The sequence below is a fragment of the Schistocerca nitens genome, chromosome 1 (genome assembly GCF_023898315.1).
Source record: "Schistocerca nitens isolate TAMUIC-IGC-003100 chromosome 1, iqSchNite1.1, whole genome shotgun sequence".
NCBI classification, from domain to species: Eukaryota; Metazoa; Arthropoda; class Insecta; order Orthoptera; family Acrididae; genus Schistocerca; species Schistocerca nitens.
In genome coordinates, this window is record NC_064614.1 from 127148278 (window position 1) to 127220366 (window position 72089).

General features: G+C 43.6%; 1 protein-coding gene across 1 annotated transcript; it reads right to left on the reverse strand.

Annotated features, from left to right (window-relative positions):
• Positions 1 to 9879: 9879 nt before the first annotated feature.
• Positions 9880 to 50866, reverse strand: LOC126242921 (prostaglandin reductase 1-like). Its single transcript, XM_049948126.1, has 3 exons — positions 50594 to 50866; positions 31312 to 31656; positions 9880 to 11093 (listed from the first exon to the last, which is right to left on the reverse strand). Exons 1-3 carry the CDS (start codon positions 50837 to 50839, stop codon positions 10641 to 10643), a joined length of 1044 nt encoding a protein of 347 aa, XP_049804083.1. The 5' UTR covers positions 50840 to 50866; the 3' UTR covers positions 9880 to 10640.
• Positions 50867 to 72089: the final 21223 nt, after the last annotated feature.

Sequence of the window (72089 nt, forward strand, 5' to 3'; positions counted from 1 at the left end):
CCATAGATTCCTGCTGAGAGCTGAGTGACATTTCGAGCATCATCACTTAAAAGCCTCGTCACGTATATATATTGTGAAAAGTAATGGTCCTATAATACTCTCTTGGGGTACATCTTGAGATTTTTTCTCCGCTAAAAATGACATGCTGTGTTCTGTTTGCTAGGAACTCTTCAATCCTATCACACAGCTGGTCTGATATTCCGAACGCTCGTATTTTTTCACTAAGAGGCAGTAATGATCTGTATAGAACGCCTTCTGGAAGTAATATCACACGGCATCAACGTGAGCGCCGGTATCTAATGTTTTCTGGTTGTCGTGGACGAGCAGAGCGAGTTGAGTTTCATACTATCTTTGTTTGGGGGAATCATTGTTCATTTCTACAGCGGAGATTTTCTGTCTCCAGAAATGTCGTAATACGCGAGCATAAAACATACTCCAACATTCTACAACAGAACTGTCTACACTGAACAACTCCTACTTATATATACCCCAAACTAGACTTCAACAACCCCATCGCCCCATTCCCTCGCCCCTAGTTACCAATCCTGGCAAGCTGCCGAGACAATACCAATACATCCCACTGACACCTTCAAACCGTCCATATTCATAAAATTCTTTTGGGTTGTAGAACGTATCAAGTTGTAAAATGATGTACCAATATAATGGAAATGGTACCAAGTGGCCTTCAGCGGGATAAGTAATGCTACTTACACATTTTTTCCTCCTTAACGTGATTTCATTTTCTGGGTCATCAAGTTGGCAGCGTCAAATGACAAGTCTTTATGAAAACGGATCTCTTTACTAGAGTTACATGACGTAAGCAGGAGGTGAGAAGGGTTGTTAGAGGGAGACTGTTTTGGTGAGAAAGTGGGATGGGAGATTCGGGCAGGAGCACACTGAACCACGAATTTGGAAAGAGAAGGAGGAAATTGGAGGACAGTCAGAACAGCCCCAACATGTAGAGAATTCTACTAGGACTACACTTTCCCCCTTTATTGTTATTTCATGCCCCTGCGAGTGGGCGTCCTGGTGGCGGATGTAACTACTGTTCAGCCAAATGCATGTTTAACAAAAAATGTTTTAATTCTATAAAACTGTTGAAGAGGCAATTTCTTAAATTTATACATTGATGAAAATTTATGATTTTTAAAAACTTTACGTGAAGTTACACAAAAATTAAATCGATAAGATACTACGCTGATGATAGTATGGAGTAAGGCTGGTTATGTTCATGATGGAGGTGGGATGATGAGTATTACAATGGGGCTCTGTGGAACTACAGAAAGCAGTTAACGCTTAGTGAAGGGAAGGATGGAGAAAACTGGAGGATGGGGTGTAGAGGAACGTTGTTGGCTAGGGCTGAAAGGAAGGGTTTATCCTGTGAAGGATTTAATGATTAGGTAGTGCGAGTTGGATGAAGTTACAGCAGGGGAGGTTGGACACAGCATGCAATCCCACGGACGGTGAAAGAAAGGAAGGAAGGAAGATTAGGCTTTAACGTCCCATCGACATCGTGTTCACTGGAGTCAGAGTAAAAGCTTGGAATGATTCAGGGATGGGGAAGGAAATCTGCCATGCTCTTTCAGAGGGACCATCTCAGCATTTGCCTGGATTGGTTTTGGGGAATTCGCGGAGAATCTGAGTCAAATTTGGACGATCGAACGCGAATTTGAACGGTCGTCCTCCAAAATGCGAGTTTATTGTGGTAACCACTGAACCAACTTGCTCAGCACGACAGGTGGTATATGGATGTAGTTGCACGACATGGTACCTCGACTGGTGGTTAGTGGGAATGATATTTTGGTGCTGGGACTGGGTTTTGCGATTAATGTACTGAGTCTGACTGTGCTCCAAGAAGAGAAGAAGGTGTGGGAAGTGGATTAGTTGGGCAGGGTGCGAGTTGGGCAAGACTGGCGGATGCGCAAGGCGAGGCGAAGTGCATGCCTTTCCAGAATTTCAAGGGATTTATAGCATTTAGATGCCAATGGCCTTGCCACAGTGGTAAAGATGGTTTCCTGTTGACTAGCACTTGGATGAGTCACCGTCTGGGTCTGCCGACTGCTGTTGCCAAGTGGGGTGCATTCAGCCCTTGTGAGGCCAAGTGAGGAGCTACTTGATTGAGAAGTTGCGGCACAAGTCACGAAAACCGACAATGGTCAGGAGAGCGGTGTCCCGCCCGCATTACCCTCCTTATCCACATCTGGTGTCTCCTAAGGGTTGAGGATGACATGGTGGCCTGTCAGTACCCTTGGCATACGAGGTGTGGCTATAAAATAACGGGATTGCTTCTGTAAAACATTTTATTTCAAGAACATACATATTTATTGTCAGCTTCAGTGCACTCTCTATCCCTCCAAAGCTCCATGCGAATTTTCCATTGATGGAAACACTGCTGGAAGTCTTTCCTCTGTGAGCTACTCGATGACGCAAGCCGCTTTTTCTTTCACTGCTTCAATGGACTGAAATCTTGTTCCTTTTAATGCAGATTTGACCTTGGGGAAATAGATAAATGGTTCTAGGTGAGGCGGGTAAGGTGGTTGGTCTAAAACCAGGATGTTGTATTTCGCTAGAAACCTCTTAACAGACAATGCGGTATGAGTCGGTGGGTTGTCTTGATGCAAACCTCTTGTACTGCTCTTCCACAGTTCGGGTAGTTTTTTTTCCTTATTTTCAGATGGAGTTGAATAAGAACCACAAGGTAGTAATTTTGATTAACAGTTAGACCTCCAGGAAGCCTGGGAAGACGCACAGTTCCATGAATATAGAAAAAAACGAATCATCAACACTTTCAATATTGATCTGCTCATTCGAGCTTTTTTTGCTGTCGGTCTAGTTGGCTCCTCCCAGTGCGTGGATTGGCACTTGCTTTTTGGATCATAAATGAAGAACCAATTATCGTCACATGTTAACTCCCTTTCCAAGAAATTAGGATCATTTTCAATGTCATTCAAAGTGTGAGTGCAAACATTTTCACGAGCTTCTGTTTGTTCGATCGTGAGAATTTTCGGCACCAGTTTCATACATACTTTTCCATTGTTAAATTGGTTACGTACAATTTGCCTTAAGCATTATTTGCCAATACTTACAGCTTCAGCAATCGATCGAATACTTAACCGATAGTCAAATCGAATCAGATTACCTACTTTTTCGATATTTTCATCCGTTTTTGATGTTGAAGGGCGTCTCGGGCCCGATTCATTTTCAACGTCTTCTCGGCCATCTTGGAAACGCTTGCAACACTCAAAAACTCACCTACGTGATAAACCGTCTTCTCCACACACATCTCTTGATAAAAGATAGGTTTCAGAAGCAGTTTCATGTGAAACTTCACAACAGTTCGTTACTCTGTTATTACACATCATTTTTCCGGCAAAACAAAATAAACTGCTTTTACACCAACGAGGGTTATGGTCACACTGATTTGTCTACAGACACCAGAGATGCCACCTTTGACTGAGATGGCTTCGAGCATCGGAACTGTTGGTCGTTCATCCGTGGCGTATCTGTGCTTACTGTGACTGAATCAGTCCCGTTATTTTATGACAACAACCTGTATACAGCGACAACGCAGCTTTAGCTCTAAAACAGCGTGATTCCGTGATGGTGTTACAAACTTTCAGGGATGATGCAGACGGGTAATTGTTTCAATTTGAGGTAAGAGACTCTAGTCTGGAGACGATGGAGTAGAAAATTGTAAGCGAAAACCGTTTTGATACCTTTGACAGCAGGAAACACACGCCGGTACTGATGTTGCTAAGGCTGTAGGGTAGGCAACTTGTAGAGCTGGTAATACGCACCAAAACAAGAAAAAAGTGTGTAGTAAACATGGACTCTCAAATGCATTCATTAAGAGGTTGAGCACTTGTTCATCTTCGCCACTACGAAACATTTCCACTGAACAAGTGCCCGTAACTCTTAAGGTAGGCATTTTAAAGCCCATGTTTACTAGACCTTTTTCCTTGTTGCCACCTCTGAAAATTACCTTCTCACAAACTTAGCAACGACAGTTCCGGAACATGTGTTCCACTGTCAGACGTAACAGAACGGTTTTCGCTTATAACTTTCGACTCGGTCATTTCCGGACTAAGGTACCTTACCTAGGGATGCCTATTATCAGTCCAGTGCGCTGGAATTTTTATTTAAACTTTTTGGATTCTTAGAACTGTGCAGTTATTTTAATTTAGTAATTTCATTTTATTCAAACAGTCACCTAATAAGATTTTTAGAAGGAATTCACATTAGCTATAGAAGGCCCTACTTGCAATCTATCCTCACTGTATCACAGTATCTAATAAGTTATGTAACGAAACAATTATAGCGGGTTTAAACCGTGACCTGCCAGAAGTCGATAGTAAGGCAATCCATATCCGAAGACACAGTGTACATCGCCCATTAAATTTTTAAATCTCTTCCTACCTGCTTAGCATCCTTTAACATCATCACAGTTTTGTGACAGAGCAATACAGGAGCTAGCACATACCATTAGACAAGGTACCTGAAAGTCTTACTTTTTTTTGTCAATGCTGTAGATACCCTGTATTGAAAAGTGACGGCTGTTTTGAATCTGAACGGTGTCTCTGTATTGAAAAGTTAAGGCTATTTTGAATCTGAATGGTGTCTCTTTGAATGAAATTTGAGAGCGCAGCAACACTTCAATTACTACCAATATAAATTGTAAATCACCACTCATATCTACTGGAACTGAATCCTTATTCTTCAATGAATTTAACAAAGTTTTCTGAGTAATGATGGCTGCAGACCCTCAATTCTTAGCTCAAGTAATAAAAACAACAAAAGATAGAAACTTTAGTATTGCACGCTGAACTTCATAGCTGTGAAGCAGCACTGCTAATTTAACATTTCTCAGTGTCATGAATCAAACATGTGCTCAATGGACGTAGTTCACACACAACAAGACACACATTTCAACTTGAATAACAAGGTAGTTTGCAGTCAAATTGTTGAACTTGTTACGTGGTATATTGTCAAATTCTTTAAAAAAAACATTAAGCGACACCCACTTACAAAACTGAATAGAAACAAAAATCTACTCTTGCCTATTGTGATCTATGATGGTCAAATTTACGCTCACCTCGTGGTGCTCAGACTTTGTTATATTGTACAGCTCACATACCATTTGCACATTCTTCTTTCTTGCATACCTTTTTACGTGCAGTTATTATTGCAGCAGCTTTACTTATTACAAAACGTCCATCCAAGGCTGATATTCATCTTGAGCGTAAGTGTCGCATTTTTTCGCCTAGAAGATTTCTTCCTGCCTCGCGCACAGCGTAGAACAGATATGTCTTTACAAGACCACACACCACTACGAACTGTTACGTATTTTTTACATTTGCGCCGATTTGCAGCGAGCTTCTATCTCACAGATGGTTGGTTCCCCAACTTATTACATCTGGATACATCTGAAGAGCTACAAATTATCTGTCTACCAGAGTGAGATTACATACCCTTTTTGATTATTGCAACTTATTTTCTGTAAGTATTACACATTTGTACTAACATAAAGTACATAGAAAAATCAGACAGCAATGAAGTTGCATTACTCATATAGAATCGATAAATAAACTAATTCATACTAAACTGGAAGAATGCGGAAGGTTGAAATTAACAGTATAGATACTCTGCAAAAACCAGCAGTGTCCTCTAACTGGAGAGGTATCAAGAACAGTGTCCCACAGGGTTCAGTCTTGGGTCCCTCATTTTTCTTAATATATATTAACGAATTGCCACTCTGTATTCATGAAGATGCAAAGCTAGTTCTTTTTAGTGATGATACAAGTATAGTAATCACACCCAAGAAGCAAGAATCAGCTGAGGAAATTGCAAATAATGTCTTTCGGAAAATTATTAAGTGGTTCTCTGCAAATGGACTCTAACTAAATTTTGAGAAAACACAGTTTATACAAGTGTGTACAGTAAATGGCATAACACCATTGATAAATATAGACTATGAACAGAAGTCTGTTGCTAAGGCAGAATACTCAAAATTTCTGGGTGTGTGCACTGAAGAGAAATTGAATTGGAAGAAACACATCCATGATTTGCTGAAACAGTTAGGTTCAGCTACTTATCCTATTAGGGTTATCGCAAATCTTGGTGATAAACATATCAGTAAATTAGTCTGCTACGCCCATTTTCATTCACTGTTTTCATATGGCATCATATTTTGGGGCAATTCATCATTAAGAGAGAAAGTATTCATTGCACAAAAGTTTGTAATCAGAATAATAGCTGGAACCCACCCAATATCACCTCACAGACATTTGTTTAAGGAACTTGGGGTATTCACAGTACCTTCGCAATACATATATTCACTTATGAAATTGGTCAATAATAACCCATCCCAATTTAGAAATAACAGCGAAGTGCATAGCTACAACACTAGAATAAAGGATGATATTCACTACTCTGGATTAAGCACAGAAAGGGGTGAATTATGCTGCCACAAAAATTTTTGGTCATTTGCCAAATAGTATTAAAATTCTGACAGATAGCCAACCAACATTTAAAAGCAAATTAAAAGAATTTCTGAATGACAACTCCTTCTACTCAGTAGATGAATTCTTATATACGTAGTAACTGTAAAAAAATTAATTAAATAATTAATTATTTCGTGTTAAGAAAACTTATGTTAAAGTGACATGTTCCACATCATTACGAAATGTCATATTCATGATCTATGGCAAGGATTAATGTATGTATGTATGTTAATTTCCCATCGGGCTCAACAGTGTCAAACCTGCATTTCATATGAGTCGCTGATAGGAATGTTTCAGAATTCTGTAATCAGTAAAAAGTCTGTACCCAGATTCCAGCCTCCCTTTTGCGGATGCCTACGCTTGCAAGATATTCTGATAGTACTATTGTATTTGCTAACACTATTCAGGTGTTACAGTTGTTAATGGATGGAATTTTAAGAGTCAGGGTGTCAGTATGGGCTTGAAATAAACAGGACAAAGACAAACTCATGGTCATAAGTAAGGAAAATATTACATGAGTATACTTTGGCACAGAAAGGGGTGAATTATGCTACCACAAAAATCTTTGGTCATTTGCCAAATAGTATTAAAAGTCTGACAGATAGCCAACCAACATATAAAAGCAAATTAGAAGAAATTCTGCATGAAAACTGCTTCTACTCAATAGATGAATTCTTAGATATGAAGTAGTAACTGTAATAAGATTCATTAATTAATTGATTATTTTGTGTAAACAAAACTTATGTTAAAGAGACACATTCCGCATCGTTACTAAATGTCGTATTCATGATCTATGGAACAAGGATAAAAGTATGTATGTATGTAACAATGTTAACCAAATAAAAAGACGCGTAAATGAATTAAGATACTGTTGTTGTTCTGTGATCTGATTGTTTATACTTTGGTTGCTAGAACTGTCTTTAGAATAGTTTTCAGTGTTCTTGTATATATGTCATAATATTTCGTAATTCCCGACATTAACACTACTGTCCATTTTGGACTATCTCTCGACTTCAGAATTTGAATTCATGTGGTTGCTACAGAAGAGATGAGAAGAACTGGTCCATTCCTTCTGCCGAGTCCTCTTGCTCTGCCATTTGCGTAACAGCTTTGGTAATTCCGAAGAGTGCAGCTCTTTTCATTTACCAAAGACAACTTCAGCTGTCTTCCAAGCGGAACTTTCGCGGTTGCTTCCAACCGCTGCTACGTGAATCCCCCCCCCCCCCCCCCCCCGCCCCATCTCCGCGATAATAATTATTGCTTGCCCATACAATGCTCTTTACGAAAATTTTGTCTATTTCCATAATTTTCTTGTGAGAGTACGTTCTTGACAGTGAGTAGTCTTCTGTTAATTTCACAAGAGCACTAGCTAAATTGCATGAAATAAGTCCGTTGCAAAAAAAAAATGTCGCTAACTTAATGTCGATGGTGAGATAAAAGAAAATCGAAGCAGCAATTCCAAAGATAGAGCCCAAAACAGTCTGGAAAATGAAAATGAGAGAGATGGTAATGTGGCGAGAGCGATGACCAGTGGTTTATATGTTGATCTCATGTCTTTTTCCAAAGATTTCATATCAGGTCGTCCTGGCAGAACTTCGCGCAAGTCTCAAGAGAAATCAGAGATGTTATACTGTACTAATTTTTTAAAATGAGGTGTCATTTCACCAATATTTTTTTATATTTTCTAAAATATAAAATAAAAAGTCAATGATAACAGCTAGTAAACGAAATGATTACGAGATAGTTTGAAACAGTTTCAGGCGTACGATGAAATCCTACAGCCGTAATTACTTCAATCTACATTTCGATTTCTGTAAGAGCAAGCCGGCGACATGTGAACACTTCAAATTTTTACAAAATCTTCTATATAGTTTATGTTATTTGGTGAAGAAAAGACATCTAATATGTTACCATGCATCAACATAAACAAAGCATATGACTCCATCTTTACAAGAGATGTAAAACAACGAATACGTAAAATCTGTGATCAAATTTGTAGGATGTTACTTTGTATGTGCATTCATTGATCGTGAATTTATAAGGAAACGTTAGCGACAGCCCCGGACATTTACACAAGCCCCGCCCATTTACCCCCCTCCACACCTACCCCCCGCCACACCAACCAAGAGCGCATCAACATGACCTTTGGTAGTTCTCGTCGCTGTCGTGTTTTTGTTCGTCGTTTTTTGTTTTACCGCGGTTGTTCATACTAGCAGTGTTGTGCTGTTAGTACTTCTTAGCGGTTTGTGTAATGCTGTCAAAATGAAACATAGATATGCACTCTCAATAAAGTTATCATACACAAGGTACCTAATCTTGACTGTTGTGGCCAACTGCTGTCAAAACTGATATCTAACAGACATTAAAGTACGATAAGATGTGTTGGAATGACACTTGACGAAATTATGTACATATGTTTAACAACAGGCAGCTCTAAAGCTCTCAAACACTGAAGAAGGACTCAAAGTAATCTTGTGTCTGCTATAAGCAAGCAGTCATAAGAGTTCACAAGTAAAAATTCACCCATTACACATGCAAATATTAATGAAGAATGTCACTGTATAAATATCTGACTGCTTGCATTACGCATTTCTACATTATCCCACTCTTATATTCTTTAGTCTTAATGAGGTAATCAGAAACAAACCAAGACATCGACTTTGCCTTGTTTATGCACAACATTGACTTTAGACAATCCAGATAATGGACAGCATCCTTGGCGATACTACCAATTAATATTTCCCAACAGAATTTCTTACACTACGCGAGGTGACGGAAATTTGCGCTCACTGCAGTTAACAAATATCAGATTTTTTGATATAGTGCAGATGAAAGCTCATGAAATAAAAAGGACAGTGTGGATACCATTTTTATTTTTCTTTCTTATTAATGATTTTTCAACTCGCATATTAATGAACATATTTCAAATTCTTTTCACAATGGTACCGGAAAAACTGTATTTCGTACTAACTACTGATTTTCTCCCTTGTTATGACTGGCATATCTGTGATACGAACAACTTTGATGTTGGAACATGCGGCAGACCATGGGCGGAGCTTAGGATATGGATTGGTGTGGAGGGGGGTGATTGGGCGGGACTTGTGCACCGTCTGGGGTTGTCGCTAACGTTACGTAATTTATATGCCTGATAGAAGCGAGTAACTAACCTTAAGGTACGAAGGTAGTCTTAGAGACAGTTTGCTGCATGTTGTTCAAGAAATATATCTTAAGACTCGAAGCGTCATATTTCCTGAATCTGATTTATAGTTTCAAGTAGAGATGTCGTGTCATTAACATTGACTTCACATTTGAGTGATACGTTGCTATAATCTACGCTACTTTCTAATACGCAAAATACTGTCGCAATAAAATCTATCCATTGTCTACGTTTAAAGATGGAATGTATATTATGCCATTCACTATTAGAAGAATAACATAGCAACGAAAGCAATAGGGCATAAATAAACAATAATACATTTCATGTTTCAACATTACGTTTACTGTATCTGCAAGGAGGTCGATACGTGCATTCGTGTTAAGGGTCTTCACGAAAATAAGGAAGGCGTTCATTACATACTCACTTCACACCGTAATACATGATGCATCTGAAAGTACGCTTACTCCTTGGAATGTTGTGTGTTGCGATGCACTTCGAACCACAGCGAGAGTCTTAGAATAGTTTGCCAAGTAGTACCAAGCTGTGGTCTAATTGATTATTCTCTAGTTCGCGCGTCGTGTAACACACACTCTATGGGGCGTTTGTTCCGACCGTCGGCGGACGACGCACTTAATAGCGTCCTTTTAGCTTAATTTTGGTCTCATTGTACTCGTTTGCATTCCAGTAACTATGAATGGTGAAGCCCATCAAATAGTTTCGCAGTTCTCAGCTAGCGTCGCCGAAGCGCACTTTTAGAACTATCCCTTCCCCTTTTCAGACAGACTGTGTTTTGAAGTGAATGAAATGTTACGAACCATCAAGGATAACGTCGTCTTGGGTGACTGCAATAGCAGCAAAGGACGACAATACTTCAAACTAACATTATAACAGTTACACGTAAGCAATTTAATACGGGACTACGGTGACTTGGCAGTACAGGGTATCACGAAACAACATGAGGTCTCGCGGCTGTGTACACGTCATCACACCTTGACAACTGCCTTGCCCAGATTTTCTCCCTTGAGCATACCGATGAAAGCCTTCGGCATATTTTCAAACCCTTCTGTGACCGTCTCTTTGTACTTCAGCTTTCCCTCTTTAATCCACTGCATGTTCTGCTTAATGCCCTCATCCCAGCGATCCAGCCAGCGGTTGACCAGGAAGCCTTCCATCTTGAGCTCGCTGAACACCATCGCCGGCTGCAGGATGGGTGCAGAGGGGATCTTGGTGTCATTGTAGCTGGAGATGGATCCACAGACCGAAATTCGGCCTCCGGTTCGCATCTTGTAGATGATAGCGCTGCTCTGTTGACCGCCCACATTGTCGAAATATATGTCCACCCCATCAGGTGCGACTTCCTTCAGCGCTTTTCCGACGTCTACCGTCTTGTAGTTGAATGCGTGGTCGAAACCCAGTTCATCTCGCAACCAGTTTACCTGCAACCAAAGGAGAACGGTTACATGACAATTAAATGTGAAGTTGACAGCTAAGTTCAGAATCATGGTTTGTCATTGAAGCAGAATTCCTATCGATCCAATTCTCTTTTCAGTTTTGTGATATTTACCTACATCTACAGGGTGAACCAGGACGCTGGCAAACTTTCGGGTATAGTAGTATGGGCCAAAGCAAGAAAAACATGTCCAGCAAATGTGGCCCATAAGGTGCATGAACGCGTGTTCATATTTGCTCCTGTGAAACACTTCTCTTTTACTGAACAAGTGCTTATATCTCTTAAGGTATGGATTTTAGAGCTTATTTTTACTAGACATGTTTCTCTTGTTTGGGTCTGTACGACCACCCCTGCAAGTTGTGGTTCACTATGTATACTTACGGTACTTTTGGTATCATTATCCCCCACCCCCCTCCCGGTTCATTGTTCCATTCGTGGACGGTATGTGCACTAGTCAGTATCTTATTCACGGATCATTTGCGCGATAAATCGTAATGGTATGGATGAGTCATTCTACATTCACATCACAAATATGTAAATATGGCTACATGCAGAACACTTATAAGTTTTCTGTTTTTTGGTAATAATAATAATGATGATAACAATAATAATTATTACTATTATAAAATATACAGATGTGAGTTAGTAACTTCCACTCAACACCTTTTGGACTTCACAATAATAAAAATTCTTCTTCAGATGGAAGAAGCTATCAAGGAGGAACTGTTTCAAATGTTTTCCAAATTTTACTTTGCTGTCTGTCAGACATTTTATATCACTGTATACATGAGCAAAAGATTTAGTTAAAGCATTTCCCTACCTTCTTGTGCTAAAGACAACCTTAATGTAGAGTAACGTACGTCTTTTTTCCTTGAGGTGTTGCAATTATGTACATCATTGTTCCTTTTGAACTATAGTGGATTATTTACAAAGAGACTTCATGAGGGAAGCAATAGTCAGAATGCCCAACTCCTTAAACAGATGTCTTCAAGCTGATCGTGGGTGAGCACCACATATTACTCTTTCAGCACATTTTTCAGCAATGAACACTTTCTTTGTTAAAGACGCATTACCCTAGAATAGTATTCTACACGACATTCTTCTTTCGATTTCGGCCATCTTTGGACCACGTTCAACAATTCACTTGCCCGGCTTTTTGATCTTTTTTCTCTCTTCCCAATATTTCCTCATCATTTTCGAATGGTTCCTCCTCCGCTCTTCCGACCATTTCCTGTTATTATTCTTTAGTTTCGTTTCTTCTGGAAAACACTTAATTTCGTTCACTATTTGTCTAAACTTTTTCCTGTCCCTGATTGACTCACGGGTGACATTAAAATAGGCCAAATCCTTTTTCACCATCTGTATCCATTTATTGTTGGTTTTTTCGTTCCTGTTACTATGTTCAAACACTTTTCTTGTTAGTCTGTTTCCATCCATCCTCGACAGGTGACCATAAAACGTTAGTCTGCGTTTACGCATTGCATCACTCACTTTCTCAATAGTTTTGTATATTTCCTTATTACTCTTTAGCTTGTACTCTTCTCCAATCTTTCTCGGTCCTAATATTTTTCTCAACATTTTCCTTTCTTTCCTTTCCATGTTTTCTATTTCCCCCTTTTTGTTAAGAGTTAGGCACTCCGATGCATACAGGCATTCTGGTCTAATGACAGTTTTATAATGTCTTAATTTAGCTTGAATCGAAATGTTTTTTTTGTTATATATGTCTTTGGTTTTTTGAAAAGCAAATTCCATTTTCCTTGCTCTCGCCTGGTTTGCACTCTTGTCTAAACCATTCACTTGAATTATTTCACCTAAATACTTAAATTTTTCTACTCTCTTAATATTGCCGTATTTAGTAATAAGATTTTTCTTGTTATTTCTATGATTAGACATATACACGGTTTTTTCAAATGAAATCTGCAGTCCAGCTCTGGCCGAAACTTCTTGTAGTTTCTCCAAGTAATTCTGAGCTATTTCTTCGTTTTCTGTAATTATTGCCAGATCGTCTGCAAAAGCTAAACAGTCCACTTCTATTTTTTCTTTTTTTGTTCCAATTCTGATGTCATTCTTGGTGCCTTTGAGTTCTTCTTTCCATATTCTCAATATCTTTTCCAGTACGCAGTTGAAGAGGATTGGGGATAAACCATCACCTTGTCTAACACCTGTTTTAATTTCGAACTTCCTTGAAATTTCACCCATAAATTTAACTTTGGCCTTACTGTTTGTTAGCGTCTGTTTGATAATTTGAATTGTTTTCTTATCGACCCCAAATTCTTCCAATACTTTCAGTAATGTTTCTCTATCTACCGAGTCGTATGCTTTTTTGAAATCTACAAATACTATTGCAAATCTCTGGCCTCTTGAGATTCTGTAACGAATTAGTGTTTTCAGGTTAAATATTTGTTCAACACAGGATCTACCTTGTCTAAAACCTGCTTGATATTTACCTATTTTTTTATCCAGAACTGGCTCCACGATTTGAAGTAATTTCCTTGACAAAATTTTGTATCCTACTGGTAGTAGCGAGATCCCTCTATAATTATTAACATTCATCTTATCCCCCTTTTTGTGTAGTGGGTGTATCAGGGCACACTGCCAGTCTTCAGGAATTCTTTCTTCGTCCCAGATCTTCTTAAACATATGTTCCAAAACTTGTGGGAGGTTGGTATCCATTATTTTTAGGATTTCTGGTACTATGGAGTCTTCACCTGGGGCTTTATTGTTTTTTAGACTGTGTATTATGTGTTTTATTTCTTCAGCGTCTGGAGGTTTTGACTCGGTATTAGTATTTCGGAGGTTTTCAAAACTCATTTTATCTTTGGGGGGTTCACAATTTAGTAGATTCTCGAAATATTTTGCTAATATTTCACAATTAGTCTTGTTTGTCAAACCTAGCTTGTTCTCTTCATCTTTAAAACATAAATTTGGGGATTGGTATTTGGTTAGCTGTTTTCTAAAAGTTTTGTAGAAATCTCTAGAATTATTTCTTTTAAAGTCTTCCTCAATCTGTTCTAGGTTATCCTGAAATTGTCTTCTTTTTTTATTACGGAAAAGCTTAGCTGTTTCTCTTCTCTGGATTTTAAAATTGTCAAGATCTTGAGGATCTTTTGTGGAGTTCCATTTCTGCCACAATTTCTGTCTCTTCTCCAGGTTCTCATCACATTCATTGTCCCACCATGGATGTCTTCTTACTCTTTTCACGAGACAATTTTCTTTTGCTATTTCAACTATTTCGTTTTTGATCTCCTCCCATCCCGCTTCCTTATTTATTGTGGATATGCCATCGCTATCTTTGTGCAATGCTCTTTGAAACCGTTGTTTAATTTCTTCATTTTTTAAAGTTTCTGTGTTATATTTTGGAATTTTGTAAAAGGTTTTCTTCTCTTTTCGAAATGGGAGTGGTCTGAATTTAATCGTAGTCAAATAGTGGTCTGAATCAACATCAAGGCTTTTCAGCACTTTAGTGTTTTGAATTTCTTCTTGACAATGAAGTGAGATAGCCATATGGTCAATTTGGAATTCTCCGAGAAGTGGATTTGGTGATCTCCATGTTTTAGTTTTTCGGCTCAGCTTTTTGAAATGTGTTGTCATTATTTTCAAGTTGAAATGCCTACATACCTCTATAAGCCTTTCTCCATTTTTTGAAGTTCTTTTGTGACCTGGGAAGAGGCCTACTGTTCCATGGTATTTTTTCTCCCTTCCTATTTGTGCGTTAAAATCGCCTACTAACATTTTGATGTTCTTCTTTGAGCACCTATCCAGTTCCATTTCAAGTATCTCCCAAAATTCTTCAACTTTCTCCGGGTTATTTTTGTTGTCCTGGTTTATGGGTGCATGGCAGTTGATTATAGAGTATCCTTTGTTTTTACATTTAATCTCAAGAATGGATAGTCTCTCAGAACTCGAGTAGAAGTTAGTAACTGAATCTAAAATTGAGTGATGTACCAGAAATGCTGTTCCCAGGTATGGCATTTGTTTCATTAAGATTTTACCTGGTTTTCCTTTAAATAAACGATAGTTTTCAAAATCTAAAGCAGTTTCATCTAAAAACCTTGTTTCTTGCAATGCACATATTAAAATTTCTTTCTGGTTCAGCTTTTCAATCAATAATTTCAATTTTCCTACTTTAATTAGAGAGTTTACATTTAGGGTTGCAAACATAGTTGCTTTCTTAAATTTCAGTGTTGAGGGCTGCATACATGTTGCTTGGGGTCCTCCAAAATCCTTTGACCCCTTTGCATTGTTTCTACGGACAACGGAGGATTTGCCATTCGGTCTACCTCTTGGAGTAGTGTCTATCTTTGACGACGTTCCCATCATGCTTTGCAGTAATTGTTGGATAATAAATTAGGGGATCGGGTTGCCCCGAATCCGACATTAAAACCAAGGTAGTAAGCCCTGGAGTTAGCTCTTCCGCTCTCTCTGCCGTTGGGAAATTGTTCCTCTTCCGCCATTGAGACCGTTGGCTGGGTTTCACCTAGTAACCCTAGGCAGGGGCCCTATGACAGGGTGCTACCATCTGGAGCCGGACGGACCCTGGTTTTTTTACGAGGTTGTTACTCCTCCCCCTCCACACGACATTATTGAATGAAAAGATGCAAAATATGTCAACTTACTTATTTGTATCCAATATTTTCACTGATTCTATGTGCAAATTTGGCTGAATTGAGTTTTTTTAGGGGTCCCAATATAGTGTCTATTTCCAGTTTAAATTCTGATCAATATGTACAGCAAAGAATTTTGAAGTTTCCATCCTATTTATTATTTCTTCAGCATGCGTTACACTTATCAGTGGTGCAGTACTTAAAGATATGCAGAGCTTGATGTTTTATCTTTTTAAAATTTAGAGTGAGACTGTTTGCAGGAAACCAGTCCATGACGCTGTTAAAAGCATTGTTTAGCATTTCTTCTGTTGAGGTTAGTAAGCTTGGATCGATTACAACAGCAGTGTCATTCGCGAAAAGAACTCATTTTGCTTGTGGGGATATTAGACGGAAGGTCGTATACAGAGGGTGATTCACGAAGATATGCAAATATTTCACAATGTTATTCTACAAGTAAAACTGTAGAAAAAAGTTCATATAAACATAGGTCCGCAAATGTTTCGTTACGGAGTTACAGCTAATAAGAGGTTTTGCCTGAAATTTAGCAACTTCGCTAATATGAAGCCATCGCAAAACTGTACCAGGTTAAAGTAAAGCAAGATTTCCATTTATCTTGTTGTTATTGATCTGGTGAATCTAATAAAACATGTCCCAGACGTGTATCTGCAGTAGTTTTCCAGAACATCCAGAGTTGTAGAGAAGTAATTTCTTCAAATTTTTAATTTATTAATTGCACAAGTTTTCAATAGAAGTTGTAGAGAATTTAATTTTGGAAAAATGATGGTAATAACGTTAACTGAAACTGTATGAATGTGTCAGATAATCTGCTTTTATTAATATCATAGCATCCGTGAATTCATGTCAAACCGGAAAAAACAAAGCTCAGTGTTAAGGACGTTGTACAGTGTACGTACAATTTCACACTACATTCACAATAACTGTTCAAAAATGTCTCCACGAGCTCAATGCATTTCACTGCACGTATGTGAACAGACTTTGTTGCTCGTCTCAGTATCATAGGGCTGTTCTCAATTTCGTCTATTGTACTCATAATGCGATCAATAATGCCTCACGTGTATTGACTGTCCTCTTAAACTATGTCTCTCATCCATCCCCAAACACAAACATCATGGCTTCATATTAGCGAAGTTGCTAAATTTCAGGCAAAAATCTTTTATTAGCCGTAACTCCGTAACTAAATATTTGCGGCCCTATGTTTATACGAACTTTTTTCTTTAATTTTACTTGTAGAATAATAGAATAAAATATTTGCATACCTTCGTGAATTACCCTGTATACGAGAAACAATGGAGGACCTGAGACTGAGCCTTGGGGAACTCCGTATGTGATTCTGCCCGGTCACGCGAATCTCCCATGATTAGACCGGTTGAATAACTAAGTACAAGAACGACTATAGACAAACGTTTGTACGAACTGTAATTTTTCATATTTTCTCGTCGTGATTATCTTGAAGGACGTATGTAGGTCAAAGTAATAGGTAATTTTTGAGATCATATCTGTTGGAGAACAGCGGTATTGTTCATCACTTGGAAATGAACATAAACAGTGTCGACCGCAAGAAACTTCTTTTTATACAAGGCTACCGGTTTCGGTCTGTTTTAGACCATCTCCAGACCGCATACAATGAAGGTAGGCAGTGGCGGTGAACGGAGCAGGCGTTACGAATCCTGGTATGAGGCCTGAAGACAAAAATCGGTAACGTAAAAAAAAAAATCTTTAGGTCAAGACTGTTGATGTTCATTTTAAAACGAAAACAATAAGTTTGCCGAGTCTTATTGCATAATACGCTCTCGGAATTTCAACAGTAGACCTACCCGTCATGCAGAACGCATTTCCTGTAGCGTCTGTCACTGTAAGTTGTTGAGGCTCCCCATAAAGGCGTGTACATATACGGTCAGCGAATGACAAGCATTCGCTTCGTTGGCCGTGATTTACTTAGTGTGTACGGGCGGCAAATCTCAGCCAACGCTTGTGGTGGGGTTCGGTTGCTGAACGGCCGGCCGGCGGTAACATCAAAGCGTCGGCGGCGGGTCAGCGTTGGAACCCCTCTCCTATTACGGACGCCGGGTCGAATGTTGGTTGGCAGAGTAGCGATTTGCTGTGTCTATTGAACAGGAGCGTATTTATTGCGTTTAAAATTCTGTAGTATGGAGAGCAATGCAAAACGAGCATTAAAGTTGATAGAATCTTATCTTAGACTGAGCATTAATATTTCTGCTGCAGGTACAGCTCCTATAAAAGAGGTGACATCCTTGGAAATTCAGTAACAGTTCGATATTTTGTAGCTTCCACATTCCAATTCAACTTTAGAGTCAACATTAATTTTGTCTCACCACGCTGCTCCCTGCTTTTAAAAAATGATATCGTCCATCAGCATCGTTTGCTCTTCTATTTCTTTTTCGGATGGTCAGATTGTTGCAGTAAAGTAAATGCCGCACATGCGACGACTGCTAAAACCTCTTCTTCCCTCATAATTTCGGCCGGTGAAACAATAATTAAATCACCACTTCGTAATAATAACAGTATGGGAGCAACCCCAACAAATTATCAGAGCCAACTGCGATTCCACAAGGATGAATCCCTCGGCCCCAACTCATTCGTTTGGTGTCGATGAGGGGCCGAATGCCATCGCGTTGGTGCCAACGCCCGGCCGAAGCAATTGGCTGTCGTTCTTTGGCCTTCGTTCAGTTAGCGCATGGCGCGCAGTTCGCTCTCGCAGCGACCAGGCGGTCCCGTTACAGAAAGCGCCAGTGCGCCGCTCTTCGTTGAATCTTCTCCACGTGTTCTGTACATCTAGATTAGTAGAGGTCCGAGACTGATGAAAAATAGTGCTCTGTAGGCCAACTTCTTCACGAATGAATTGCATTTCCTTAACATTGTTGAAATGCATTTCCTTGACATAGTCGCAATGAATGTACAAGTAAACCTACAGAGGGGATATACACTCCTGGAAATAGAAATAAGAACACCGTGAATCCATTGTCACAGGAAGGGGAAACTTTATTGACACATTCCTGGGGTCAGATACATCACATGATCACACTGACAGAACCACAGGCACATAGACACAGGCAACAGAGCATGCACTATGTCGGCACTAGTACAGTGTATATCCACCTTTCGCAGCAATGCAGGCTGCTATTCTCCCATGAAGACGATCGTAGAGATGCTGGATGTAGTCCTGTGGAACGGCTTGCCATGCCATTTCCACCTGGCGCCTCAGTTGGACCAGCGTTCGTGCTGGACGTGCAGACCGCGTGAGACGACACTTCATCCAGTCCCAAACATGCTCAATGGGGGACAGATCCGGAGATCTTGCTGGCCAGGGTAGTTGACTTACACCTTCTAGAGCACGTTGGGTGGCACGGGATACATGCGGACGTGCATTGTCCTGTTGGAACAGCAAGTTCCCTTGCCGGTCTAGGAATGGTAGAACGATGGGTTCGATGACGGTTTGGATGTACCGTGCACTATTCAGTGTCCCCTCGACGATCACCAGTGGTGTACGGCCAGTGTAGGAGATCGCTCCCCACACCATAATGCCGGGTGTTGGCCCTGTGTGCCTCGGTCGTATGCAGTCCTGATTGTGGCGCTCACCTGCACGGCGCCAAACACGCATACGACCATCATTGGCACCAAGGCAGAAGCGACTCTCATCGCTGAAGACGACACGTCTCCATTCGTCCCTCCATTCACGCCTGTCGCGACACCACTGGAGGCGGGCTGCACGATGTTGGGGCGTGAGCGAAAGACGGCCTAACGGTGTGCGGGACCGTAGCCCAGCTTCATGGAGACGGTTGCGAATGGTCCTCGCCGATACCCCAGGAGCAACAGTGTCCCTAATTTTCTGGGAAGTGGCGGTGCGGTCCCCTACGGCACTGCGTAGGATCCTACGGTCTTGGCGTGCATCCGTGCGTCGCTGCGGTCCGGTCCCAGGTCGACGGGCACGTGCACCTTCCGCCGACCACTGGCGACAACATCGATGTACTGTGGAGACCTCACGCCCCACGTGTTGAGCAATTCGGCGGTACGTCCCCCCGGCCTCCCGCATGCCCACTATACGCCCTCGCTCAAAGTCCGTCAACTGCACATACGGTTCACGTCCACGCTGTCGCGGCATGCTACCAGTGTTAAAGACTGCGATGGAGCTCCGTATGCCACGGCAAACTGGCTGACACTGACGGCGGCGGTGCACAAATGCTGCGCAGCTAGCGCCATTCGACGGCCAACACCGCGGTTCCTGGTGTGTCCGCTGTGCCGTGCGTGTGATGATTGCTTGTACAGCCCTCTCGCAGTGTCCGGAGCAAGTATGGTGGGTCTGACACACCGGTGTCAATGTGTTCTTTTTTCCATTTCCAGGAGTGTAATTAAATTTTGATCGGCTGTGAATATCTTGTAGCGTAGAGGACAATAACAGCCACATATCTTTTATACGTGTCAATACGGCCATAAAGAGGGTGAAACGCCACTTTGGAAAAAAAACTGAGTTTAATATTACTCAATAAATACCCCATTACTATCTGGTTTTTCATTTCGATATCTAACAGCAAAAAGTACATCATCATTAATACCACATCCGGTCAGTTAGGAAGAACTGGTATTCCAAAGACGCATATGCTATTGCCTGTCATCGGTGGGCAAAATGAAAATGTAATCAGCATTTTTTCGATCCAGAAAATACCGCGCGTCTTCATTACTGTACAGATTTACAATCCCACAACAATAATTTACAAACAATTTCAAGTATAACATAATTAAATCTGAAAACGTTACAACTAGAAAGAATAATACACCAAATATAAAAAGCAAACACAAATACAACACAAGATATATTTCACAAAATTAAAAGTGTATATATAAGAATATAGTTCTGTGGGAAAGACAACCCAGCTTGACAACTGGCGTTGAAGACGCGACATATCGTGCTCACGTACAGTGGTACGGAGATATTTCTAGCTTATTTCTGACAAATGCGTCTTTGGAATACCACTTCATCATATATGATTGAATTTGGTACTGACGATGCTACACGTTTTGCTGTTAGTCAAATGTCGAAATGGAAAACAAAGTAATGATGCGGAGGGGATTGCGAAAAAAATTACTTTTCCGAGAAACCTAGGTGCACTGTTATAACGCACATTAAAAACCACAGAACTTTTATTTGAAGTTTTTTTACATATTTTGCGGTCTCAACGGTATTCATTCAGAAATTTTAAACTCAGTTTTTTTTTTGTTCAAGAGGCTGTTTCACCACATTAACGGCCGTAAAGGCACGAATAAAAAAATACGTGTCTCTAATTTTGCTGTTCACTAGAACATATGTAAAGCCGATCAAAATGGAAGTATATTCCTCGGGTAGGTTTACTTATCAGTTTGGTATCTGCTTTTCCTGCTATTTATTTTATTGTGTCATTCCACTTTAGGCCGTTCAGGATGGTTACTTCTAGGTATCTTTTTTACGGTAGTTATTGCTCCCGACGATTTGTTGAATAGAGTGTACTCGAAGAGAAGTGGACCCTGTCTCCTATTTATATGCAGTACGGTACGTTTATTTACGTTCTAGGTCAGCTGCGAGTGTCTGCACCAATGAGCGGTCCTCTGTAGGTTTTTCTGCATCTCGCTGCAGTCCCCTTCCTAGAGAAAACACCATCCTCCGTGAATAGACCTGTATATTTTATTCCATTAACAACGGCATGTTCTGTTCTGTCAGCAAGGAAATCCTGTATCCAATCACAAATCTGGTCTGGTACTCTGTAAGCTGGAATTTTGTTCACTGAAGGACGGCGCGGAACCGTATCGAATTCCTTTCGGAAGTCAACTAATGAGACATTGACCTAGGCCCTGCGATTATTTCGAGTATGAGAAGAATGCTAATCGCACATGCCTGGATTCCAGGCATAACTATATCAAATTATGGAATCAATTGTAGATAACCGCCGAAGTTGCAATATTAACTTTCTTTATTACTTGATGAGTACTTAAGAGCCTAAGCTGATTATCAAATCATCCAACAAGTTATGCAGTAAGATCCGCTACGACAGCCACGTGAATCTTTATTGTCGTTAAACACACCTTCACTATAAAGCGATACTGGGTGGAACTTCATTCTCCTAGCTGATGAAATTCAGCCCTGCACTGCTTTGCAAGGTATGTGTAACTAGAACGAACAATCATGTGTTTGTCTTAATGGATGTTACTGCATAGCTTATTGGCAGGTACCAAATGTCATCAGTTATCTTCGTAATGTAGCACAGTTTTGTAATGTACAAAGTACATACAACGAGGACATCAACCTGCCAAGCCAAGACTGAAGTCCAGGATGAGTTTCCTAACAACTTTACAGCTCTTAGAAGGATCAGCTCCGGCTACCCAACTCACTAAGTGGAAAGAAAGATGCCAACACCTGTCAAACTAGATGGCACCACAAGAATTCCTGCCACCTAGACATATGGAGAAGTGGGTCATCTGGAAGTCCTTGAACAGACTACAGACCGAAGTCGAGGGACAATCTCCTTAAATGGAACTTCCAACTGCCAAATGCCAATACAACACTGTGCGAATGCGGTGAATTGCAGACAACCCGGCATCTGTTCAAATGTAACTCATGCCCAACCAGCTGTAGCATGAAGGACTTAACATCTGCAGCACCCAATGCTATCAAAGTTGCCCAATTCTGGATGAATACTGTATAGTTTTCTTTGTATGTATTGTATATGTGTTCATTTTAGTGTACCTCTGACACGAATAAAGGAAGACACAACGAGGAGCGTTCAGCAAGTAATGCAAAACATTTTTCTCTCGGACAATTTCAGTTGAAAAAATACGGAATTTGCTGTGGCACATCGTGGAACATTGCCGCTTCAACACCTACAGTTTACCGAGCAAGGTGGCGCAGTGCTTAGCACACTGGACTCGCATTCGGGAGGTTGACTGTACAAACCCGCGTCCGGTCCACTGATGGTTTTTCGTGATTTCTCTAAATCGCTTCAGGCAAATGCCGGGATGGTTCCTTCGAAAGGGCATGGCTGACTTCCTTCCTCGTCCTAATCCGACGGGACCAAAATGGTTCAAATGGCTCCAAGCACTACGGGACTTAACATCTGAGGTCATCAGTCCCCTAGACTTAGAACTAGTTAAACCTAACTAACTTAAGGTCATCACACACATCCATACCCGAGGCAGGATTCGAACCTGCGACCGTAGCAGCAGCGCGGTTCCGGACATCCGACGGGACATATGACCTCGCTGCTTGGTCCCCTCCCCCGAATCAACCTACAGTTTCATGAAGTTTCGATAGGTGGCGACGCTATATGTAGCCCTGAAAATGGCGTCTGTAACGGAGATGCGTTCAAAGCTGAGAGCTGTCATTGAGTTTCTTTTGGCGGAAAACCAGAGCACCACAGATATTCGTAGCGCTAGCAGCATGTCTGCGGAGACTCTGCAGTGAACAAATGCACGGTGAGTCGTTGCGCGAGTGGTCTCTCGCCATCGCGCAAACCTGTGTGATCTCCTGCGAGCTGGCCCGGCCTCACACAATTGTTACTACTGCAGTATTGGAACGTGTGGTCACTCATTGGAGGTGCTCGACAAATCACAGTAAAACACCTCGCTGTCCGACTGGACGTCTCTGTCGTTAGTGCTGACGCGCTCGTTCACCAGTTGGGGTACTCAAATGTGTGTGCACATTGTGTTCTTTGCCGCCTAACAAAGGACCATAAAGAGCGACGAAGAAACATCCGTGCAGAACTGGTCCCAATCAAGGATACACTGTGGGAAGCAGTGTGTGGATGGTGGGGAGGTTATTGTTGATGCAGCAGGACGTTGGCTTCGACGTCGACTAGTAGTCATACCGTGCGGACATACCGGCCCTTACAATAAGTTGGTGTAAGGCCGTCATATTGAACTGAGATTATGTTGAAAAATAGGGTTTTGTAGCGAAAAAAGTGAGGAATACTATGGTGTATTGGAATCCTGGATAAAATCAACCTGCTTTTAGAAAATAAAAATGCAGCGTATTTGGCTTCTGGGTTTTAGAGTGATTTGATAATGAACTTAGGCTCGAAACTAGTCATCATGTATAAAAAAAATATTGCAACTTGACAGCCCTCTGCAATTTATTGCATAATTTAGTAAATCATACAGTTGCTTACGTCATGCCTTCCAGAATGCTGGAAATTAGTATATATTTCAGTTCCGTAATGGCATGCAAGTAGTATTTCTTAGGCTGAAGAAAGACAACGTTGTAGCATGCCAATAGAACCTTGTCTGCTGAACCGCTGGGATACTCACGTGACAGAGTCATGTTATTAAAACGTTAATGAAGCAATTACGGTACTTTAATCGAACCACGAGGACTTAATACTTCGAGTATGGTAACTAGTTTTACTTAAAAGATGATGTTTTTATTACTATTAATTAATCGAAACATCAGTAAAGAAACATCGATAACTCATAGAGTACATTGCCTACAGAAAATCCAATTTCAGTTTCGTTCTCCTGAGATCGAACAGAATCGTCTGATAAACATCATTAGATGTACATATATTTATGTTTAATGCCCCTTTTGGTACTTTGTTAGTGGTTTTCATGGTATACTTTTAATTCTTCCACCCTCTCATTGAGCTTGATTCAATCAGTACATTACAAAGGAGAATTGAATATGGATACAACTGGCAATTTGTGAAGAAACTCCTAATGTCATTTGGATGCAATGAAATTAGCTGTGTAAATGGCCATCAAAATCGTGTCACAGCGCAGAATGACATTACTATAGATGCCAAGAAGGCTAACCCTGCGCGGGTGTGTCGATTGGAATGACAACACAACTACCACCGAAGTAATGGACGTCAGTGCACCAGGCGAGTACTTTCCAAACAACCTCCAAGTAAGTGAAGCAAAAAACGCAAACGCCACAGTGCTACATAACGGGGTGGTGTGAAGTAACTTCAGCGCCACTGCAGTAGTCAAATGTTATAGAAAGACCAGAGTTCGGCGACCCAGAGTAATTATTAAGTTACCACAGAGAACGATAAACGAGGGCAAATGCGATCCTACACCTAGAGCCACAGCATCATAGGCATGGGCTCAGATCTTTAAATAATAAGGCTTTTCGACGTCAAAGACACATCCGGATTTGCTACCATTCTCTCAATGTCGCTAGAACCAAAGAGTTTCAGTGAAACCGCATAAATCTGATCGATTATGGTCTGCCTGCTACCCGCTTGCTGATTTCAACAACGATATATAGCTGACCTGGTGCATCCCACAGCCGTTGCCTGCCATTGCTGCCTACAGGGACATGGTAGATGAGAAGTAGACGGTCCGCAGTCAGCAATCCTACACTGGTGGACAATAGTAGATGATATGCAAGCTGTCACCTCCACGCCGACCAGGTGCAGCACACTTGCACAGCCCCTGGCTGACTCGTGAACATCTGCTGCAGTCATGGACGATCCATGGTGGATGACCAGGGCCTCGTCTTCACGACAACCGGCATCCTGGAGACACAGTTGGCGATCTTAACCTGATTGCACAACAGGCTGCCTACAGGAGAGCTGTGGTGTGAGCGTCACTGTGCAAAATCTAGACAGACTATGCCTTTCCGTCCCCAGACTGCCTCCAACACAGCACAGCCACAGCTCGCTAATCTGCGGTGGCTACATCACAACTCACTGCTGAGGCGTCAGCTTTCCTCCGCAGCACGCGTTTGTACCCGTCTGACGCCATGAGACTAACTCTGTAAGCTCAAACTGAAAGATAAATGTTATTTGCAGGGATCACTGTGTCACTGACGCCTCCAGGCGCGAATTCGACCACTCTCCCATACTCCGTGCCTGGCGTCCTGCACACAACACGACACCGGCTCCCTGGGTCGCAACAGTAGCTTAAAATTACATGAAACTTAATTTCATTCATAAAACACATCGTAATTCCGAGGTAGGGCTTGTTTAACGCCTCAGCCGAAAATGGGCGCTTGGACAGTAGTGGCAGCTGCAGTTGTTTCTGTCTTGACCTGATATCAACAGATGTAGTTAGCAGACGTCTGAGAGCAACGGACATGCGCGTTTTCAAGATGGCGCTGTATTGGTTTTGCCTAGAGAGCCTGTATAGGGAGAGAGTGGACAACCGGACGATACGGCGGCCATTTTTCTGCCAAACTGCGGGCGGGACTTTTGAATGGCCAGTAGTGGAGTACAGTGTGTTAACTGTACGACGGTAGAGTTGCGAGGGGAGTGCGGGGAGAGGAGGAAGCAAGCATTGGCTGGCGACGGGAGTGCGGCCCTTGTGGGGAGGGGGGGGGGGGGGGGGGGAGGCAAGGCACGCCTACCAGTTGCAGTGCTGGCACTACAAAATAGCGCGTCATGCTCACACGAAAGCAGACGAAAGGCTTGGAAGTAAAACTCGCTTTAAATGTTGTTCGTAAACGAAACTGAAAGCGTCATGTACATTAAAATCCACATATATATATATATATATATATATATATATATATATATATATATATATATATATATATATATATATATATATACACTCCTGGAAATGGAAAAAAGAACACATTGACACCGGTGTGTCAGACCCACCATACTTGCTCCAGACACTGCGAGAGGGTTGTACAAGCAATCATCACACGCACGGCACAGCGGACACACCAGGAACCGCGGTGTTGGCCGTCGAATGGCGCTAGCTGCGCAGCATTTGTGCACCGCCGCCGTCAGTGTCAGCCAGTTTGCCGTGGCATACGGAGCTCCATCGCAGTCTTTAACACTGGTAGCATGCCGCGACAGCGTGCACGTGAACCGTATGTGCAGTTGACGGACATTGAGCGAGGGCGTATAGTGGGCATGCGGGAGGCCGGGTGGACGTACCGCCGAATTGCTCAACACGTGGGGCATGAGGTCTCCACAGTACATCGATGTTGTCGCCAGTGGTCGGCGGAAGGTGCACGTGCCCGTCGACCTGGGACCGGACCGCAGCGACGCACGGATGCACGCCAAGACCGTAGGATCCTACGCAGTGGCGTAGGGGACCGCACCGCCACTTCCCAGCAAATTAGGGACACTGTTGCTCCTGGGGTATCGGCGAGGACCATTCGCAACCGTCTCCATGAAGCTGGGCTACGGTCCCGCACACCGTTAGGCCGTCTTCCGCTCACGCCCCAACATCGTGCAGCCCGCCTCCAGTGGTGTCGCGACAGGCGTGAATGGAGGGACGAATGGAGACGTGTCGTCTTCAGCGATGAGAGTCGCTTATGCCTTGGTGCCAATGATGGTCGTATGCGTGTTTGGCGCCGTGCAGGTGAGCGCCACAATCAGGACTGCATACGACCGAGGCACACAGGGCCAACACCCGGCATCATGGTGTGGGGAGCGATCTCCTACACTGGCCGTACACCACTGGTGATCGTCGAGGGGACACTGAATAGTGCACGGTACATCCAAACCGTCATCGAACCCATCGTTCTACCATTCCTAGACCGGCAAGGGAACTTGCTGTTCCAACAGGACAATGCACGTCCGCATGTATCTCGTGCCACCCAACGTGCTCTAGAAGGTGTAAGTCAACTACCCTGGCCAGCAAGATCTCCGGATCTGTCCTCCATTGAGCATGTTTGGGACTGGATGAAGCGTCGTCTCACGCGGTCTGCACGTCCAGCACGAACGCTGGTCCAACTGAGGCGCCAGGTGGAAATGGCATGGCAAGCCGTTCCACAGGACTACATCCAGCATCTCTACGATCGTCTCCATGGGAGAATAGCAGCCTGCATTGCTGCGAAAGGTGGATATACACTGTACTAGTGCCGACATTGTGCATGCTCTGTTGCCTGTGTCTATGTGCCTGTGGTTCTGTCAGTGTGATCATGTGATGTATCTGACCCCAGGAATGTGTCAATAAAGTTTCCCCTTCCTGGGACAATGAATTCACGGTGTTCTTATTTCAATTTCCAGGAGTGTATATATATATATATATATATATATATATATATATATATAAATGTATGTATGTTTGTCTACTATGCGCTCACAAACCATTCATCCGATTGCAATGAAACTTTGGTGAGTTGTTCTCCAAACTGGAAGCAGTGTTCGCAGGCTCGGCACAATCTTCCGCACTGAAGAAAATTCCGCTGTCGTGTCGCGAATGACGTGCTGGTTGAAATAATCGATCATTACTTCGATTTCTCCACTTCTTTTCCTAAGTTAAAAGAGAGAGAAAGATTTATAAGAAAATGCCTTCTGCGCTGGATGTATTTTTTTGAATTTGGAAATGTACTGTAATATGAATATGTTTCGAAATAATACAGTAACCAGTGGTGTTTCCATACAAAGCAATACGGTAGCAAGGAAAAATGAAATATAAGGTAATTCAGACGAAATAGGGGGCTCCTTCAAAGTGATCGCGAACAAAATATCTGAAATGGAAACTCACCTTTTCTGGCCAGGCGTTTGTGGTGATACGCCAGGATGATTCTTGGAAAACTATTTGAATCTTCCTATGCTACGCGTGCTTTGTCCTGTGCATGTAGCAGCTCTCGCTGAAGATTTGTAAATGGGGTGAAGCAATTTTTTCTGCTCCCTTTCCCTTTCGCAGCATTCAATCACACGCAATATAATTTTGCGTGCATCGCTACGTAATACTGGTTTCCTTCTAACCGTAGGCCTACCGGTAGGGGTTGTTGGCGACTCCCGAGATGGGCCAGCAACTGCCTCTTCACTCATTTTGATAATGTTTAGCACAACTGTACAATAAAAACACGCAGAACATTACAGCGCAAAACAATAACGAAGCAGACGACAATGGCTACCTTGTACAACACAGTCAGCTACGTAATGTTGGCAGCAGTCGAAACTGCGTGCCTACCGAAGCCTCCCGACGTTTTCCGACTTGTAGCGATTCAGGACTAGGGAGGTGTGCCATCTAAAAGTTTATAAACTGTACACACTCATCGAATCAAAAGCACAAGACAATATGGCGAAATCATTCGTTAAATGCCTTTCTTTACAGATATAATATACTCATAGTAGCCTACTACGTACAGCACACGAAAATTTGATACAGTGGCTGTAAAAATTATTCGTTACTTGCATTTATCTCCTTTCAAGTTCGTTTACTAGACATATTGCAATGAAAGTAACGCAAGTAAAAAAAAATATAGTGTATAGCATTTGTTTTGTATCGGAAGTGCATAACGCTAAAGATTTAACGTACCTGTGTTACGTCAGATGAATTAAAGTCGTAAGCACTTGTTTACTTGTGACATGCAAAAAGTGTGAGACGTATTAGTACTTCTTGTCACGTCTTCAAACTTTTTGCATGTCACAAGTAAACAACTGCTTACGACTTTCTTTATATATAGAATACCTCTCGTAGATAACAAACGAAAAAGATTTAAAAAATCAGGTAATGTTAAATGTAGGCTACTGTAATAACGACCAAATATAACAAGAAAACTACCGTATTCCTTCTACCCTACAGTAAGTAGGCCTATTAAAAACTGTCTTCAAGAGTACCTACAATTATTTACTACGAATAATGTTTGAGCAACCACGACAACTGCGGAAAACATCCTTACAACTTGCCTGCGTCAACAGTCAGGCAATAATACTGAAACCAAAATAATGCCTAGTGTTCTGATTCGGAACGAAATAAAGTTTGACGCTATAAAGTCGAATGAGCATGGCACAACAATTACAGGAACTTTCCGTTTCCAGCAAGGACTGTCAGATATTGGCTTCAGAAAAGCTTGTGATGCTTCCAGTATGCACGAACTGTTAAAGAAATAAGAGCTTAAAAATGCAGTAAATTGTAATAGGCCTACCTGTTTTGCGTGACAAAAAAAGATTTTAAAAAACTGCCCACTGCTTTCGTCTTTCTTCATTGCGTGGAAATGCTAACATGTGAAATCCACCTTCGCCTCTATTGGAACAACTAAATACAGCACAACCTAGCATCGTTTACGAACGTCTGCAGAACGAATTACAAATTGGTTCAAATGGCTATGAGCAATATGGGACTTAACTTCTGAGGTCATCAGTCCCCTAGAACTTAGAACTACTTAAACCTAACTAACCTAAGGACATGACACACATTCATACCCGAGGCAGGATTCGAACCTGCGACCGTAGCGGTCGTGCGCTTCCAGACTGTAGCGCCTAGAACCGCTCGGCCACTCCGGCCGGCAAAACGAATTACAGATGTCACAAACAATACTGTACAATTACTAACATGTTTACTTCAAACATGTAGGCCTGCCGACTTCATCACAAAACGCTTTATTATTTCAACTCGTATTTAAGATCGCAAACGCTAATTACGTACTAAAAACGATATACAACTAAATCGAACATGCATGCACAACGCATAACAAGTCTCTCAATAATTCAAATACCTTTTAATCGTTTCCAAAAGTCCTCTGAACTTCAATTGAACTCAAAAGCACGGCGAACATAGGAAGCGCGAGAGACGTTTGGCAGAAAAATGGCGCCAAAGCTAATCAACCAATCACGGGCTACTTCACCTATGGCCACTCTCTCTGTATACAGGCTCTCTAGTTGTGCCTAGGGTAAAGGTGGCAACACTGGTGCAGCGAAATATTTCAGTGCATCGTACTTGTGTGATTGTTTTTGTACTGAACATTACTAAACAAAAATTACTCAAAGTTTTTTGTTTGTTACTTATAAATTTAAGATAACATCAACAAAAAAATGGAACAGCAAATATGTAAGCGTCGTCATCCAATGACCACAAAATAAGTTCTGGATCTGGGATTCTACATTATTAGTGGGAGCTTGCATTACTGGCATTTTATGTAAAATATAGGTAGATGTCAGCAGCACACCTTGGAGTCAGAGCCGGCGAACCCAATGACCTTGCAGCGCTTGATGCGAGCGATCTGCCCCACTCAAAGTATTTTGTTTGTTACCTATAAATTTAAGATAAAATCAACAAAAAATGGAACTGCAGATCTGTAAGCCTCGTCAGCCAATGACCACAAAATAGGTTCTGGATCTGGGATTCTACATTATTAGTGGGAGCTTGCATTAATGGCATTTCGTGTAAAATTAGGTATATGTCAGCAGCATACCTTGGAGTCAGAGCCGGCGAACCCAATGACCTTGCAGCGCTTGATTCGAGCGATCTGCCCCACTCAAAGTATTTTGTTTGTTACTTATAAATTTAAGATAAAATCAACAAAAAATGGAACTGCAGATCTGTAAGCCTCGTCAGCCAATGACTACAAAATAAGTTCTGGATCTGGGATTCTACATTATTAGTGGGAGCTTGCATTAATGGCATTTCGTGTAAAATATAGGTAGATGTCAGCAGCACACCTTGGAGTCAGAGCCGGCGAACCCAATGACCTTGCAGCCCTTGATGCGAGCGATCTGCTCCACTCAAAGTATTTTGTTTGTTACTTAAAAATTTAAGATAAAATCAACAAAAAATGGAACTGCAGATCTGTAAGCCTCGTCAGCCAATGACCACAAAATAAGTTCTGGATCTGGGATTCTACATTATTAGTGGGAGCTTGCATTAATGGCATTTCGTGTAAAATATAGCTATATGTCAGCAGCATACCTTGGAGTCAGAGCCGGCGAACCCAATGACCTTGCAGCCCTTGATGCGACCGATCTGCCCCACGACGGAGCCGACGGCCCCCGCTGCGCCGCTGACCACAGCCACCTCCCCAGGCCTGGGATGGCAGATCTCGAGCAGCCCAAAGTAGGCTGTGTTGCCGGGCATGCCCAGCACACCCAGTGCCAGTGACAGTGGCAGGTCGCCCAGCTCCGGGACTAGCATTGGTGCCCACATGTCCCGGTTGGCCCTCGTCTCGGCCACTGTACGGTCACGCCAGCCCCAGTAGCCCACCACATATCTACCCACTGGGAACTCTGGGGAACGGCTCTCCACGATGAGCGCCACCTGTAATGATACAACAAGGCTACAGCTACAATAGTCAATAGAAACAACCGTTAGAAAAAAATGTTAGTCTAACTCACCAAGACAGAAGATCCAACATGTAAATTCCTAATCTTAGTAAATGTACTTTCATTGTTGGTTAATTATACAATTTTAATTTGAGGATGATAATGATGAGAGTGGTGATGGTGGTGATAATGATAATAATGATAACATTGTTGGTAATGATGGCAGCTGTGGTGGTGGTGGTGGCTGTAGTGGTGACAGTGGTGGTGGTGACAATGGTAGTAGTGGTGGTGGTGGTAACAGTGATAGTGGAGGTGGTGTTAATGGTGGTGGTGGTAACAGTGGTGGTATTGGTTGTGATAATGGTGGAGATGGTAGCAGTGGTGGTGGTGGTAACAACAGTGGTTGTTGCAGTTGTGGGAGTGGTGGGGGTGGTTGTGGTGGTGGTGGTGGCAGCAATGACAATGGTGGTGGCAGAGGTGATAGTTGCAGTGATTGTGTGTTAATGGTAATGATGGTGTTAGTGATGGGGGGTTCAGTGGTGGTGGTGATGATGGTCATGTCAGTGGTGGTGACAATGGTGGTATCAGTGGTGATGGTGACAGAGGTGACAATGATTATGGTGGTATTGGTGGTAACAATACAGCATTTAGTGTTCCCACATATGGCCATTTGAGGGCACTTAATGTACCAAGGAACATTGTCAAACATGATTGTTCTGGTGATCAAGTTCTTATGGTGCGGGGAGACATGACGTTGCATGGGTGTACTCACCACAATACATTGGTCAGCATTATTGTGCCTCTGTACTCTTCACATGTGTATCATTTCAAGGGCGCGTTTGCCGCTTACTTCAGTTTTAGGGATGGTAATGTGCGACAGCATCGAAGAGCACATGTGGAGAGCTCTTGGAACGACAGGATATTTGGCAAATCGACTGGCTGCCAGTTCCTCTGATTTAAATCCCACTGAGAAAATGAGGGACATGTTGCAGAGGTGTATTAGAGCACATCCAGATGTATCAACGACAATCCAGCAGTTGTCTAGCTGGAACTTGTTATCAACCCTGTGGCCAGCATTGGGGCACAATGCAGAGCATGCATCACACTCCCTGTCAAGAGCCATGTCCCACTGTTTGTAATGTCCAGAGGAGACTCATGAATCATGTATCTTCAGCGTGATCATCTTCTTCGTCTAGACGTGTCATTTGTCTCGCTGCATAGCTCTTTCAGTTACCTTCTGTACTATAATGTAGCAGTTCTCTCTGTGCATGGTCCAAGTTCCATCGAGATATGTTACTTGGCAACGTCACATGCTGTGAAACTTACTTTCCTCGTCAAATTTTGCATACCAGTGAGTTATTCCAAGGCTTTTTCTCCTGAGATACAGGTACACTGCTTGAAATAATATGGTACGTAAGTGGTGACGTGAAGTGCTGCATATACTTTGGCCCAGTGCGTGCATGTAGCAATTGGGCCCATGACAATAACGCAGGAGTAGGGACTAAGAGAGTTGTTGTAGCAACTGTTACAAACAATTTGATGAATTTGTTTTCTCGGCCGACTGTGACGTCATTACGGTGTGTCTCAGAGTTAGGTGCATCGTAAAGTCTATGTGTAACGTATATGGGTCAGACGAAATACCCTCGAGAAGAATGTAATAATTCCAATTCCAAAGACGGCAGGAACCGACAGGTGCGAGTACTACCGAACTATCAGTTTAATAAGTCATGATTGCGGAATACTAACATGAATTATTTACAGATGAATGGAAAAACTTGTAGAAGCCAGTTTCAGGGAAGATCAGTTTGAGTACAGGAGAAAAGTAGAAGCACACGAGGCAATACTGATCCAGCCAATAATCTCAGAAGATACATCGAAGAAAGGCTAACCGCCATTAAGCACTTGTAGAGTTATAGAAAGCTTTTGACAAATCTGACTGAACAACTTCTTTGTAGTGTTGAGGGTATCAGGGATAAAATACTGGGAGCGAAAGGTTATTTACAACTTGTACAGAAACCAGACTGCAGTTATAAGAATTAAAGGACATGAAAGGGAAGCCATAGTTTAGAGGAGAGTGAGACAGGACTGTAGACTATCCTCGATGTTATTCAGTCTGTACATTGAGAAAGTAGCAAAGGAAACAAAAGGTAAATCTGAGGTAGGAATTACAGAATTACAGTTTAAGGAGGGTTACCGATGACATTATAATTCAGTTGGAGACGATAAGAGACTTGGAAGAGCAGTCGAATGGATTGGATAGTTGATGAAAAGCTGTCGAGTTTCCAGCCCAATGTGTGTTAATTCCTAAGGGACCAAACTTCTGAGGTCATCGGTCCGTAGACTTACACATTACTTAAAGTAACTTAGACTAACTTATGCCATGCCCGAGGTAGGACTCGAACCTCTGGCGGGAGGGGCCGCGCGATTCGTATCATGAGGCCTCTAACCGCGCGGGTAGTACTGAATCGAAATCTCGAGGAAAGGAAATGATGGTATAACCTGACTGATGCTGCTACGGTCGCAGGTTCGAATCCTGCCTCGAGCATGGATGTGTGTGATGTCCTTAGGTTACCTAGGTTTCAGTAGTACTAAGTCTAGGGGACTGATGACCTCAGATGTTAAGTCCCATAGTGCTTAGAGCCATTTGAACCATTTTGAACACTAAAATCAGTAGAACAAGACCCGTTGACTTGTTATTCAACATTACATAAACAATATTTTTTAAAAGTGTTTTCGCTTCGTTCAACCTCGTATTTATTATCTCCCGTATTCTGCATGTCATTCTTCCGCGGCAACAACGGATGTTAAAACTACGAAGTTCTTCTGGAACTTTGCTGCAGTCATAACTCATAACTGTCTTGTATCCATTGCTCTAGTTAAACGTTTTCGTACAAAAGATGACCGTTTGCTGTTTTAGTGCAATACTTAGTCTGCCGGAGCGAGTGAAAGAGCAGATCGACTCGGACTCATGTTTTCCTTTGTTGTTGTCTTCAATAGGAAGTCTGAAGTCTGGTTTGAAACAACTCACAAGCTAGTCTTTGTTGTACAAATTCCATATGTGCATAGCTGTATCATCCTACACCAATTTGAACCTTTTTACCACAGTCAGAACACTTCTCGACATCATCACATTGATTATTTCCTGATGCCTTGGTATGTGTCTCATCAACCAAACCCTTCGTTCAGTCAAACTGTGCAATAATTTTTCTTTCTCTCCAGTTTGATTCGGTATTTCCTCATTAGTTCTTCCATCTATATATCCAGTCGTCGTCAATCTTCTGTGGCACCACATTTTGTAGGTAACAAATACTAATATTGGCCAGAAACTTAGGCTTCCCGATTTTTCTTAACTCAAAACAGAAAAAACCAAAATTTACACTCCATGTGATAAGTCTTTGTAATTTCCAACCATTTTCAATACTGTCACGTCATTCCATTTCTAAATTTCCATCGTTATCGAAAGGAGCGGCATTTGCACAACAACTGGCACAAGGACTTAAGGTTTCTTTTTGCTGTTAATTATGATCTATTGCAGATCCCTGAACCAAAAACCGCGTCATGTAGTTGGAAGAAAGCACAAGGCACACCCGTTTACAGGGCAAATAGTAGAAGTGATCCACAAAACTACCGCCCAATATCCTAGAAGTCTATTTGTTGTAGAATCTTAGAAGACACTCTGAGCTCAAACAAACCGAAGTATCTCGAACAGAATACACTCCTCCGTGCCAAACAGATTGGATTCCAAAAACATTGATCATGTGAAACCGATCTCGCACATTTCTCACATGACAGAATGAAATGTTTGGATAAAAGCAATCAAGTTGATGCAGTATTACTCGACTTCCGAAAAGCAATTACCTCTGTACCACATCTATGCTTGTTATCGTAATTACAATTGTACGTGCCAATAAACGAAATTTCTGACGGGGTTGAGGATTTATTGGTAGGGAGTACGCAGTAAGTTATCTTGGATGGATAGCCATCGACAGATGTGGAAGTAACTTTGAGTGTACCCCAGGGAAGTGTGTTGGGACCCTTGCTGTTCACGTTATATATTAATGACCTTCCGGACAATGTTAAAAGTATTCTCAAACTTTTTGCAGGTGCAGTTAGCTATGATGAATTACAGTGTGAAAGAAACCGTATAAATAATTAGTCGGATCTTGATAAGATTTCAAAACAGCGCAAATAATGGCATCTTGCTTCAAATTTTCAGAAATGTAAAACCGTGCACTTCATAAAACGACAAAAACGTACTATCCTGTGACTGCAATATCAAAGAGTCAAACTGGGAATCGGTTAGCTCATAGAAACAGCTGTGTGTACCATTTCTCAGGGACATGAAATGAACTATATCTTAGGCTCAGAATTGGGTTAAGTAGGCAACTGATTGCGGTTTATTGGTAGGATGCTAGTGAAATGCGAGCAGTCTACAAAGGAGATTGCTTATAAGTCACTCGCGTGACCTATCCGAGAATATTGGTTCAAATGGCTCTGAGCACTATGGGACTTAACTTCTGAGGTCATGAGTCCCGTAGAACTTATAACTACTTAAACCCAACTAACGTAAGGACATCGCACACATCCATGCCCGAGGCAGGATTCGAACCTGCGACCGTAGCAGTCGCGCGGCTCCAGACTGTAGCGTCTAGCCGAGAATATTGCTAAGGTGTGTGGGACCTGTACTAAATATGACGAGCAGGGGATATTGAACGTGTATAGAGGTGGTCAGCACGAGTAGTTACAGATTTGAAACTTCCTGGCAGATTAAAACTGTGTGCCGGACCGCGACTCGAACTCGGGACCTTTGCCTTTCGCGGGCAAGTGCTCTACCGACTGAGCTACCCAAGCACCACTAACACCCCGTCCTCACAGCTTTAATTCCGCCAGTACCTCGTCTCCTACCTTCCAAACTACACAGAAGATCTCCTGCGAACCTTGCAGAACACACACTCCTGGAAGAAAGGATATTGCGGAGACATGGCTTAGCCACAGCCTGGGGGATGTTTCTAGAATGAAATTTTCACTCTGCAGCGGAGTGTGCGCTGATATGAAACTTCCTGGCAGATTAAAACTGTGTGCCGGACCGCGACTCGAACTCGGGACCTTTGCCTTTCGCGGGCAAGTGCTCTACCAACTGAGCTACCCAAGCACGACTCACGCCCGTCCTCACAGCTTCAATCCGGCAGTACCTCGTCTCCTACCTTTCAAACTTCACAGAAGCTCTCCTGCGAACCTTGCATTCTAGAAACATCCCCCAGGCTGTGGCTAAGCCATGTCTCCGCAATATCCTTTCTTCCAGGAGTGCTAATTCTGCAAGGTTCGCAGGAGAGCTTCTGTCTAGTTTGGAAGGTAGGAGACGAGGTACTGGCAGAATTAAAGCTATGAGGACGGGCGTGAGTCGTGCTTGGGTAGCTCAGTCGGCAGAGCAATCTGCCCGCGAACGGCAAAGGTCCCGAGTTCGGGTCTCGGTCCGGCACACAGTTTTAATCTGCCAGGAAGTTTCATATCAGCGCACACTCCGCTGTAGAGTAAAAATTTAATTCTAGTTACAGATTTGTTTAACCCGCGGAAGAGTATCACAAAGATGTTGACGGAACTGATCTGACGAGACTCTTGAAGGAAACGTAAACTATCCTGAGAAAGCCTACTCACAAAAGTTTGAAGAACCGGTTTTAATGATTACTCTAAGAATATAGTACAACCCTTTACGTATCGCTCCCATGGGGTTCGTGAGGGAAAGATGAGATTTATTACAGCATTTAAACAATCATTCTTCCTGCGCTCCACACGTGAACGGAAAGGGGAGAAACCCTAACTTGTACAATGGGACGTACCCTCAGGCGTACGCTTCACAGTGATTTGAAAAGTATAGATGTAGCTGTAGATGTTTTCAAAGTGACGACCACGGCGAACGACCAATACCGGGATGGCTCCTTTGAAAATGAAACTGCGGGTTTCGTAGCCCAAACCAAGTTTGTGTTCCGTCTCTTAAGGACCCCGTCGACGGGACCTCAAACCATGATTTTGCCACCACCTCACAAGATCTGAATCCTTCATCACACGGCCGGCCGCGGTGGTCTAGCGGTTAAGGCGCTCAGTCCGGAACCGCGCGACTACTACGGTCGCAGGTTCGAATCCTGCCTCGGGCATGGATGTGTGTGGTGTACTTAGGTTAGTTAGGTTTAAGTAGTTCTAAGTTCTAGGGGACTGATGACCACAGATGTTAAGTCCCATAGTGCTCAGAGCCAACCTTCATCACACGAAGCAGTTTCGGCGTATTCGCGCCCTCGACACCGGCTTCCTATTACAGAGAGCAGCAGCGGCACGAATCTGTGGCTTGCGTGGCGGAGGCACGCGTCACGCGGAGCAGTGCGTCACGCACGCGACGTCCAGCTGCCTGTCTGGACAAACCATCAGCTCGGTAGGCGCGTGCCACACCCTGTTGTTAGTTCTGTGCGGTCTGTGCTCTTCATACGACTTTTCCCCTTAAACTTTTGAGTTCCAGCTATATCAAAAACTGTTGTTGTTGTTGTTGTGTCCAGTCCAGAGATGGTTTGATGCAGCCCTCCTTGCTACTCTATCCTGTGCAAGACTCTTCATCGCCGAGTAATTACTGCAACCTACATCCTTCTGAATCTTATTAGTGTATTCATCTCCTGGTCTCCCTCTATGATTTTTACCCTCCACGCAGCCCTCCAATACTACATTGGTGATCCTTTGATGCCTCAGAATATCTCCTGTCAACCGACCTCTTCTTCTAGTCAAGTTGTGCCACTAACTCCTCTTCTCCCCAATTACATTCAGTACCCCCTCATTAGTTAAGTGATCTACCCATTTAATCTTCAGCATTCTTCTATAGCACCACATTTTGAAAGCTTGTATTCTCGTCTAGTCCAAACTATTTATCGTCCACGTTTCATATCCATACATGGCTACAGTCGATACAAATACTTTCAGAAAGGACTTCCTGACACTTTAATCTCTACTCGATATTAACAAATTTCTCATCTTCAGAAACGCTTTTCTTGACGTAGCCATTCTACATTTTATATCTTCTCTATTTCGACCGTCATCATTTTGCTTCCCAAACAGCAAAACTCCTTTACTACTTTAAGTGTCTCATTTTCTAATCTAATTCCCTCAGCATCAACTGATTTAATTCGACTACATTTCATTATCCTTGTTTTGTTTTTGTTGAACTTCATCTTATATCCTCTCCCAGGTCCTTTGCTATCTCTGACAGAATTACAATGTCGCCGACAAACCTCAAAGTATTCATTTCTTCTCCATGGATTATAATTCGTACGCCAAATTTTTCTTTTGTTTCCTTTGTTTTAATATAATATTAATAAAATACAATATTATAAAATATAATATTGATAAAACTATAATTTTAAAATTTTTCAGATAATTAACAATTATTATCATAGTAAGCAACGGATATAAGAAGAATTGGTAAACTCTAAGCACTCATTTGTTTTACAGAGATCGCTCCACCTTCGAACGACTAGGACATACAGTTTTCAACCATCCATCATTTCATGAGATATATTTGGAAGCAATTTCTCATTTTTGCTAGATACAATCGCACATCTCAAAACTTCGATGAACTCATAAGGCCTAAAACTAATTAGTCCTAAGTAACAAGCAAAAACTGACCTAAAGTTTATTAAATTTTGCACCGCTGGTAGTGGTCTCGCGATAGCGTTCTCGCTTCCCGAGCATGGGGTCCCGGGTTCGGTTCCCGGCGGGGTCAGGGATTTTTACCTTCCTCGAGATAACCGGGTGTTGTTGTGTCGTCTTCAACATCATCATTCATCCCCATTACGGTCGGAGGAAGGCAATGGCAAACCACGGGTGCGGGTATGGGTCTCCCACATCGTTCCCCTGTGCTCTGTCGCGGAGTATGGGACTTCATCATCAATACTGTAATATGTTAGTTTAGCATTATAACCAAATAACATGTAACACTGCAGTATTGTGTAGTTTAATTATTTATTGCGTAAGGTGTAATTTACAACATTAAAAAACAAGTTCGGTGCACAATGTTCGGTGCAAATGTATCTTTGGAGCTAAGTTTAGGTTACTTAAGAACAAGTGTCCCATGCGAACGGTAGTCAGTTGTTTTCTGAAGATGGCCCAATAAGCCGAAAATGAGTACAACAAAATTAGCTGACTTATTATTGTTATTCGGCCTTAAATAAACAATACATTTACAAAATGTTTCGCTTTGCTCAACCTCGAATTTATTATCTTCTTTATTCTGCATGTCGTTCCTTGGCAGCAATAGCAGACGTTAAGACAGTCCTGGAAATTTGCTGCAGTCATAGCTGACTTGTATCCATTGCTCTGGCTAAACTTTTACTTTAATCTGTATCTGAGATTTTAGACCCTCTCTTGCACTTGTAATTTGTGGGTAGTGTTTTATCGTGACTTAATAATCACTTCATCTTTTTGCCTACTTTTCATCTACGTTCTCAATATAATTTGTGGATTCCGTTTTTATCTAACACATATTTCTGACACTTCTCCTTTCTGCGCCCACATTTGACAAGCCACAAGGTATCGACTTGATATATTAGCATCTTTGCTCTCTATAGCTCATACTATTTGTATGTTTACATATCTGCCACTATCGTTATCCATTTATCACGATTGCTACACGAGATTTAAGCTTAAGTGTTTATATGACTATTTCACCAGCTTTCTAATGTGTATGGCTCATGGAACAGCAGGTAAATTCACACCACTCCATGAATCTGCACTTACACAGCATGTCACAGGTCGATATTATTGAGTGGCTTACAAGAAGTCACGTAAGTAGCTTTGAAATTTCCATTTTCACCGTTTAACAGTTTCATATTTACGTGTATTGTGTATGACGACTGATTGCTTTCAGAATGCATGAAAATGACACTATGTTATCGAAATTGCAATCGTCCAGAATTTGTTGATAAGGAGAAGGAACCAAGATCTCATAAGAGGACACATATACCTGATCAGGTCGGTTTTTACGTTGCCTCTTTCTGGTTTCCTTCTGTTTTTCGTAGGGAAGGAGATCGGATGTGTCCTATTCTGAGGAGCCACTCTGCGCGTTTGCCTTACGCGGTTTAGGTAAACCGCAGAAAACTTAAATTTACATGGTCGGACGCGGGTCTAAAACCCGACCCTCTCTAGTGCGAGTCCAGTGTGCTGATTACTTCGCCCCTCATTCGGTGTATTTTGTGGAGAGCAAATATTTGCGCAAGGAAATACGAGGGTGGTTTGTTAAGTCTGGCAAATTTCCTTGAAAGGATGGAACATTTTTGTTGCAAAAATGGTTCAAATGGTTCTGAGCACTATGGGACTCAACATCTGTGGTCATAAGTCCCCTAGAACTTAGAACTACTTAAACCTAACTAACCTAAGGCCATCACACACATCCATGCCCGAGGCAGGATTCGAACCTGCGACCGTAGCAGTCGCGCGGTTCCTGACTGAGCGCCGAGAACCGCTAGACCACCGCGGCCGGCATTTTTGTTGCACCTTCGTGGTTGGCAACCTTGATTATTACAAGGATTCATTGTTGGGAGCCATCTGAATTTATCAGTATGTCGACTGCGAATGAAAATGGAGAAAACCGAGTTTCGTGCTTTTTTAAACATTTTCATATGAAGGGTTGCATTGCTGCACAAATCAAATCAGAATTAGATGAAGTTCACGCGGATTCAGCATCATCTTTGAAGACCATTTACTTTAATATTAATGAATTTAAACGTGATCGGACAAGCACCGAAGATAAAACGCGCTCTGGCCATCCATTTGATGTTGCCACAAAGGAAACCATTGACAAAGTGCCGGAAATGGTAATGCAAGACCGCCGAATTCGTGAGATTTCAACTGAGCGAGTGCATAGTATCCTGCACAGAGAATTGGCTATGAAGAAGCTCTTTGCATGGTGGGTGCCGCAATTCCTCACAGACGACCTAATGCACATCCCGCACAACATTTCAACACAATGTCTAGCGATGTTTAATCGCAATCCGCAAGACTTTTTGCGCCGATTTGTGGCCGTTGATGAAACCTGGATCCATCATTACACTCCAGTCAAAACAATGGACAAAGGGTGGTAAAAATGCACCACAGAAGCCAAAGATCATTTTATCAGTTTCTAAGGTGATGGTCACTATTTTTTGGGATAATCACCATACATTACTTGGAAAAAGTCATAATCATAACTGCATCTTATGATTCTTCATTGTTGGGTCGTTTGAAACTTGTGCTGGTTGAAAAACGACCAAGGTTAGTGCCCAAAAAAGTGCTCTTTCACCAGGATAATGCACCATCCCAAACATCAGCGATAACAATGGCGAATGTGCATGAACTAGGCTGTGAACTGGTTCGTCATCTGCCCTATTCACCAGACTTAGCCCCAGCGACTCCTTCCTGTTCCCTAACTTGAAACTTTGGATGCTGGGAAGAAATTTTCATTAAATGAGGAAGTGATAGTTGCAGTCAACGATTGTTTTGCCGAGTCTCTGTGGAACCTATCTTTCCGATGGGATGAAAAAGCTGGAGGATCGCTGGGCCAAGTGTATATCCCTCAAAAGACACTACATGGAGAAGTAAGGTGAACTGATTGTTGACCAGACTTGTTAGACCACTCTCGTATATACTGCAAGGACGATACATGTCAATCTCTTACCAGCAGATGAAGCCACGGATTCGGGTTGACTGGGGATCAGATGGCCAATAGATTTATTGCGGTCTCCCTAAATGGTTTAAGGTGAATTAAGGGCTGCTTCCACTGACAAAGACACGGCTGATTTCCTCTCCATCCTCCACCCCATACGCTCTTGTTCTTCATCTCTAATGACCCCGTCGTCGAAGGGACTTTAAACCGTTATCTTCCTCAAGACATGCTTTTTTTTCTTTTTTAAAACAAATCATCAGTATTCTTACTGGTTTGATACGGTCCACCAGAACGTCCCTTTCGTCCGCCTGGTACCTGTGCAGTCAGCGCGGCGGGTTTGTAAGCGAATGGGACCGTGTTCGATTCCCAGGCAGGTCGGAGATATTCTCCCCTCAGCGAATGGGTGTTGAGTTTTTCTTACAACTGACATTCCAGCAGTGAGATGGCTGAAAGGGCACGTCCCGAAAGCCGGTGAAGTGGAAAAAAAAACACTTTCAGAGTAGCACTTGCAACCAATGTCATTCAATTATTTTTCGGTTATACCCCAATCATTGTCTTCCGTTACAGTTTTTACCCTCTACAGCTGCCTCTAGTACCATGGAAGGTACTCCGCGAAGTCTTGATACACATCTAACATCCTGTCCCTTCTCCCTGTCAGTGTTTACCACATGTTCCTTTCTTCGTCGATTTTCCGGAATCTTCTCATAGCTAATCTGCCATCCTACTTTTCGACATTCTTCGGTAGCGCCATATCTCAAACGCTTCGATTCTCTTCTTTTCCGGTTTTCCCACTGTCCATGATTCACTACCGTGGTCCAAAAGTACATTCTCGTAAATTTCTTCCTCGAGTTAATGCCTGTGTCTGATTCTAGTTGACTTGTTTCGGCCAAGAATGCTCTCTTTGCAAGTGAAAATCTCCCTTTCGAGTTTCCTTGCGTTATCTGTCAGGTGTTATTTTGCGTCCAAGGTAGCACAATTCCTTCATTTCGAGTACTTCGTAGAACCGAATTCTGATGTTACATTTATCACTGATCTTATTTCTGCTTCTCTGCATTACTTTCGCCTTTATTCAGGTTACTCTCAGCCCACATTCTGCACTTATCTGACTATTAATTTCTTTCAACGGGTCCGGTAATGAGAATAGCAAATCCAACAGCAAAATCTAATCACTGATGTCCTTTCACTTTGTATTTTAATCCCGCTATTGAATCTTTCTTTTATTTCCGTCATTGCTTATTTGAGGTATAGATTGAACAATTAGGGTGAAAAATTGCATCCCTGCTTTACAACCTTTGTAATCAGAGAAATTCGTTCTTGGTCTTCTGTTCTATTTGTTCTTACATACTGTAAATACCCGTCGTTTCCAGCGACTGAGCTGCCTTTGCCTTTCTTAAACCCATAATGATCTTATTTTATATTACGGTTGTTGTTGTTGTGATCTTCAGTCCAGAGACTGGGCTAATGCAGCTCTCCATGCTACTCTATCCTGTGCAAGCTTCTTCATCTCCCAGTACCTAGTGCAACCTACATCCTTCTGAATCTGCTTAGTGTAGTCATCTCTTGGTCTCCCTCTACGATTTTTACCCTCCACGCTGCCCTCCAATGCTAAATTTATGATCCCTTGATGCCTCAAAACATGTCCTACCAACCGATCCCTTCTTCTTGTCAAGTTGTGCCACAAACCCCTCTTCTCCCCAATTCTATTCAATACTTCATCAATAGTTATGTGATCTACCCATCTAATCTTCAGCATTCTTCTGTAGCACCACATTTCGAAAGCTTCTATTCTCTTCTTGTCCGAACTATTTATCGTCCATATTTCACTTCCATACATGGCTACACTCCATACAAATACTTTCAGAAACGACTTCCTGACACTTACATCTATACACGATGTTAACAAATTTCTCTTCTTCAGAAACGCTTTCCTTGCCATTGCCAGTCTACATTTTATATCCTTTCTACTTCGACCATCATAAGTTATTTTGCTCCCCAAATAGCAAAACTCCTTTACTAATTTAAGTGTCTCATTTCCTAATCTAATTCCCTCAGCATCACTCGACTTAATTAGACCACATTCCATTATCCTCGTTTTGCTTTTGTTGATGTTCATCTTATATCCTCCTTTCAAGACACTGTCCATTCCGTTCAAGTGCTCTTCCAAGTCCTTTGCTGTCTCTGACAGAATTACAATGTCATCGGCGAACCTCAACGTTTTTATTTCTTCTCCATGGACTTTAATACCTACTCCGAATTTTTTTTTGTTTCCTTTACTGCTTGCTCAATATACAGATTGAATAACATCGGGGAGAGGCTACAACCCTGTCTCACTCCCTTCCCAACCGCTGCTTCCCTTTCGTGCCCCTCGACTCTTATAACTGCCATCTGGTTTCTGTACAAATTGTAAATAGCCTTTCGCTCCCTGTATTTTACCCCTGCCACCTTTAGAATTTGAAAGAGAGTATTCCAGTCAACATTGTCAAAAGCTTTCTCTAAGTCTACAAATGCTAGAAATGTAGGTTTGCCTTTCCTTAATCTCTCTTCTAAGATAAGTCTTAAGGTTAGTATTGCCTCACGTGTTCCAACATTTCTACGGAATCCAAACTGATCTTCGCCGAGGTCGGCTTCTACCAGTTTTTCCATTCGTCTGTAAAGAATTCGCGTTAGTATTTTGCAGCTATGACTTATTAAACTGATAGTTCGGTAATTTTCACATCGGTCAACAGCTGCTTTCTTTGGGATGGGAATTATTATATTCTTCTTGAAGTCTGTGGGTATTTCGCCTGTCTCATACATCTTGCTCACTAGATGGTAGAGTTTTGTCAGGACTGGCTCTTCCAAGGCCGTCAGTAGTTCCATGGAATGTTGTCTACTCCCGGGGTCTTGTTTCGACTTAGGTCTTTCAGTGCTCTGTCAAACTCTTCACGCAGTATCATATCTCCCATTTCATCTTCATCTACATCCTCTTCCATTTCCATAATATTGTCCTCAAGTACATCGCCCTTGTACAGACCCTCTATATACTCCTTCCACCTTTCTGCTTTCCCTTTTTTGCTTAGAACTGGGTTTCCATCTGAGCTCTTGATATTCATACAAGTGGTTCTCTTTTCTCCAAAGGTCTCTTTAATTTTCCTGTAGGCAGTATCTATCTTACCCCTAGTGAGATACCCCTCTATATCCTTACATTTGTCCTCTAGCCATCCCTGCTTAGCCATTTTGCACTTCCTGTCGATCTCATTTTTGAGACGTTTGTATTCCTTTTTGCCTGCTTCATTTACTGCATTTTTATATTTTCTCCTTTCATCAATTAAATTCAATATTTCTTCTGTTACCCAAGGATTTCTACTAGCCCTCGTCTTTTTACCTACTTAATCCTCTGCTGCCTTCACTACTTCATCCCTCAGAGCTACCCTTCTTCTACTGTATTTCTTTCCCCCATTCCTGTCAATTGTTGCCTTATGCTCTCCCTGAAACTCTGTACAACGTCTGGTTTAGTCTGTTTATCCAGGTCCCTTCTCCTTAAATTCCCACCTTTTTGCAGTTTCTTCAGTTTTAATCTACAGTTCATAATCAATAGATTGTGGTCAGAGTCCACATCCGCCCCTGGAAATGCCTTACAATTTAAAATCTGGTTCCTAAATCTCTGTCTTACCATTATATAATCTATCTGATACCTTCTAGTATCTCCAGGATTCTTCTATGTATACAACCTTCTTTTACGATTCTTGAACCAAGTGTTAGCTATGATTAAGTTATGCTCTGTGCAAAATTCTACCAGGTGGCTTCCTCTTTCATTTCTCTCCCCCAATCCATATTCACCCACTATGTGTCCTTCTCTCCCTTTTCCTACTCTCGAATTCCAGTCACCCATGACTATTAAATTTTCGTCTCCCTTCACTACCTGAATAATTTCTTTTATCTCATCATACATTTCATCAATTTCTTCATCATCTGCAGAGCTAGTTGGCATATAAACTTGTACTACTGTAGTAGGCATGGGCTTCGTGTCTATCTTGGCCACAATAATGCGTTCACTATGCTGTTGGTAGTAGCATACCCGCACTCCTATTTTTTTATTCATTATTAAACCTACTGCTGCATTACCCCTATTTGATTTTGTATTTATAACCCTGTATTCACCTGACCAAAAGTCCTGTTCCTCGTGCAACCGAAGTTCACTAATTCCTACTATATCTAACTTCAACCTATCCATTTCCCTTTTTAAATTTTCTAACCTACCTGCCCGATTAAGGGATCTGACATTCCACGCTCCGATCCGTAGAACGCCAGTTTTCTTTCTCCTGATAACGACGTCCTCTCGAGTATTCCCCGCCCGGAGATCCGAATGGGGGACTATTTTACCTCCGGAATAATTTACCCAAGAGGACGTCATCATCATTTAACCATACAGTAAAGCTGCATGCCCTCGGGAAAAATTACGGCTGTAGTTCCCCCTTGCTTTCAGCCGTTCGCAGTGAAAGCACAGCAAGGCCGTTTTGGTTAGTGTTGCAAGGCCAGATCACTCAATCATCTAGACTGTTGCCCCTGCAACTACTGAAAAGGCTACTGCCCCTCTTCAGGAACCACACGTTTGTCTGGCCTCTCAACAGATACCCCTCCCTTGTGGTGTCACCTACGGTACGGCCATCTGTATCGCTGAGGCACGCAAGCCTCCCCACCAACGGAAAGGTCCATGGTTCATGGGGGCATGATATTACAGTTAGCGTTATTTAACTGTTTTCTGTTAGTTGATTTTTTTTTTTACGTTTTATACTTTGTTCTTGTTTGTGCGGCACAAATTAAGAGGAAAAGCTTGACCACATTACCGTCTCAACATACTTAGTACCATCGTAATTAACAAAGAATTTGTGGTTTATTCGCCGACTCTGGAAGTTCGTGGTACAGATCTGTGCGGGAAAACGTAGCGACATTACCTGGCGAACGCGACTCTGTAGAAGCGGAACGTTGTCCAGTGCGCTAGAACATTTGTGCAAAAACACTTTCTTACTTATAACAACATTGTATTCATCTCAAAACATGGACCTCCGTTATTGAGATGTTTGCACTGCAAATTACAGGGAGTTAAACAGTCACGTAGAGAGCCAATAATCTGCATAGCTGGCAAATCTCGTCAAACACGTGCTGACGAGAAGATGGGTATGGTAGATCCACAGCAGCTGTGTTGTTAGAACATGGGAAACAAACCTTGATTTCCAGTGACAGCTGCGTTCATTACAGGTTGCATTTGCGGTTTGCAATTAGGTCGGCGAAGCTTTCAGCGCTGTTCTCTGTGTAGCCGCAGAGAGGGTCTGAAACAGACGCTGCAATTCTGCGGTTTAATCATGCCACCGCCTCTGCGCGCCATCTGTGCGTGAAAGCTGCTACTACTCGCGAGTAGCGATAACCAGGCTGACGCAGCAAAACAAACAGGGCGCGACAACGAGAAAACTCGCCGTCACTACACGTCCTGTTACTGCGTCTCCGAGCCAGATAATTAACCAAAAGCTCGCTCTTCCTACTTCCCATGTACTACGAATGTGAAGCACAGCCCTTTCAGCAATCTAACAGGGTTCAAGCTCGCCGAGAACAAATTATTTCACTGAGCAACACGGGATTTAGTTTTTCTGTAGACACGGACTATTCTGAAGTACTGAAGTGTACAATGATTAAGTTATCGGAGGTTTAGCCTTGAAATTCGGTGAATTGTGATACAAATTAGGTATAAGTACCTAATTTGTATCACAATTCACATGTTCGTGCTTCAGCTGTAGACGACTAGCTATTAGTAGTTGCACAGAATGCTTGTGGTATTGCGATCATTACACGAGTCGTAGGCGACAACATCGATAGCGTATAGTGCAGCAGTCACATACGGTCATAGTGACTATCACATGAAGCATCACATGATAGCACGAAGTTGTATGAACTATATATTAATGTACGCGAAGTTTTTGATCGATGATATAGCGTTACGGTATTTATTTAACCGACAAATGATAACATGTTTTCAAGATAGCCAGTCTTCTAAAGATGACAGATAATTCGTCACTCCGACCTTTGTCGGGAACTTTCCGCGGTATCACATCTCGGCACACACAAACGTGCCGACAAATTCCTGAACATGTTTTTCACGCCTGTATCAATTGTCGGAGAGTTTTCAATTTCCTTTAAGAATTTACTGCGGAGAAACGTAGTTTACAGCCACTAATTATTGAAGGGACCGTTTTCTATATTTTGTCAGGAAGAAGTAAGAACAAAAATGTTTTTGAACACTGACATTGTGTAACCATTTGGTATTATCGCCAGTGTATCAGTTTTTACGGTATCACATTATTCTCCAAGTAAACAAAGAGCTACAGAAGACAGCCAATAACTTCTTTTGTAAAAATGGTTGTTTCCAATTATAATCTACTAACGACGTTTAGCGGAAGCGGTTTTCCTGGTGCTAAAAATGTAGACTCCATAAAGATGATATACTTCTGTGTCATCGTAAAATTCAGCCAACACGTTAGTAATCATTTTAAAAATCAAACCCACCCGTACATCTTAGCGTCTTTTTCCACTGTTTCTAACTTTGCTAGATCAGGATTTCCTCTCCTTCCGAATGCTTTTCCTCTAATTCAGTGGGATGAATATTGTTCTATTCTACTACCACTATTTCCAAGGTTTTCAACCACAAATCCCTGAAAGACAACTGTGTCTAATTTCAAACCTTCTTGCTCCACTGTATCCCCTCGGTCTAAACCTCCACACAACTTCCCCCACTCAAACCACTCACACAAAGCTTCAAATACTATGTTCGCCATTTCTACAATTACCACACAACAATCCCCTCCTTGGCTTCATTTCTGAAATGATAAATTTTTATACTAATATTTTGGAAAGTCATGTAAGCTTTGTTAAAGCAAGTTTTAACTATTTCTCTTCCTTTAAATATAAAATAGATAAAAGTAAAGAATATGCACATAATTATTGAAACACATGCCACTGTCACTACAGTCTGAATCCTCCCTTAATGTTGCACTGTGCAAAATATCTGAAAGTAACGTGAAATTTTGCAATAGTGTGATTGCAGTTAGTGTGGATGAAATAACTGAAGTTATTCATAAAAAATTCAACTGGGGTAAGACGTTTGAAGGCTGATGGTGAGTTGACAGATGTGAAACGTATACTTCTGGCTTCTGTCTACCACGTCTGTTGACGCAAGGCAGTGTAAGGCATTCTGACACTGGCAGCCACACAATGCAGATTAAAAAAAAAAAAAAGACAACTTCATTGTTATGGATTTAGAGGCTGAGAACTCTCTTTGATCAAATTATACTGCAGTGATAGAAAACGAATAGTATACATCAACAATAGGAGTTAAAGTGTTCTGGCTGTCAGAGGGTATGCTACAAGGTTCTGTGTTTGGATTATTCACAATGTATGTCAGTTACTTGCCTAGAACTATGTTGTGTAACTCCGCACTATATGGAAGTAGAGGGCGCTACATTTGTTACAGAGTAAAGAATTCTTTGTTGTGAAAAAATTGCCAAAAATGCAATCAGGAGCATCTGTGGAGTCAAAAGTAAAAACTGTATTAAAAAAAACTGAAAAGGGCTACTGGTTGTACTTCTGTAATTTAAATTGTATGATGCATGTAAAGGAAAACCTGTAGAACCATAAACTTCGACAGCCTGTTCATTAACAAAAGCAGCAAATTGTATTTACAACTAACATGTTGCCGGAAAAGGAATATGGTGCGACACGTAATTCATTCAGAAACATCACATAAAATTAGATTACACAAAAGGCATTCCACCCGGGTCAAAGGAAGAATTTAAGATGTGTCCCAAAGATGATCTTGAATACTAATATTGATTAATTTATGTACCATGTGAATATGTAATGTTTCTTTTTTGAACAAATTGTATTGTGATAATAACGGCCTATCGTGTGGCACATAACGTATGCAGCGTGTGAACGATTACAAACTATTAAGGCTGGAGGAAAAAGGAAAAGAACCTTTTTTGTAAGAAATTTAATGTACTTTAATTTTGTACAGAGATACGTTTTCGCTAGAGACTACGGTTTTCGAGTTATTCAAGGCGTGCGTGTAAACAAAATATCATTGCATTAATGTGTTTAAAGGTGGATAATAAATAATAATAAATCTGAACTGTTAGCAGAATGTTTTCCTAGCAGAATGTTTTTCTAGTCACATAGTAGTTCTTGTAAGAGTGAGACCTGGAATGAAGTGTGAGACTCGTTTACGTACTTGCGACCCGATCATGGGCTGGCCGACTTTGTGGCGGTGCTTGTAAGCCCGCTGGTAGGGGTCGACGCTGAGGTAGGCGGCCTCGCACAGAATCTGGCCATCTCTGAGTGGCGGCAACACCTCCTCCTCCAGCCGGAAGTCGTCCGGCTTGGGGTCTCCCTGGAAGTGGCGCGCTATGACGATCTTGCGCGCCGTGGCGGCAGACGCCGCGCTCAACTGTCTCACGACCGTCCTCACGCCCTGCATGACCGACTCTTAACTGGCGTGACTGCCAGCGGCGAGCGTCTGGCGCAGATAGCGCTGCGGGCAGTCGCCGGCATCTGTCTGGGCGGCATATCTGTGTGGCGCGCTCTTTGGACCCGTGCGTCGGCAAATGCTGTTCCCGCCATATTACGAGTCACTTGCGTTGCCAAATAACAACCGATCGAGCGCTGTTTCGCTGTCTGTGTCTCGCTAGACACTCAAAAGCTTATTTTTTCGCGCAGTTCGGCAGTGCATGGAGCGGCACACACTACAGCAATGACGCTGCGAACTCGCGGCGTGAATGCGGCCAGGCAACTGTGCTCGCCAGCCACTGCTGGCTGCATCGCAGCGACCTCGCAAACTACACCCTAGTTTACACGACGACACTAGGGTTGCAGGAAACTGCGCATGCGCGCCGCGCGTTTTCGCAACTCGTTGGTGAAACTAAACACTTTCGGCGTGTTCCAACTTTGGCGACACTAATTGCATGAGTTTTGAGGCTATGTGTGTTCGTAGAGTGTAGTTGTTGTTGTGATCTTCAGTCCTGAGACTGGTTTGACGCAGCTCTCCATACTACTCTATCTTGTGCAAACTTCTTCATCTTCCAATACCTACCGCAAGCTACATCCTTCTGAATCTGCTTACTGTATTCATCTCTTGGTCTCCCTCTACGATTTTTACCCTCCCCGCTGCCCTCCAATGCTAAATTTGTAATCCCTTGATGCCTCAGAACATGTCCTAGCAACCAGTCCCTTCTTCTTGTCAAGTTGTGCCACAAACTCCTCTTCTACCCATTCTATTCAATACCTCCTCATTAGTTATGTGATCTACCCATCTAATCTTCAGTATTCTTCTGTAGCACCACATATCGAAAGCTTCTATTCTCTTCTTGTCCAAACTATTTATCGTCCATGTTTCACTTCCATACATGGCTACACTCCATACAAATACTTTCAGAAAGGACTTCCCGACACTTAAATCTATACTCGATGTTAACAAATTTCTCTTCTTCAGAAACGCTTTCCTTGCCATAGCCAGTCTACATTTTATACCCTCTCTACTTCGACCATCATCAGTTTTTTTGCTCCCCAAATAGCAAAACTCATTTACTACTTTAAGCGTCTCATTTCCTAATCTAATTCCCTCAGCATCACCCGACTTAATTCGACTACATTCCATTATCCTGGTTTTGCTTTTGTTGATGTTTATCTTATATCCTCCTTTCAAGACACTGTCCATTCCGTTCAACTGCTCTTCCAAGTCCTTTGCAGTCTCTGAGAGAATTACAATGTCATTGGCGAACCTCAAAGTTTTTATTCCTTCTCCATGGATTTTAATACCTACTCCGAATTTTTTTTTTTTTTTTGTTTCCTTTACTGCTTGTTCAATATACAGATTGAATAACATCGGAGAGAGGCTACAACCCTGTCTCACTCCCTTCCCAACCAGTGGTTCCCTTTCATGCCCCTCGACTCTTGTAACTGCCATCTGGTTTCTGTACAAATTGTAAATAGCCTCTCGCTCCCTGTATTTTACCCCTGCCACCTTTAGAATTTTAAAGAGAGTATTCCAGTCAATATTGTGAAAAGCTTTCTCTAAGTCTACAAATGCTAGAAACGTAGGTTTGCCTTTCCTTAATCTATTTACTAAGATAAGTCATAAGGTTAGTATTGCCTCACTTGTTCCAAAATTATACGGAGTCCAAACTGATCTTCCCCAAGGTCAGCTTCTACCAGTTTTTCCATTTGTCTGTAAAGAATTCGCGTTAGTATTTTGCAGCTGTGACTTATTAAACTGATAGTTCGGTAATTTTCACATCTGTCAACACCTGCTTTCTTTGGGATTGGATTATTATATTCTTCTTGAAGTCTGTGGGTATTTCGCCTGTCTCATACATCTTGCTCACCAGATGGTAGCGTTTTGTCATGACTGGCTCTCCCAAGGCCGTCAGTAGTTCTAATGGAATGTTGTCTACTCCCGGGGCCTTGTTTCGACTCAGGTCTTTCAGTGCTCTGTCAAACTCTTCACGCAGTATTATATCTCCCATTTCATCTTCATCTACATCCTCTTCCATTTCCATAATGTTGTCCTCAATTACATCGCCCTTGTATAGACCCTCTATATACTCCTTCCACCTTTCTGCTTTCCCTTCTTTGCTTAGAACTGGGTTTCCATCTGAGTTCTTGATATTCATACAAGTGGTTCTCTTTTCGCCAAAAGTCTCTTTAATTTTCCTGTAGGCAGTATGTATCTTACCCCTAGTGAGATAAGCCTCTACATCCTTACATTTGTCCTCTAGCCATCCCTGCTTTTGCACTTCCTGGCGATCTCATTTTTGAGACGTTTGTATTCCGTAGAGTGTAGCCAAACTGAAATATGAAGTGAGGAACGGAGAATAATGTTCGCTTTTTGGATATCTGTGCTTTGCATAGGTGTTTGTGGGATTTCAGTGATGCCGATTACAAAAATAAGCAACATATTGCTGCCGCTGAGACCCTCATGTGCGATCATAACATAGATGCTTTGACAATATCTGAGGTGCAGGGCAAAATTCATTCAGTTAGCAGCACATATACAACTGAATTAAGAAAAATACAACCAATTCTAATTCTAGCTGTGGCAATGCTCTCGTCTACAAGACGGCCAAGTTGGCCAACCCTTTGTTACGTAATATTGTTGACAGGAGGGAAGGCTATACCAATTCAAGAAGCTGCATTCTTTATTCAATATTCATCTCTTTAAAACGTTGCTGCAGTGCTCCCCATTCACATATGTTAGAATTTTGAAATATTGCCACTGTACAGGTCTCTCTTCAAGAGAGTAGTTTGCAAACTTCTTAATGCGGCCAGCTTCGAATAACTATTATTGCTAATGTTAATAATTATTACTGTTAATGTTAATAACAAATGGTGTTAATGAAATAGCGTGATCACCAACTTCAACCGTATCTTGTAGCATGCCTAGTGTTCTCGATTGTAATGCACGTAATATATGTGATGTTAGTTCTGGCGATGGTGCTTCATGCATTACAGTACCTATATTCCTTATCGCATAATTAACTCTATTTAGAAGAAACTTGAACAGTTCTGGTTATATTCTAAGATAATTAACTCCACGTCATCGACATGGGCTTTCGGAGACGAAGGCGCACTCGTGTACCCTTGATTACTGCACGACAAAGCTTTACGCTTCGCCTGGGCCCGTCAACACCGACATTGGGCTGTTGAAGACTGGAAACATGTTGCCTGGTCGGACGAGTCTCGTTTCAAATTGTATCAAGCGGATGCACGTGTACGGGTATGGAGACATCCTCTTGAATCCATGGACCCTGAATGTCAGCAGGCGACTGTTCAAGCTGGTGGAGGTTCTGTAATGGTGTGAGGCACAGTTCACCTGAAATGCAGATCACGATTTTCAAACGTAACATCCAGCATTTCAGAAAAGCTTTCGATATCGTACCTCACTGTATATTGAGAACGATGGTAGAGGCGTTCAGATTATCTAAGCAGAGATGGACTGACAGAACGTCGTGCGTTTTCTGGACGGTGAGAGCTCATCAGAAACGATAGTAACACTGATAGCGCTCCAAGCAAGCGTGACATGGCCGCTCTTGTTTCTCAAAAGACAGGAACAAGCTCTGAGACAGTGTGGGAAGTACACTATATGCTCCACTGCGGGCGATGTATGAGCGTGCAGGAAAAGTCCTCAGTTAGTGCAGGCAGTACATACAGAACGACTCAGACAAAATTTGCACTTGAAATGAACAATAATTTATCTTAAAAGTCTTCCGCCCAGGTACCTGCGTGATCAAAGCGGCAGATTGCTAACCAAAGTGGCACGGGTTCGACTCCCGACCGGATAAGATATTTTTCTCCGCTCGGTGACTGGGTGTTGAGTTGCATCTCGTTTGTATCGCCGTAATTGACAATTTACTCTTGAAATCGCTATATGGCACTCCCCGAAATCCAACAAATGAAAAAAACCTAAAATGTGGACAGACGTACCGTGTTACTTTCGGATCATTCAATATACCCCGATGACGTAAGAGGTATAGCATATATAAAAGATAACTTGAATAGTAAAGAAAATAGTTTCTCCTTGGCAACTGTTTATACTACAAATGGTTCAAATGGCTCTGAGCACTATGCGACTTCACTTCTGAGGTCATCAGTCGCCTAGAACTTAGAACTACTTAAACCTAACTAACCTAAGGACTTCACACACATCCATGCCCGAGGCAGGATTCGAACCTGCGACCGTAGCGGTCGCTCGGTTCCAGACTGTAGCGCCTAGAGCAGCACGGCCACTCCGGCCGGCTTATATTACAAGCATGGATTTTGTATCAAATGTTGGTCACACAGTTACGTATGTTATTAAAATAAATAGTTTTTTAAATATTTTACGTAGCCATCCGTAAACAATTGCTGTCTATGGTTGCTGCACCCATAATGTTAAGTCATGAGCAGCCTACGATTAGACATGCATTGATGACCAGTTACCAGATTTTATACGTCACAGGCTTGTACCGTACTCTCTGGGTGTGGAATACAGTTTTAGGCATTCATATAATTATAACAGCCAGCCAAATTCGGCTTTTGTTCTTATCTGTTTAAAATGTTTAATCAGTTTACAATGGGTAACTACTACCCTTTAGATGGCGAGGAATATGAGTTTTTACGTGTATCAGTACAATAGATCGTGGTAACACCGATTCAAGTGGGTCAGGTAGGTAGCATAAGTCTGAATGAAATCTGTAACGAAAAATCAGTTATGAAGAACAAATAAACTTATCAACACTTAACGCGTTTCTTTGTGCAGCTGTACAGTTATAAAATGGCACTACAAAAATTAGCGCCTTGAATGTTCACAAAATGGTTCACAGATACAATGATGAACATTTTTCCAAGACGTATTACTTAAACACGTGATTTAATGACAACTCAGAAGCTGGCAAGAGCCTAACGTCTAACATTCTGCGTGGTGTCTGTTTGTTCTAAGTCGTGTCTCCCTACCACTTCCGCGCAACGACGCTCTGAGCGTGTTTTTTAGGGAATTGACTAGTTTGAACCTGGGACCTGTTGCTGGTAAGGAAACGCCAGACCACACATGACATGTAGAGTTCAGAAGAGTTCAGTGAGACTAGCGATGATATAACCAAATACTTAATGATTTCAGCGTCAGCTCCACTGCACTCCCTGTAAAAGAATCTTAATACTAACTAAATTTGGTGGAAGGGGTTCAAGGCTTTCCTATTTTTAGTTAGCTGGTAAAATAACGTCGAAAAAGCAGTTAAGTTTACCATTGGAAATTTTATTCTACTCACAAAACATTGTTTATAAATTGCACTATTGATAAAAGGAAATGTTTTAATACAGGATGGTAAAAACCAACTGCGTTCAACAAAAATGTGAACGAATATTCCCTGAATGGGATTCCAAGTTCTACAATGGATCGAAGGATGACCTATGCCATATCACATCTATAATCTAGGTTTAAATTAAGTTTCACAAAAGAGAAAACTATCAAAATGGTCTACACTGACCCTCAATTGTCTTTAATTACTTATCTAACTTGTCGTAAATTACAGTCGCTGATGTGGCTTCTCAATAACTATATAACAGAAAAATCATCGTGTTTCAGATTTTTACTTCAGGTGGCAAATGTGAACACCATGAGCTTAAATTGACGATCGACACTGGTATTACGCAAAAAGGGGATGTAACAGATGAGACTTCTGCAGCTCTGAGTGAAGCCTTATGAGCTCAAAAATGCGGCATCGCGTGCTTTCATTACCTTGTCGGTGTTCGTCAGGGGGCGGCGGCCAGCACAGCTCCGCTCACCTCGCTGTCTCGGAAGGAACTCTCCTTCTCTAACTTCTCCTTACTACAATTTACCGAAGTTGGTTTTAAAAAAAAACTATCTGGCTGTGCTTTCATCTGACCAATCAGGGTCTCAATGTTAACCTTAAGTCTGCCTACAAAAATTCTGTCTATCCAATGAGAAACGTTATACTTTTCGTGGTGGGGCAGAGACGCGAAAAAGTCTCACGCTAAAACTTTCAGCTGGTGTGGTCCTTTTAGTGTTATCGTAAGATCGATACTGTTCTTCTGGGGGGCTCTATCTTTTAACATGGGCTGGGGGGTGGTCCTGACGTAACAGAGACGCGAAAAAGTCTCACGCTAAAACTTGCGGTTGGGGTGGCCCTTTTTGTGTTATCGTAACATCTATACTGTTCTTCTGGAGGGCTCTATCTTTTAACATGGGGTGGGGGGTGGTCCTGACGTAACAGAGACGCGAAAAAGTCTCACGCTAAAACTTGCGGTTGGGGTGGCCCTTTTTGTGTTATCGTAACATCTATACTGTTCTTCTGGAGGGCTCTATCTTTTAACATGGGCTGGGGGGTGGTCCTGACGTAACAGAGACGCGAAAAAGTCTCACGCTAAAACTTGTGGGTGGTGTGGCCCTTTTTGTGTTATCGTAAGATCTATACTGTTCTTCTGGAGGGCTCTAGCTTTTAACATGGGCTGGGGGTGGTCCTAGCGGTTAGCTGGCGACGTGGGTGTCCGTCCCTTATCGTAGAGCCTTCCAGCTTAACACGGTTCTGCTCTCGGCTTCTGTTCTCGTTTCTCCCCTCGGAACTGTGTCTGTCTCACGGTGGGAAGGTATGACATGCATTTAGGCATTCTTGTGTTAGTCTGTGGTATTCCATTTGCTCACTCTTTACTCGTATTACTTTGGTTAATTTAATGTCACGATTTATTCGGAGCTATGTGACATACTACTGGATTTGCTTATCATGTCAGGGTTTTCATCGAGGGTGTTGGATTTGCCTGACACCTTACAAAAGTAGTGACAAGAAATCGAAGACATGAGTGGCTGCAAATGATCTCCAAGTGGCCGATCATAACCACTTCCAGTGAAGGCTCAGTTCAGTTGGACCAGAGAACCCAGTCCATTCTACGTAAACACAGTCCACACCAGTGTGGAGGCACCACCAGTTTGCACAGTGCCTCGTTGACAACCTGGGTCCGTGGCTTTGTGGGGTCTGCACCACACTCGGCCTTACCTTCACCTCTTAGTAACTAAAAATCGAAACGTATCTGATCAGGCCACGGTTTTCCAGTTGTCTAGAGTCCAACCGATGAGGTCACGAGTCCAGGAGACACGCTGCAGGCGATGTTGTGCTGTTAGCAAAGGCACTCGCGTTGGTCGTCTGCTATCATAGCCCAGTAACGCAAAGTTTCGCCGCACTGTCCTAGGGGAGAAGTTCGTAGTACGTCTCACATACATTCTGTTGTGAATTGGCACGAGCCAATTCACGGGGTTTGGAGGAAGCCGAAAGGCACGCGTTTAAGCTCACGCAGGCTGGCGTGAGGTCTGGAACATTACAAGGAAATGAGAACTTAGAAAAACGGACGCAGTTGCTGTAATACTTAACTTTAATCCATAATTGTAGAACATCGGTCTGACGGTACAGGCATCACAAGTTAAATATCTATTGATAATGGCGCCTTGCTAGGTCGTAGCAAATGACGTAGCTGAAGGCTATGCTAACTATCGTCTCGGCAAATGAGAGCGTAATTTGTCAGTGAACCATGGCTAGCAACGTCGGCTGTACAACTGGGGCGAGTGCTAGGAAGTCTCTCTAGACCTGCCGTGTGGTGGTGCTCGGTCTGCAATCACTGACAGTGGCGAAACGCGGGTCCGGCGTATACTAACGGACCGCGGCCGATTTAAAGGCTACCATCTAGCAAGTGTGGTGTCTGGCGGTGACACCACACATTCCTGCAGTTATTTCACGCAATTTACATGTCTGTTACTATTGGAAATTCAATGAGAACACCGCTGTTATCGGTTGTTAGGTGAAGGCCGTTGGCTACTGCGTTGTCCGTGGTGAGAGGTAAAGCCTGAAATTTGGTATTCTCGGCACACACTTGACATTGTAAATCTCGGAATATTGTGTTGCTTAACGATTTCTGAAGTGGGATGTGCCATGCGTCTAGCTCCACCTACCATCCTGCGTTCAAAGTCTGTTAATTCCCACCGTGCGGCTATAATCACGCCGGAAGCCTTTACATATGCACCACCTGAGCACAGATGTACTGCCCTTTTATACCTTGTGTACGCGATACTACTGCCATCTTGATATGTGCATATCGCTTATTCCATGACTTTTGTCAACTCGGTGTAATTAGGCATCCAGGGTAACCAATGAGTTAAGGAGTTTAGGTAGAAAGTTTTCAGAAAAAAAAGTTGTTGCGCTCCATGAAAGATCTACACGCGAATAATGTGAATTTTTAAAGTTTTGTTCCTATCGCCTGCTCGGACGATGCGCTAATCTGGTAAGGCACTGGACGGTATTGTTGACATTATGACAAACCAATCAATGGACGAGCGTATGGACTAGCTAATACAGTGTGGCCAAGAGCGAAGTAATACACTATGTGATCAGAACCATCCGGACACCCCCCAAAACATAAGTTTTGCATACTAGGTGCATTGCGCTGCCATTTACTGCCAGGTACTCCATATCAGCGACCTCCGCAGTCCGTAGACATCGTGAGAGAGCAGAATGGGGAGCTCCGCGGAACTCACGGACTTCGAACGTGGGCAGGTGATTGCGTGTCAGTTGTGTCATACGTCTTTACGCGAGGTTTCCACACTCTTAAACATCCCTAGGTCCATTGTTTCCGAAGTGATAGTGAAGTGGAAACGTGAAGGGACACTTTACAGCACAAAAGCGTACAGGCTGACCTCGTCTGTTGACTGGCAGAGACCGCTGACAGTTGAAGAGAGTCGTAATGTGTAATAGGCAGACATCTATCCAGACCATCACACAGGAATTCCAAACTGCATCAGGATTCACTGCAAGTACTATGACAGTTAGGCGGGAGGTGAGAAACCTTGGATTTCATGGTCGAGCAGCTGCTCATAAGCCACACTTCACGCCGGTAAATGCCAAAGGACAGCTCGCTTGGTGTCAGGAGCGTTAACATTGGACGATTGAGCAGTGGAAAAAAGTTGTGTGGAGTGACGAATCGCGGTACACAATTTGGCGATCCGATGTCAGGGTGTGAGTAAGGCGAATGCCCTGTGAACGTCATCTGCCAGCGTGTGTAGTGCCAACAGTAAAATTCGTAGGCGGTGGTGTTATGGTGTGGTCGTGTTTTTCATGGAGGGGACTTGCACTTCTTGTTGTTTTGCGTGGACTATCACAGCACAGGACTACATTGACGTTTTAAGCACCTTCTTGCTTCCCACTTTTGAAGATCAATTCAGTGGTGGCGATTGCATCTTTCAACACGATCGAGCACCTGTTCATAATGCACGGTCTGTGGCGGAGTAGTTACACGACAATAACATCCCTGTATTGGACTGGCCTGCACAGAGCCCTGGCTGAATCCTATAGAAAACCACTGGGATGTTTTGGAACGCCGACTTCGTGCCAGGCCTCACCCACCGACATCGATACCTCTTCTCAGTGCAGCACTCCGTGAAGAATGGGCTGCTATTCCCCAAGAAACCTGATTGAGCGTATGCCTGCGAGATTGGAAGCTGTCATCAAGGCTAAGGGTGGTCCAAAAACGTATTGAATTGCAGCATTGCCGATGGAGGGCGCTACGAACTTGTAATTCATATTCAGCCAGGTGTGCGGTTACTTCTGATCACATAGTGTATTTTGTAACTCGGGCACTTGGCGTGACGCAAAGAAACTCGCACGATGCAGCTGAAGTCGCGACTCAAGGCAATGGACGTCACCGGCGTGATCGGAACGACTGCTCACTTAGCAATCGGCTGCGTTTGCACGCACAAAGTGCGACCCTGAGGCGGGCCAGAGTGCTGTGTAAGACTATGGAGAAACCCGCGGAGCAGCCTTCGCGACCCTCCGACTCTTGCACCGCCGCCCTTCGGGGAGAACCGCGTCGGAAACGCCGCTCGTCCCGGCCTCCCGTCGCGCACAATGCCTCGCCCACCTCGCAACGGGCGAAGGATCGCTTGAATCGTGCCAACCGCCACAAATCGCTGGTGGATACCACCGGCACTGAAACCGATCATCATGAAGACGGTCCACCGTCACGTGTCAGGGTCCGTTCATCCGCGTCGTCGTCGTCGTCCGACGATTCACCTGACGGCCTAGTAATTGATCTTTCACGTAGTGAGGCTGCGAACACATCGGCTATGTCTGACCACCACACGGCTGTACCTGCACCTCTCTCTACGCCGTCCCGCCACCGTGGCGAGTCCTCTGGACACCCTGACCCAGTCGGAAAGTCCTCTGGCCGTCCCTCTGCCTACGCGGGCTGTGGTGGCAGCGGATCGTGCTCCGATACCCCCCTGCCGGGGGACGCTGCACCGGATGGTGCTGTGGATGAGGAAATGACTCATGCTCCCGACCCTCCTTCTCAAGAGATCCCGTCAAGTCCTCTGAAGAAAGAAAGGATACCCCCCATTGTCGCCGGTGGACACCACCGGCACTGAAACCGATCATCATGAGGACAGTCCACCGTCGCGTGTCAGGGTCCATTCATCCGCGTCGTCGTCGTCGTCTGACGATTCACCTGACGGCCTAGTAATTGATCTTTCTCGTAGTGAGGCTGCGAACACATCGGCTCTGTCTGACCACCATCCGGCTGTACCTGCACCTCTCTCTACAGCGTCCCGCCACCGTGGCGAGTCTTCTGGACACCCTGACCCAGTCGGAAAGTCCTCTGGCCGTCGCTCCAGACGCCCCTCCGCCCACGCAGGCTGCGGTGGGAGCGGATCGTGTTCCGATACCCCCCTGCCGGGGGACGCCGCACCGGATGGTGCTGTGGATGAGGAAAAGACTCATGCTCCCGACCCTCCTTCTCAATAGATCCCGTCAAGCCCTCTGAAGAAAGAGAGGATACCCCCCATTGTCGCCGGTGGACACCACTGGCACTGAAAGCGATCATCATGAAGACTGTCCACCGTCGCGTGTCAGGGTCCGTTCATCCGCGTCGTCGTCGTCGTCGTCGTCGTCGTCGTCCGACGATTCGCCTGACGGCCTAGTAATTGATCTTTCTCGTAGTGGGGCTGCGAACACATTGGCTCTGTATGACCACCACCCGGCTGTACCTGCACGTCTCTCTACGCCGTCCCGCCACCGTGGCGAGTCTTCTGGACACCCTGACCCAGTCGGAAAGTCCTCTGGCCGTCGCTCCAGACGCCCCTCCGCACACGCGGGCTGTGGTTGCAGCGGATCGTGTTCCGATACCCCCCTGCCGGGGGACGCTGCACCGGATGGTGCTGTGGATGAGGAAATGACTCATGCTCCCGACCCTCCTTCTCATGAGATCCCGTAAAGCCCTCTGAAGAAAGAGAGGATACCCCCATTGTGGTATATAATGTAACTAATTACACGAAACTGAACACTGAGCTCCAGTGGCTCATTGTCGGTCAATTGAGAGCTGTTTACCAAAAAGATCATGTGAAATACTTGCTTGACAGTAGGGACGACTATCTTACCATTCTCGACTTCGTAAAATCAAAGGCGATGGCTTACTTTACCCACCAGACGTCGGGTAATCGCTGCACCAAAATCGTCATCAAGGACTTGCCACCAGAGGTTACGGCAGAGGAGGTCAAGGAGGAACTGCTTCGACTCGATTTCGAAGATCCTTTGGTCCACCAGTATAGCAAGAGGAATCCTGAGACCAGGGCATTGATCCCCTGCCCTACCCACGTCGTCTCCCTTTCCCGGAGGGAGGACATAGAGCGGATTTACCAAGTCCGGTATCTTCTGTACACGAATGTCCGGATTGAATCGTACGAGGGCCGCAACGGGCCAGCCATATGTCGCAAATGCCAACGTTTACTACATACTGGGAATTACTGCTCCCTGCCATTGCGCTGTGTTAAGTGTGCTGGCCCACATTTAGTGGAGAACTGCACACTCCCTGCTTTGGAGAAACCTACCTGTGCCAGATGTTTGGGAACGACGTACGATCCCCACCACATGGCATCCTGGAGGGGGTTCCCTGTTTACCAGAAGGCACTGAAGTCTTCTCATCCGCCCAAAAAGAAACCAAGAACAAATCGACCTCCCCCACCGCTACGGGACATGACCAACTATCCTGTTTTGCGGGGTCAGACTGGTGCACTGTCCTCAGCAGCCACTCTGGTACCAACCACTCAGGCACCAGATGGTTCGATGGCTCCTGTGCCCCTTCCTGCCCAGACTCCCATGACATCCTTTGCTGCTGCAGCCCAGTCTCCTCCGCATTGTCTGTCTTCCGTGACGGCTCCCACTGCTCACCAACTACAGGAGCCAGCTGCAGCTCCCTCCAGTCCATCTGTGGCTCTATCTCAGTCCTCTGCCCCTACCCCCACTCTGCCTACTATTACACTGCTCCTGCGCGCCGTAGGGGCAAGCAGACCACCCGGGACCCTGCCCCAGTGGTGGAGACTGATGCGTCCTTTCGGGCGGACATGCGTGAAATCCTCCAGGTCATCTCCTTTTTCACGAAACCCCACATTCGGGCTGTCATTCGTGACACTGCACAAAAAATCCGTCAGTCGGAGGACGGGCTCTCCAAGGTCATCGCCCTAGTGGAGGGGCTTAGTAAAATATTGTTGTAATGGCGAATGGACCTCCACACCACCACCAGCCGCCTCGGGATCTTGTCACTTGCATTTTTAATGCCAATGGCATAAAACATATGAAGACGGAATTGAACACCTTCCTCCATGACTATCGTGTGGATGTTTTACGGGTCACAGAAACACACCTCAAACCGGCAGACGATTTCCGCCTTCGCAACATGGTGTATTACCGCTCTGACCGCCTCGACCGCCGTGGTGGAGGCACAGCTGTATTCCTCAACAAAGCTCTTGTCCATACCCAAGAGACTCTCCAGCCAATGGAACACATAGAGGCCACAGCAGTTACCATCTCCACACGTCTTGGTGCCATTACCTTTGAAGCAGCGTATTTGAGCCCAAACAAGCCACTGCTGGAAGCAGGCCTCCGCACAAATGGTTCAAATGGCTCTGAGCACTATGGGACTTAACATCTGCGGACATCAGTCCCCTAGAACTTAGAACTACTTAAACCTAACTAACCTAAGGACATCACACACATCCATGCCCGAGGCAGGATTCGAACCTGCGACCGTAGCAGTCGCGCGGTTCCGGACTGAGCGCCTAGAACCGCGAGACCACCGCGGCCGGCGACCTCCGCACATTGTCATCGTTTGACAGGCTCATCATTGGGGCAGATCTCAGTGCCAAGCACCCAGCTTGGCATTCTCGCATGTCTAACCCCAAAGGCCGGCTCCTCCATGACCTGGAGGATACTTTAGCACTATCAGTCTATGGCCCCCACGAACCTACCCATATCCCAGACCGTACTAACTGCCAGCCAGACGTTCTGGATGTGGCCATCTTCAAAAACATCACCACTCAGTTTTCGCTGGAAGTTCTACACGAACTGGCCTCTGACCATGAGCCAGTACTCTTGCACCTCACCAATGCTGCCCTTTCATTTGATGCTCGTTCCACTGCGACCCTCACCAATTGGGACAAGTTTGCCAGGGTACTTAATAACACCACTCGACACGACCTCGATTTGACAACACCGGCCAATATAGTCCTTGCTGTGGATTACCTTACCGCCAAAATACAGAAAGCAGTGAAACTCTCCACCTCCACTGCACCTCGAAGTTTAACACCCCTGGACGACTTCCCCCCTCTGTTACGAGAGCTGAAGGTGCAAAAGAACCACTACCGCCGGAGGTGGAAACAGTTTCGTGACCCTCAGGACAAACGCCAAATGAGACGCCTCCAACGCGAATTCAGCCACCGGCTGTCCACTTTCCTACTCCACCAAAAATCTGTCTGGGCTGTCATTCGCACCCTGCGGCGTTCTAAGCCAGTGACTGCCCATCCTATTCGCACAGCAGCGGGCTTGTCATATGATACCCTGCAAATTGTGGAAACGCTGGCAGATGCGTTCGCGGCCCAAAATCGCCCTCTGGTCCAGGACGTTTCTCCGAACGAACTACAGGAAGAACATGAAGTCCTGACAGCTGTTGCTGCTTTCCGCAACCGCCCACCCCAGTCTGCTCCCCTTCTTACGTCCATGGCAGAAATTCAGCTCATCCTTCGACGGAAACGTGGCCGGTCGGCCCCTGGATTGGACGGAATTTTAAATGAACATCTTTGCCACCTTCCCCGCACACCACTCATCTTGTTCACCAAGATTTTAAACTGTTGTCTCACATCTGGCCTTTTCCCCCCTCAGTGGAAACAAGCCAAGCTGATTGCGATCCCCAAGAGGTTCAAAGACCCTACAGTCCCCACCAACAACAGGCCCATCAGCCTCCTAAACACTATGGCGAAGGTCCTTGAATCTGTGATCCTTCACCAACTTTCCCAACCTCTTGCAGCAGCTGGGACGATCCGTCCTGAACAGTTTGGATTCACTTCGCACCTCTCTGCTGAACTTCAGGTCCTACGGATCACTGAACACATCAGCAAAGGCTTCAACACTGCCAAGTCGACAGTTGCCGTTTTTCTGGACTTGAAAAACGCCTACGACAAGGTCTGGCAAGACAACCTCGTACACAAGATGCTGACGCAGACCCCTATACCGGATATTTATGTCAAGATCGTGGATGACTTCCTCCGTGGTAGGACTTTCCTAGTGGCTCAACGGGGAATGCGTTCTGGCATTCGCCAATTGTCGGCAGGCACTCCGCAAGGATCGGTGCTATCTCCCATCCTTTTTAATATCTATGCCAATGATATGCCGGTCATCCCCGAGTGCCACCTTGCACAATACGCTGACGACACAGCGCTATACACCACTGGCCGCATTACTGACGCCGTCGTCGCCCGCCTCCAGCGACAGGTGGACGCCACTATCACCTGGTGCCGGACAAACAAAATAGCTCTCAATGCTGCCAAAACTACGGCAGTTTACTTCACGAAACGGCGCCCAGTCCTCCGCCGCAATATCTCGATTGCAGGTGTGCAGGTGCCCTGGTCCCCGACAACCACCTATCTCGGGGTCCAGATGGACCACAAGTTGCTCTTCCACTGTCATGCGGAGTATGTCACCAACAAGGGGCAAAAGCTAACCAGGGCTTTGTACCCGCTCTTTCGCAGTAGGGAACTTAACCTGCATACCAAGCTCCGTATTTACCGAACAGTTATCCTGCCTGCCCTCACGTATGGATCTGCTGCATGGGCCACGATTAATGTCACCAGGATGCGGACATTGCAGCGCCTGCAGAACAAAGTGCTCATGTGGAGCCTGCACGCCCCGACACTCACGAGAATTGTCACTCTCCACGAGGAAGCGGATATCGTCCCCCTAAAGAAGACCATACGCAACAACGCGCGGCGTCTCTATGAGAAAGTGGATGCCTTGCGGGACACTGTCCATGGGTTACGCCACGTTGGGACCACACTTCCACGCCGCTGGCATCGACATCCGGTTCCCCTAACCATCCTAGAGGAATCGGATTCCGACCATGGCTAACGATAGGTCTGGCACGCCCACCACGGACGCATCCTTTGGCGGGACTAGCCCCCATTCTACGTCCAATACTTTCCAACCATACCCGCCCATGTTAGGCTAAATTTTTCTGCCTGACTCATGTAGTACTGTCACCGTCAGAGGGTGGTACGGGACTACAAGTCCCACCGCCACACCTCCAAAGTGAATTGCAGTGACGCAGTCACTGCCCTGTGGAAATTTACTGCCTCACCAACACAGTTAGACCGCAATAGACCGGTGATGCTGTATTGTAGCATATCACAAAAAAAAAAGAAAAAAAATCATATGGGTAGTGGCCTATTAGACCGAAACATGTCAGCACTGTAAATTTTAATGTGGATTAAAGGTTTTGGCTTGCCCGTAAGAGACTAAAATACAGAGAAAACTGTAGCAGATCAGTACTAAGGATTTTAATGTGGCCGATAGGAGGCCAGAAGAGAATGAAAAACCGTGGCAGGTTAGTGCTAAGGAATCAAATGTGGTTTAAACAAAATGGTTCAAATGGCTCTGAGCACTATGGGACTTAACTTCTGAGGTCATCAGTCCCCTAGAACTTAGAACTACTTAAACCTAACTAACCTAAGGACATCACACACATCCATGCCCGAGGCAGGATTCGAATCTGCGACCATAGCGGTCTCGCGGTTCCAGACTGTAGCGACTAGAAGCGCTCGGCCACCCAGGCCGGCTGTGTTTCAAAGGATCAACTAAACTATACCAGACCAATGTTAAGGACTTTAATTTGATTTACTTTAATGTGGTTTAAAGGCTCATGTAAACTATACCAGATCATTGCTAAGGACTTTAATTTGCTTCAAAGAATCTTTATTTGGCTTTTTTAGGTTGGATTTTGCGTTAGGAACCAGTGGCGAGAAGTTGCCTTAACCCTAGCAGATTAGTGCTAAGGATCTGTTAAGGATTTTTATTAGGCTCTTTCGTGTTGGATTGATGGGAAATTGAATGTCAAATGACAGAAATAAAAATACTACAGTGAAAGGAAACAGTTGTTGTTGTGGTCTCAGTCCAGAGACTAGTTTGATGCAGCTCTCCATGCTACTCTATCCTGTGCAAGCTGCTTCATCTCCCAGTACATACTGCAACCTACATCCTTCTGAATCTGCTTGGTGTATTCATCTCTTGGTCTCCCTCTACGATTTTTACCCCCCACGCTGCCCTCCAATACTAAATTGGTGATCACTTGATGCCTCAGAATATCTCCTGTCAACCGATCCCTTCTTCTAATCAAGTTGTGCCACAAATTTCTCTTCTCTCTAGTTCTATTCAATACCTCCTCATTAGTTATGTGATATACCCATCTAATCTTCAGCATTCTTCTGTAGCGCCACATTCAGAAAGCTTCTATTCTCTTCTTGTCTAAACTATTTATCGTCCACGTTTCACTTCCATACATGGCTACACTCCATACAAATACTTTCAGAAACGACTTCCTGACACTTAAATCTATACTCGATGTTAGCAAATTTCTCTTCTTCAGGAACGCTTTCCTTGCCATTGCCAGTCTACATTTTATATCCTCTCTACTTCGACCATTATCAGTTATTTTGCTCCCAAAATTGCAAAACTCCTTTACTACTTTAAGCGTCTCGTTTCCTAATCTAATTCCCGCAGCATCACCCGATTTAATTCGACTACATTCCATTATCCTGGTTTTGCTTTTGTTGATGTTCATCTTATATCCTCCTTTCAAGACACTGTCCATTCCGTTCAACTGCTCTTCCAAGTCCTTTGCTGTCTCTGGCAGAATTACAATGTCATCGGCGAACCGCAAAGTTTTTATTTCTTCTCCATGGATTTTAATTCCTACTCCGAATTTTTCTTTTGTTTCCTTTTCTGCTTACTCAATATACAGATTGAGTAACATCGGGGATAGGCTACAACCTTGTCTCACTCCCTTCCCAACCACTGGTTCCCTTTCATGCTCCTCAACTCTTATGACTGCCATCTGGTTTCTGTACAAATTGTAAATAGCTTTTCGCTCCCTGTATTTTACCCCTGCCACCTTCAGAATTCGAAAGAGAGTATCCCAATCAACATTCTCAAAAGTTTTCTCCAAGTCTACAAATGCTAGAGACGTAGGTTTGCCTTTCCTTAATCTATTTTCTAAGATAAGTCGTTGGGTCAGTATTGCCTCACGTGTTTCCAACATTTCTACGGAATCCAAACTGATCTTCCCCGAGGTCGGCTTATACCAGTTTTTCCATTCGTCTGTAAATAATTCGTGTTAGTTTCTGATATAAAAGGAAATATCGCCCGAAGGAGGCCACTTACGAAAGAAATGCAATTCCCTCACACTCTAGACTATAATCAGGGTTGTTAGTATAGTACACCTATAAAAGAGGTAGGCTGGCATTATTGATCAAAACACTTCCGCCAGAAGCAGATGATTTTATACGAGAAAGACAGGCCGCGGCACGTACGTCACGAAGGTGGGCCGAGCTCGCTCAGCTCAGCAGCCAAACTGCGTTTCTACACCTATGAACGCGTAACTAGGTGTGTAAATACAAACGGAAATTGCATCTTCTACTGGAATCTACTACTAAGGAAGTCAATAGGCCTAATAATAATTTGTTACGGTTGTACTGGAGTACAATACAATTAAAATCATGGCAAAATGATTATCAGTTACAAAGGCACCACATCTTCTATGAAATGACTGTTACGCAGAACAGACTACATGCTATAAACAAGCCATTATACTATTTATGTGGAGAACTGATTTTAAATTTTGCTTAACAACTAGTAATCAGTAAGACTTTACAATAGCAGATTCCAATAGAGAATGCAATTCTCGTTAGTACGTACACACCCGGCTGTTAGATAACAGGTTTAGAAACGCATTTTGCCCACTGAATTAAGCGAGCGAGCTCGATTGGAATCATCAACGAATCGCTCGAGATCTGAATAGTAGCGATGCCAGTGGTCGACGGTGTTGGCAGGACTGCTTGAACCATGGCTGAACCCGGCGTCAAGAAGAAAACAGTCGACTTAGAGACACGACAGAACGTGAGGACCGAGCAATCGTCAGACAGGCACCCAGAGCCCTGGAATCACCATTGTCTTCGATCCGACGTGACTGCAAGGACCTTTAACAGGCGCCTCACAGAAAGAGGGCAGAGCTCACGGCGTCCTTTTCGCTGAGTATCGTTGACCTCTGCACACCAACAAGCCCGTTTGCAGTAGTGAGGGCACATTCGGCCTGCAGGGAGTAGAATCGTCTTCAGTGATGAGTCCCGCTTCAAAATTAGGCCAGGTGACCAGTGAAAACGTGTCTGGAGATGCCCCGTACTGTGGTGGGGTACCAAACTGACTGTCGCTTGCCATACTGTATGGCCCAACAACCAGGAGAGAGGATGTGGTGGGCCATTTCGTTTCATAGCAGAACCCTTCGCTTTTCATCCGCGCCATCCTAGCAGTATGCGCCACGTCAACAATATTGTACGCCTCATTTTGTTGCCCTTCATGGAAAGCCATCCTGGGCTTACGTTTCAGCTAGATAATGCCCGCCAGCACACGATTAGAGCTTCTTCTGTTTGTCTTCATGGTTGGCAAACCATATCTTGGCCAGCAAGGTCGCCGGATCTCATCCACATTGAAAACGTTTGGAGGATTATGGTCAGAGCCATCCAACCAGCCAGAGATTTCGACGATTTACCCACCATTGGACAGAATTTGGTATGATATCCCTTGACATCCAACAACTTTGTCTATCAATGCCAAGCCGAATAAATGCTTGCGTAAGGGCCAGAGATTTGTGAAGCTCTTGCTCTTGAATAAATCATCAAATTTTTCTGAAGATGTAATCATTTGTTTTTCTTTAACCGTATGTCACATCTACCAATTTCCGTCCCATTCCGATAATTCCTTCGTGGTGCGTCGTTTCCTTTTTTAATTTTAGAGTGTATTTGGTTGTTTATTTCCTAGCGTACACAAAGATCATGAAGAGACACATACATCACATTTTACAGTCAATGGCACTCCAGGCTGGTATAATTCTGCCAATAACGGCAGATCAAAGACCTTCTGCGAGGTTCCGGACTCCAAAATACGTCGATTTAACGCAGTTTCTTTCGTAGAGTAAGCCCTAAAACTAGTTGAGATGATCTTGCATTCACTAGAAACAGCAAGTCCTGTCAGGTTCAGAAAATTATCGTTATTGACATCTGTGGGCCCTGCCAGTTAGGTTTAGCACCACTTCTCTTGCGCTGTGTATTACATAGCTCCGAGAGATACACTATTACTTGTAGGTGCACTGCAGAGTCCCGACTGAGAAGGAAGTGTGGAATCTGGGAATATGCAGCCCCTGTCATTCTTGCTGAGTTCCAACGCTAGTGGAAGAAAGCCTGACAGGTAGCTCAATGGCAAGTACCCTCCGCTATGCACCTCAAACTGGTTTACAGACATGGCCGTCTACAGAAATTTTTCTGATGTAAATGATTTGGCTTGACACCTTCAAAAAATAAATTTGACAAGGAGTACAAAAAACTTTTTCTATCCCAAAAGATTAATAGTTATGGTCTTAGTATTTTTAACCGTTTGAGTCCCAAAAATACAGGCTGTAGTGGGTATAAGTGCGGATATTTTTGCTGGCGGCTGAGGACAGTGTACTGAACTACAAAAAAGAAATGGCTCTGAGCACTATGGGACTCAACTGCTGTGGTCATAAGTCCCCTAGAACTTAGAACTACTTAAACCTAACTAACCTAAGGACAGCACACAACACCCAGCCATCACGAGGCAGAGAAAATCCCTGACCCCGCCGTACTGAACTACATTACATCGGTATTTACATCACTTGCAGACTAATAATTATAGCTATTGGGAGTGGCATGTTTTTAGGTTGGTTCGTACCTCCAAGCGCATGTAACAAATCAAGCAATTAATGCTTATTTTCCCATGAGCAGTAGGTTAGTTGTTGAAGTGTAAACACTTGGACACAAAACGTTTAGTGTATACTGCAAGCGTAGTACACTTAGCGATACAGTTGTGGCCGTGCAGAAAACATCAGGTTGCAAATTATGCTATGTGTTTGTGGGAAGACTGTTTGTCACAGAGAAAAAACAGCCAACACACTGACGTGTGTACATACACTCCCGGAAATTGAAATAAGAACACCGTGAATTCATTGTCCCAGGAAGGGGAAACTTTATTGACACATTCCTGGGGTCAGATACATCACATGATCACACTGACAGAACCACAGGCACATAGACACAGGCAACAGAGCATGCACAATGTCGGCACTAGTACAGTGTATATCCACCTTTCGCAGCAATGCAGGCTGCTATTCTCCCATGGAGACGATCGTAGAGATGCTGGATGTAGTCCTGTGGAACGGCTTGCCATGCCATTTCCGCCTGGCGCCTCAGTTGGACCAGCGTTCGTGCTGGACGTGCAGACCGCGTGAGACGACGCTTCATCCAGTCCCAAACATGCTCAGTGGGGGACAGATCCGGAGATCTTGCTGGCCAGGGTAGTTGACTTACACCTTCTAGAGCACGTTGGGTGGCACGGGATACATGCGGACGTGCATTGTCCTGTTGGAACAGCAAGTTCCCTTGCCGGTCTAGGAATGGTAGAACGATGGGTTCGATGACGGTTTGGATGTACCGTGCACTATTCAGTGTCCCCTCGACGATCACCAGTGGTGTACGGCCAGTGTAGGAGATCGCTCCCCACACCATGATGCCGGGTGTTGGCCCTGTGTGCCTC

What these genes read in the sequence shown, in the direction of transcription:
- LOC126242921 (XM_049948126.1), bottom strand. Translation starts at nt 50,839, where the DNA reads ATGCAGGGCGTGAGGACGGTCGTGAGACAGTTGAGCGCGGCGTCTGCC. An exon ending in AGCCCATGATCGGGTCGCAA is followed by an intron (nt 31,657 to 50,593) that starts GTACGTAAACGA and finishes GTATCATTACAG; the next exon opens with GTGGCGCTCATCGTGGAGAG. An exon ending in TCGCCGGCTCTGACTCCAAG is followed by an intron (nt 11,094 to 31,311) that starts GTATGCTGCTGA and finishes CTTTGGTTGCAG; the next exon opens with GTAAACTGGTTGCGAGATGA.